General features: G+C 45.2%; 1 pseudogene across 1 annotated transcript; it reads left to right on the top strand.

Moving 5' to 3' along the window:
- The first annotated feature begins 21003 nt into the window (after positions 1–21003).
- On the top strand, positions 21004–53984 carry LOC308577923 (protein CIMAP1C-like; annotated as a pseudogene). The gene is made up of 5 exons: positions 21004–21115; positions 23693–23862; positions 30914–31024; positions 31645–31758; positions 53500–53984. The product of its transcript is annotated as a protein CIMAP1C-like (transcript).
- The last annotated feature ends 18105 nt before the right edge of the window (positions 53985–72089 follow it).

Here is a 72089-nt window from a genome sequence, read left to right on the forward strand (position 1 = left end):
ATGGCTGGACTTTGAACATTTAAAGCCGTTTTGCCGGGAACAGGCAAAAGGCTCCCAGGCACAAGTCACTATGCTGGGGAAATCGAAAGTAACTTTTAAGTGCGCTTTTGGAATGAAGCAGCTGCAGCAGTGACGCAGCAAGATTTAAAGCAGCATATATGACGCTGAAGGCTAATGCCAGAGTCATGATGGCCCTTCAGGATGCTTGTGGGATTCCTACGCTCAACAAGAAAAACCATGCTGACTGGGTTCTGTATGCAGAGGCAATTCTGCGGAAAGAGGGTTTGTTTGAGGTGATTACAGACCCCCCCCCCCAGTTCCAGTTACAGATGCATGGGAAGCTAAGGATTCCAAAGCACGGGGAACGCTTACATTGATAGTATCCCCAGAAGAGCTCTGTCTATTGCGTGATAAGACCTCAGCCAGAGAAATTTGGGACGCTTTGAGAGAGGCTCACTTAAGGACAGAAGCTGGATCTACTATGTTTTACTTTAACAAGCTGCATAATATGGCTCTTGCTGAAGGTGGAGATGTGCGTTTACATCTGATGGAGATGCAAAATCTGAGACATGAGCTGCAACAGAGAGGACTGAACTTTCCAGAGGCTGTGTATTCTTTCATGATACTACAATCTTTGGGTTCAGGTTGGGAGTCTGTTGCAACCCAGATTGCTGTGCAGCCAACCGCTCAGCTGACAGTGGACTATGTAACTGCCGTGATATTGAATGAAGCGGATCGCCGGGGTGCTAGCTGCATGGGCAAGGGGGAGTCTTCACAGACGTCGTCCCTTAGTGCAGTGGAACCACCAGATGGCGCCAAAGCTTTGAAGGCAGTGAAATGCTACTCGTGTGGACGTCTAGGCCATATGAAGAGGGAATGCAGATATCCCAGGGCCAAGACAGAGCAGCGCAGCGAAAGCTCATCGCGTGGAAAAGGCCGAGGCAAAGGCAAAGGTCCGGTGTCTAGGACAACGCAGCACAAGGCTATGGTTTCACGCTTCACTCCAAAGGCTGCAGAGGTCCAGAAGACGTCTAGATCTTTCTTCGTTGTTGATTCAGCGGCAACCCACCACATGTGCAACGATAAGAGACTGTTTGTGTCTTTTACACCGCAGGAAGGTGCGATTCACCAGGCGGATGACCACACTATTCCAAGTAAAGGCTACGGAACTGTTGTTCTTCACAGTTTGGACTTATCGATACAGAATGTACTTTATGTGCCAGACGCCAATCATAATCTGCTCAGCGTTGGACAGCTGAATGAACGGAACATTGACGTGTCCTTCAAGAACAAGAAGTGCATCATCACAAAGAAAAATGATTATGTATTGCATGCTGAATATGTTGATCGTTTGTTTGTTTTGTATTATGATGATGTTGAAAAGGATGACACTTGTTGCATTGCAGGTTCTAACAAAAGTTTGCATGCAGAATGTATTCATGATTTTCATAGAAAATTTGGTCATTTGCATTTTGAGGCAGTATCTAAAATGCCTACCTTGGTTGAAGATATGACTATTAAACCCTGCAGGTACCACATGAAGTGCAAAGCATGCGCAGCAAACAAGGTGAAAATGGCTGCGAAAGGTAAGGTGTCTAGTAGGCAAGCTACAGAACCATACCAGATTGTTCATGCTGATTTGGTTGGACCACTAGCGCCCTCTTTGGGTGGAAATAGGTACTTCATGGTTCTCATTGATGCATTTTCTAGATATATTTTTGTGTACAATCTCAAACAGAAATCAGAGGCTTTTCCTAGGTTCAAGGAATTCTGTGCTTGGTTGGAAAATGTGCATGGTAAGAAGATAAAGACTCTTTTCAGTGATCGCGGGGGAGAATTCACTTCTCAGCAGTTTGAAGCTTTTCTGACTGAGAAAGGAATTCAACACGATTTGTCTAGTCCTCGCTCGCCATGGCAGAATGGACTTGCGGAACGGGCAAATCAGACATTGCTTCAAGGGTTAAAAACCTTGCTGCATGATGCCAATCTTCCAGAGAATTATTGGGCCGAAGCTCTCTCGTGTTTTGTTTACAGTTACAATCGCAGGTTATCTTCAGCGATTGGTTGTACCCCCTATGAGAAGATGTTTGGCAAGAAGCCATACATCAAACACATGAAGATTTTTGGTTCGGACATGTGGGTTCGCTCACCACAAAACTCCAAGTTAGACAAGCGTGGATTGCATGGTATCTTTCTAGGTTATCAGAAAGGGTCTTACAGAATAATGATGACTGACTCTAAGACAATAAAGCTCACGAGAAGTGTTGAGTACAATGCAAAGTGGGGGGAGAATGTGGGAATTTTCCAATGTTATCCTGATGACGGTGATAAGACTGAGGATAGTCAAAAGCAACCACAACAACCCACTGATGAAGATTCTGAGTCTGAATCTGAAACTGAATCGGGTGATTCAGAGGATTTCAAGAGTGCGAAAGCCTCTATGCGACCCTCTGAAAGCTCTGATCAAGAATTGGAGGAACCATTGTTCACAATAGGTCGTTTTTCTCCTAAGAAGGAAGAGGAGAATGTTGAAGACTTAAGGCTAATTCGTAGGTCACAGAGAGCCACAAAAGGCAAACCTCCAAAGAGATTTGCTGATGAGTTTGCTACAATAGCAGTAACAGCTGTTAAAAGCTCCAAGAAGGTATTTGAACCTTCAAGTTTCCAAGAAATCCAGGGTTTGGATTCAAAGGAAGCTGAGCCATGGTTAAATGCCATGAAGGCTGAGCTTGATTCCTTAGAAAGGAAGAAAACATGGGAACTAGTTCCAGTAGTTCCAGGAATGAAACTGCTTGGAAGCAAATGGGTCTTCAAAGCGAAGACAGATCAAAATGGCAAGATAGTCAGACACAAAGCCAGATTGGTAGCCAGAGGTTTTGCACAGGTACCAGGTGAAGACTATCACGAGACCTACTCACCCACAGTGAGATATGAAAGCATTAGGCTTATGCTCAAGCTAGCTGCAGAGGAAAATTTACACATTAGTCACCATGATATTAATACAGCTTTTCTGTACGGATCTCTGAATGAATCACTTTATATGCTTCCACCTGATGGCGTACAGGTAAAACAGGGATTTGTTTGTGCTCTGAAGAAATCCCTTTATGGTCTCAAACAAAGTGCACGGTGTTGGCACACAAAACTCACTGAAGTATTGTTTTCTCTAGGTTTTCAGCAAGGGAAAGCTGATCCATGTGTATTTGTCAAAGAGGAGGGGCAAAAGAAACTGTACTGTTTGTTTTATGTTGATGATTTATTATTCTTTTGGAAAGATGTCGCAATGTACAATAACGCCCTAGCTCAACTAAAAGAGCACTTTGACATGAAAGATCTTGGTGACGTAAACAACTACCTATCTCTGGAAATAGAGAGAGATCAAGATGGTAACATTCTAGTACACCAGTCACGAAAAATTGCTGATGTGTTAAGCAAACTAAACCTGATGGATGCTAACCCTGTAGACACACCGATGACAACAGGTTATCAGGTAGATGACACTGAAGAAGCGTTTTCTGACACTACACTGTACAGAAGTGTTCTAGGCAAGCTAAACTTCATTGCCAGATGTTCAAGACCTGACATTGCTGTTAGCTGTAATTTGCTAAGCAGACAAGTCAACAATCCTAGTGTCAAGGATTGGAAAGCTCTGAAACGCATAGCGCGGTATTTGAAAGGCACTATGCATTACAGACTGAGACTTAACAATCAGAAGTCTGGTGGTCTTGAGATATTTGCAGATGCAAGTTTTGGAAGTGACACTGCAGACAGGAAAAGTACGTCTGGAGTTTGCTACATGTACAATCAGGGTCTGTTTGATTGGTCTTGCAAGAAGCAAACAACAGTTAGCTTAAGTACTTGTGAAGCTGAACTGAATGCACTGTCTTATTCACTTAAGGATTGTGAATGGTTGTTACAATTGTGCAAAGACATGAAAATTCCTGTCAAATGTCCAATCCAGGTTTACCAGGACAACAAAGCATGTTTGGCTTTGCTGAATTCGGAAGGTTGTAAGCAAAGCACGAAGCACTTGCAATTGAAGGTGCAACATGCTAGGGAATGTATTCAGAAGGGACTCGTAACGGTGTCCTATATGCCAGGTAATGAAATTCCTGCTGATGTATTGTCCAAGATTATATCAAAGGATCAACACTGTACCTATGTGCAGAAATTGGGTTTGTACTGATATTGTACGAACACGCTGCCCAGTGATGTTCACAGAAAGGGGGAGGATGTTGGTTTCTGCTTTGCTTCACTGTGCAGCGAAAGGGCTTGTCACGAGACAGGTGTTTACATTCCACAGTCTGTACTGTTGGAGTTTCTCACGGGAAAGGGAAGCTGGATGTGACGTACACTGGTTTCCTGTTTTTCACTGTGTGATTCTCTCCGAGCTGTCGAGAGGATGCTTTTCTGCTCCGGCAGAGGCAAGATGTCTTTCTGTAATATACCAGCTTTGAACTGTAAATAAAGCAATATAGAGTATGCAGCACGTACTCCTCATCCTTCCGCTGGGCACGAGACTCTGCTTAAAATCAACAGCGGGGCCCGCGGCCCCCCCCGGCGATCACGGGGGCGGCGGGAAGGCCCCCGCCGCCCGGGGGAGGCTCCAGGGCTGGGGGACACGGAGGAGCCCCCCCGAGGCCTAGTAAGGCCTCACGAAACGCCGCGGGCCTCCCTGCGGCCTAGAAAAGGCCATCTGGGGGCCACCAAGGCCCTGGGAGGTGACCGGGGACCCCCCTCCACCACCCGCCGCACCCCAGGGCCGCCAGGCCTGGCGGGGGAAGGGAAGGGGCTGCGCGTGGCGTTGCCTCCCCCCCCGCGGCCCACACGCCCCCGCAGGCATGGGGGGGCAGCTAGTGGGGCCCCCGTGCCACCACCCAACACCCCAGGGCATCAGGGCCCACCTAAGGAAAAGGATCCCCTTTTGAAGGGGTATCCTGAAGTCCATTACCCCCGTTATCCCTTGGGATCCCTCCTTTTGGAGCGAGGAAGTCCAGCGACGTCCTTCCTGGAGAAGCTCTGGAGCCAAGTGTGGATTCCTAGGTAAGATCCTCCCTCTATTGTGTGGGCAGGTAATCCCTCCCCTACCTGGCCTGGTCTCCTTGGCAACGCTTCCCCCAGGTGGGATTGGACAACTGACTGAGGTAGGTGGAGACCTCCAGGTATCCCACCTGAGGGAAGGCAAAGCCAAGCCTATGCTGTTGGAGCCGCTCCAGATCTAGGGGCTGCACGCGTCCACGCAAAGGGCGCCCCCCATTTTAAGCGGGGAGCGGTCATTATTAATCTAGCGAATTGTTCGGAATAGATAGATTTAATTCCATTCAGATATTCTGAGCGAGTATCGAGGCAGCTTCTTATGTATTTTGTAACTTGATGCAAGAACCTTCCCTCTCAGTCTCAGTCACCTCACTGCTATGTTAGGAAAGTGATACTGGCCTACCTTGGAAGACTGTTGTAAGAAAAAAGTAGGTTTTTTAATTGTACCCATGGTTTTTCAGAACCTATGGCTTGTCTAACTGATGCACTTACCTGAACTCACCTTTTACATGCCTTCTGAGGACATCAATTTTTCTTTTTCTTCCATGCTGCCCCCAGCAAAGGAAATTTTTGTGTTTCATTTGTGTTCCTTTGCATACTTCTGTATCTGTATTTTATTTTGTTGTACTTAGCTTTGGGGGAAAACCCTTAATAGACAAATATACAATGTTTAAATTGTTATATTGAACCAAAAACAGAGGTGCCACACTACTGGCAATTGCAAGTTTGAGAACACTGCTGGAAATTAGCATGTTGAATCCTAAGATCATCTGTCCAGTGGTTGTTGCTTCTGCTCGGATGAATTGGATAAAATGATTCTAGGGTAATTAAATGTTGACCTACATATCCATTTTTCATTTTCATATACAGTGGTACCTCGGGTTAAGAACTTAATTCATTCCGGAGGTCCATTCTTAACCGGAAACTGTTCTTAACCTGAGGCACCACTTTAGCTAAAGGGGCCTCCCACTGCCGCCGTGCAATTTCTGTTCTCATCCTGAAGCAAAGTTCTTAACCCGAGGTACTACTTCCGGGTTAACAGAGTCTGTAACCTGAAGCGTATGTAACCCGAGGTACCACTGTATAGTTATTGTGTTCTATATAATTTTAAGTATAATTCCCCATACAAGTGAATAGTAAAAGAACTCATACAAGTAATGCTGACACAACCCCTCACACACACTACCATATTTTTTGCTCTATAAGACGCACCAGACCATAAAACGCACCTAGTTTTTGGAGGAGGAAACAAGAAAAAAAATATTCTGAATCCCAGAAGCCAGGACAGCAAGCGAGATCGCAGTGATCCCGCTTGCTGTCCTGGCTTCTGGGATAGCCACACGCAGCCCCCGGCAGCAGGATGAAGGCTTCTGTTGCCCGGGAGAACTTGCGCATGGCTAAGGCTCCCCCAAGACCTGTGCTCCCTTTAAAGAGCCTGTGAAGCGCTCTTTCTCTGGGGAAAAGCCAAGAGCCGCACACAAGCTCCACACGGCTAATAAAAGGGAGCACTGAGCAGAGCCTCCCGCCTGCATTCGCTCCATAAGACGCACACACATTTCCCCTTACTTTTTAGGAAGGGAAAAGTGTGTCTTATAGAGCGAAAAATGTGGTAAGTAGAATAAGAGAAGCATAACCACCCGACCCCACCCCTCTCCCTCTTTTGTCTTTTTCTTCTTCTTCTTCTTCCTAATTGTTTAAACCAGTTCATAAACCAAGAACTTATACACTGATCACTAATAATGAAACATATGTTGCAGATATTTTTCCACAATTATTATGCTATTTTTGTGACATACTAATGACATGAGAAAACTTGTATAATGTTATTCTTGTTTATATAAGCCAATAAACACACACACACACACACACACACACACACAATTTTAGTTCTCATTTCCCCTAATTTCTTTCCAAGCAATTTTCCCCAAAATAACACATTTCTGCTTGTTATTGCCACAAATATATGTATTTTTGATGCACACTTTTCCCTAACGTATGTGTCACGGGAAATGGGGTTGCTTGTGTGTAAATCTCCAGCCGTTCCAAACTGCTTAGGTGTGGTTGTGTCTTTTTCTGACTGAGCAGCCCTTTGCGCTGCTGCTCAGTCGCTAGCAGAATCCGTGAGTGAGTGTCTCCTAAATTTCCTCCAGCATAAGAATTCCTTAACGGACAACCTTCGCCTCGCCTCTCTGCGCGGAAGCCTTCTGCGCAGAGTGGGCGTGCCGAGTGGTGGTCCTCCACCCTCCTCACTGACTTCACTGGAAGAGTCTCGGAGCCTCGCCTCCGAGCTGCTCTCTGCCTCTCCCTTCTTCCTGGTGTCACCTGAACTTCCTTCCCCAGATGACGTTCTCTCTCTTCCCTTACTCTTCCCCTCTCCTGCAGAGTCCGGGAGCCTCGCCTCTCCCCTCTGCTCCGATGTCAGTTCCCTGACATCCACCTCCCTCCCAGGGCCCTCCAACCCCCCCCCCGTCCTTTCCTCGGACGGTGATGCAGGAAACCCCCGGAAGGAACTCTCCCCTCCATCTGATGATTCAAACACCCCTCTCCATTTGCTGCTGTCTCTTCTCTCTCCCCTATCTCCCCAGTCGGATTCTTCTTCGGACAATTCCCCTTCCTCCTCTTCGGAGGCGGGAAAACCCTCAAACTCTTCCTCTTCATCGGTGGTGCCAAATTGCTCCCCCCAGAACCTCTCTGGTGGTTTGGGCTTTCCCGGATACCTGCTATGAAACTCCTCCTGCAGATACTCATCCCTAATCTCTTCTGCTGGGACCCATGCATTTTCCGCTTCTGGCTCCCCCTCCCACGCCACCAAATATTCCACTCGTCCCCCTCTCCACCTGGAATCAAGAATTTCAGCTGCATGGCCACTGAATTCCCTTTCCTCCATCTGTGGATGCAAGGGTGTTTCACTTTGCTGACCCAGAAATTCCCTCCCCTCCCTGAACGGTGAGAGTAAGGACCTGTGGAACATGGGGTGCAGTTTCATGTGAGATGGCAATTTGAGCCTAAAGGCCACTGGATTAACTTGCTGGGCTACTTCGAACGGTCCCAGTTTCTTTGGCCTTAGCTTCTTGCACCCTCCTTTGAACGGCAACCCTTTGGTAGACAACCACACCTGGTCCCCCACTCTTATGGTTTCTCCCTCTCTGCGGTGCTTGTCTGCCTGCCTCTTGTACTCTTCCTTGGCCCTTTCCAGGTTTAACTTAAGCTGTTGGTGTAAAGCCTCCATTTCTTCCAAAATTTTTCAGCTGCGGGAACACTCCAACTTCCCTCCCCTTCCCCGGGGAAAGCCCTGGGGTGACACCCGTAATTCGCCATAAACGGACTCATCCCTGTGGACACATGTTCTGCATTATTGTATGCAAACTCAGCCAGCGCTAATTTGTCCACCCAATCCTTCTCCCTCTCGCAGACGTAGCAGCGTAGATATTGTTGAAGTATGCTGTTAGCTCTCTCTGCTTGTCCATTGGTTTCTGGATGTCTGGCCGTTGAGAACCCAACCTCGACGTCCAGCAGACTCATGAGCTTCCTCCAGAATCTGGACGTGAATTGCCGGCCTCTGTCGGATAAAATCCTCAAGGGGGCGCCATGCAACCTGAAAACATGCTCTACAAACAGCTTTGCTGTTTCTTCTGCAGTCACCGCATGCGAGCACGCAATAAAATGGCACATTTTGGTCATCAAGTCAACTACCACCATTACTGCCGTTTTCCCCCTGGCTTTGGGTAAGTCCGTCATAAAGTCAATTGATACCACCTCCCATGGCCTCTCTGGTGTGGGTAAGGGCTCCAGTAACCCTGCAGGTGCTGTCCTCTCCCCCTTCGCTCTCTGGCAGCACTGGCACCCACGTACATACTCCTTCACATCTTCCCTCACCCGTGGCCACCAAAACTGCCTGGTGACCAGTAGCATTGTCTTATGTTGTCCAAAATGTCCTGCCGTGGGGTTGTCATGCAGTTGTTTGAGTATTCTGCTCCTCAAATCCCCCTCAGGTATGTACAATGCACCCTTATAGTACAGTGCCCCGTCCTTTACTTCGAACCCCCCCCCTGAGTTTCCCCAGTGATACCAATTTCTCGGATTTTGGTTTGTGCATATTGATCATCCCTCGTCAACCCGGCCAGCTCTTGCCTCCCGACGAACACTCCCCCACACACCCATCTGCCCTCGGGAATGACATGACGTGCTTCTGGCCCTCCCTCCCCTTCTGCGTATTCGGGCTTGCGGGAGAGGGCGTCTGCTCTGACATTTTCCTTCCCAGGCACGTACCTAATCTCAAAATCAAACTTGGAAAACTCCTGTGCCCACCGCACCTGTCGTTGGTTCAGCACTCTCGCCGTTCTCCAATATTCCACGTTCTTGTGGTCAGTACACACCTGGACTTTGTGCTGTGCGCCTATGAGAAAATGTCTCCATCGTCGAAAGGCCTCGTGAATTGCCAGCAGTTCCCGATCGTACACTGTATAGTTTTGCTCTGACTTGTTCAGCTTCCTGGAAAAGAAGGCACACGGCTTCCACTGTTCCCCATTTTCCTGCTGGAGCAATATGCCCCCCACAGCTCTGTCTGGCGCGTCCGTCTCTAGCCTCATCGGCTTCCGCAGATCCACATGTAGGAGCTGCTCTTCCGACGCGAAAGCCCTCTTAAGCTTTTCAAAGGAACGCTGGGCCTCTTCTGTCCATTCGAACTTCTTCTTACTGCTGAGACAATCCGTTATGGGTGCCGTTAGATGGGCGAAGTTCTTGATGAACTTCCTGTAGAAATTTGCAAACCCCAAGAACCTCTGCACGTCCTTCCTGTTCTTGGGAGGCTTCCATTCTAGCACAGCCTGCACCTTCCCCGGGTCCATGGCCAAGCCCTTGTCTGACAACCGATAGCCAAGGAACTCCACCTCTCGAGCGTGGAATTGGCACTTCTCCAATTTGACCCACAGCTGGTGCTCCTGCAGTCTCTTCAGCACTTCCCTGACGTCTTTTACATGCTGCTCCTCGTTCTCTGAGTAGATTAGGACGTCGTCCAGGAAGGCTACACAATTCTTGTACAGCAGGGACCCCAGCACGTGGTGCATGAAAGCTTGAAAGGTGCTCGATCCCGATTGTAATCCGAAGGGCATAACTAAGTACTCAAAGGCTCCCAGAGGGGTGAACATGGTGGTTTTCCATTCATCCCCCTCCCTCATCCTTATCAAGTTGTACGCCCCCCGAAGGTCCAGCTTGGTAAAAATCTTCCCCTTCCTTACCCTGGCCAAAATGTCATCAATTCTGGGCATTGGGAAGGTCACTGGTTCCGACACCCTGTTCAATCCACGGTAGTCCACTACGAGCCTGGGCTCATGGGAGTCTCGCTTGTCCACAAAGAACACTGGACTACCCCCCACCGCCCTCGATTCCCTTATGAACCCTCGCTTCAGGTTCTTGTCAATAAACTTCCGCAATTCCTGCATCTCCCTATCTGACATGGCGTACAGCTTGCCCACTGGCAGCTGAGCGTCTGGGAGCAAGTTGATCTGGCAGTCAAAGGGCCTGTGGGGGGGTAGCCGATCCGCCTCCTTCTCGCTGAAGACTTCTTCCAAGTCCGCATACTGAGGTGGTATCTTCCCTTTTTCCCCTACTGCCATCCCTGCCACCCTGGCTACTGCCATCCTCAGGCCTTCCCCTCCGTGGCAATGCTCTACGCAGTGAGCTGACCCAAAGGTGACTGTCCGCTGGTGCCACCCTACTACTGGGTCGTGCAGTGCCAGCCAACTCATTCCCAGTATGATAGGTGGTCCTGCTAAGGTGGCTACGTGAAAGACAATTGTCTCAGTGTGTCTGGAAACTGTCATTTTCATGGGCGGGGTCTGGTGGGTCACTTCCCCTCCCAAAAGTTCTCTCCCATCTATCGTGGTTACTTGCAGGGGATGTTCTAGAGGCACCACCTGTAGCTGGTGTTCTAGCGCAAAATCCTTGCTAAAGAAGTTGCAAGAGCTGCCTGAATACAGCAGCACCTTCACTTTGATGGGGTGTCCGTTTGGGAGTTCTAGCACCACCTCTATTGCGATGGCTGCTCGGGGGGGGGGGTCTGGTTTGGGCACTACTACTGGTTGCTCGCCTGGCTGCTGTGCCCTCCTTCCTGCAGCCAAGCACGGCCGTTTCCCGGAGCCTCTTTCTTTTCCTCCTCACTCCCCACTGCCCCCACCATTCCTTGCCACGCCTTCTTCTGAGGGCATACTCTGGCAAAATGTCCCGGCTGCTGGCATAGGAAACACCTCTTACTGGTTTTCCCCTCCTTCTTACGCACCTCGCTGGAGTTTGAAAACCCGCACGCGCGCGCTCCTCCAATCTCCATTGGCTCCTCGGGTGGCACAGTAGACACTGGCACGTCTGGAGTGCGGTTGTCATGCCAACGCTCTGCTCTCCCTTCCCGCCTTTCCAGCGCGCGCGTCTCTTGCCTGACTCCTACAGCGAGCGCCAACTTGGTCAGCTGGTCCATCGATTCCGGGCGGGGTGAGCGGGAAAGTTCGTCTCTCACCCAAGGGGATAAGCCCTCCTCAAATAACATTTGTACTGGTTGAGAACTCAGATCCCACCCAAGTTTATGGATCAGCATAGCAAATCTCGACCAGTACTCTCTCACTGACTGGTTTCCTTGTTTGCACTCCATCAGTTCTTTACGAGTCACACTCTCTTCAACATCACTCGCGAACATGTGATCCATCGCGCTAAAAAACTTTCTCAGGTCCTTCAAAGCCGCGTTCTCCGCCGCCATTAAGGGTCGGACCCAATCTCTGGCCCTCCCCTGCAGGTGCCCCACCACGAAAGCGACTCTTCCCCCATCGTCGGCAAAGTCATCGTGCTGCAGATCCAGCGCATACTGCACTTCAGTCTTAAAAGCGTTATAATCTCTGGGGTTGCCCCCAAAAGTCCGCACAAGTCCCCGTACCTTTCTTGCGATGGGGGTAATCTTCCCCTGGGCGTCATGTGTCCTCCTTTCATCCAGCCGCGCCGCTAGTAGAGCCAGTTGCTGCTCCAAGTCTTGGTTTCTCTCCTCCAGACTCTGTCCGCCTTTGGCCCCCTCTCCTGCGCCGGCTCCTCCGGTTTGACTCATGACTGTACCCCGGTCCTCTTGCACACAAGCAACGTAAAGGACTCACGGATTGCTGTCACGGGAAATGGGGTTGCTTGTGTGTAAATCTCCAGCCGTTCCAAACCGCTTAGGTGTGGTTGTGTCTTTCCCTGACTGAGCAGCCCTTTGCGCTGCTGCTTAGTCGCTAGCAGAATCCGTGAGTGGGTGTCTCCTAAATTTCCTCCAGCATAAGAATTACTTTGATCTGAAGCCTTTGAAGAGGAATTTAAAAGTTTCAATTTCGTGCATGACCTGAACTGTCGCTATAGGTACTAAGGGATTTAAACTTTTTTTTTCTGCTTTGCTTTGAACTTAGTTTTTCCTCTCCCTGTGGATTTACAAAATTATTTAAAGAAACCCAGGTACTTGACTGCCAAACTATTAGAGCTGTCAGTTTGCGGACTTGATTTTTGCTACTCTGAACTGTTACTTTTGAGTGTTACTGGACTAGCTACTTTGAAACACTATTATCTGGCACTTTTCCTGAAACTTTGTTTAAATAAGGACTCACTCTGCTGGCTATAAAGAAGAGCGGAAGGTCTTTCTTGAAATTTATGAGTGGTTGGATACTGTTGGATTTTGGCAAAACTTTTTTAAGCTTTTACGCTTTGGAACAACTATTGGAAAAAATTCCTTTGTTCTCCTCAAGATTTGTTTGAACTCCCCCTGGTGGATTTTGGATTTACAACTGGTTGGGACTTGTTTTTTCTCTTTTTTCTTCCTTTAACTTGTTGTTTACTCTCTGAGCTTGTGGATTCCCATGGGAGCATACTAAATTTGACCTTGGCACGTAGACAGGAGTGGAATGAGTGGCACTGGGAAAACAAGATCGGCCAAAGCTAAAGCTAAACAATTAACTCAATCAACATTAACTTCCCAGTTGCGCAGATCATCTGTTCCTACTGTTTTGGGAACACAAGAATTAGAAACTGAGCTGACTTTATCAGAAGGCATGGCAGCTGGAGGAAACGAATCAGTACTAGACAAAATCTTGGAGAAGTTGGAAACATTGGACAAAAAAGTGGATGTACAATCGGCAAAGATTGACCAAAATACTGCCAGCCTAAATAAATTAACTGAACAAGTGACCTTACATGCACAATCAATTGGGAAGCTTTTTGAAGCTACTACAGAGAATCGTAAAGCTACCACAGAGAATCGTAAATTGGCTGAGGAAGTTAACCAGAAAGTGGAAGCAGTGAAGGAGGAGGTTAAACCACTGACTAAACAGATTGGTGAACATCAGGCCTACCTGTCTATGATTGAATTACGCAGTCGGGAAAATAATCTGAGGCTGAGATCAATTTTAGAACTGGAACAAGGGAATTTAACGGAATATTTGACAAAAGAACTTTCCAAGTTTTGGAACTTGGAGGAAGACAAGGACTTTAAAATCGTTAGTGCCTTCAGACTTGGAAGAGTAGCAAGGAAGGACAGACCCAGAGACTGTTTGATTACTTTGAGATCTAAGGAAGAGAAGGATAAAATACTAAGCTTACATTATGAAAAATCACTTGTAATCCAGGGAAGGAGAGCGGAAATTTACAAAGATATCCCTAAACAACTTTTGGATCTAAGAACCACCTATACAGAACTAACCAAACTGTTGAGAAGTAACTCAATCCTTTTCAGGTGGGAATTTCCTCAAGGATTATCTTTCACATTCAGAGGGAAGAAGGTGAAAATTAAAACACCCGAGGATAAAGATAAGTTCCTGCATGATTACGGAGAAGACCTTCAGAAAGTGATTACAGGGCCTGAGGCTTGGTCACCGCCACCGCCTGCACCTACACCTTTGGGATCTGAGGAACAGAAGAAAGAAACACCACCCTCTACAGAATAACAGACTCGCCCAGGATGTCTCTGCAACTTCTTAGCTGGAACATTAATGGTGGAAATTCCCCGGAAAAAAGGAGAAGGATATTCCATATATTAAAGAAAGAACAATTGGACATTATTTGCCTACAGGAAACACATGTGACTAGGCTCCACAGAAAAGTGTTAATTAACAAAAGATTAGGCCAAGAATTTATTTCATCAGACCGAGTCAAAAAGAGAGGAGTGGTGATTTATGCAAAGGAGAGCCTATCACCAAAATTCCTTTTTAAAGATGAACAAGGAAGAATTTTGGCAATCGAAATTCAAACCCAGGGTGAAAAGTTCTTGATACTGGGAATCTATGCACCGAACGAAGGGAAATCAGAATTTTATAAGAAGCTGCATGAGACAATGCTGGACTATCTGGACTATAATAACATCATTATGATGGGAGATATGAATGGGGTGGTGTCTACAAATATGGATAAGTCACATGGCCAAAGCTTGACAAAAGATGGCAGACTACCTAAAACTTTTTTTGAACTGACTGACAATATGGACTTGATTGATATCTGGAGGACAAAAAAACCCCTAGGAAGAGAACGAACATTCTTTTCTGAAGCCCAACTGACATGGACAAGAATCGACCAAATCTGGATAACTAGAGGTCTGGCACCCAAGATCAGAAAAGTGGAAATCTGCCCAAAGACTTGCTCCGACCATAACGCAGTAAAGATGGATATGAGACTAACTACAACCGGCTCCTTTAGATGGAAGATGAATGACACCCTGCTCAGAGACCAGGAGATTATCAAAAAGGCCCAAAAAGCTTTGAAGGACTATTTTGAAATAAATTTGAACACCATGGTGGAAAAAAGAGTAATCTGGGACCCAAGTAAAGCTGTAATGAGGGGGTTTCTGATACAACAGAACACCATAAAGAAAAGAGCACAGAACGAGAAAAAGGAAAAGATTTTGGAGAAAATTAGGGAATGCGAGAAAAAGTTAAGATCGAAACCGAAGTCAAAGGAGATTCTGAGAGAAACTAAACTCTACCAAGTACAATACTCTAAATTGATAAATCAGGAAGTGGAGTGGAAAATCAAGTTAATGAAACAAAGATCATTTGAATCGGCAAATAAATGTGGAAAGCTGTTAGCATGGCAGCTGAAAAAGAGACAAAAACTAAATACGGTTACCAACTTAGAGATTGAAGGGAAAAACATTCAGAATCCTGTGGAGATTAGAAAGTGCTTCCAGAGATACTTTAAGCAACTTTACACTCAAGCTTTTTGTTCAGAATATATCGCACCCATACCATTCTCAAATCCTTGGCCTACCCCCATCCCATGAAGATTCTTTTTCATAAAACTCCAAGAGATATTGTCAAAGGCTTTCTCCGCGTCCACAAAAATCAGAACTGCTTTAGTGTTTATATTCACCTCTAGTAGTTCCAAAATGTCTATTATGTTCCTCACATTGTCTGATAAATGCCTTTTAGGGAGAAAGCCTGCTTGGTCCTTATGAATCTTCTCCATCAACACTCTTTTCAATCTTTTTGCCAAAATGTCTGCAAAAATTTTGTAATCCACATTAAGTAATGATATTGGGCGGTAGTTCTTAAGTTGAGTCTTTTCAGTCTCTGTCTTTGGTATGAGTGTAATATACGCTTCTTTCCACGATTCTGGCGCCCTTTTCCCCTCTAAAATCTCATTACAGACTTCCTTTAGCGGTTGCACCAACCACTCCTTCAAAGCTTTGTAGTATCTGGAAGTCAGTCCATCTGGTCCTGGAGATTTGCCCAATTGCATGTTCTGAATGGCACCCTCTATCTCTTGTTCTGTTATTCTCTGATTTAGATCCACCTTACTTTGATGAGAGATTTTTTGTAATCCATATTTTTTAAGGAATTCATCTATGTCCTCTTCATTCTGTGATCCTTGTGAATATAACTTTTTAAAATAACTCAGGAAACAATTTCTAATCTCGTTGGGTTTGGATATATTCTTTCCATCCACTTCTAGATTTGTAACTGTATTTAGTTTCTGTCTTTTCTTCAATTGCCAGGCGAGAAGTTTACCACATTTATCTGCCGATTCAAATGTCTTTTGTCTCATTTGCTTTATCTTCCACTCAATCTCTTGATTCATCAATTCCATATATTGTGTTTGATATAGCTTGATCTCTCTCAAAATCTCCTGGGACTTTGGTTTTGATCTTAATCTTTTCTCTCCTTCTTTTATCTTTTCCAAAATCTTTTCCTTCTTCTCATTTTGCTTTCTCTTTTTTATTGAATTTTGTTGAATCAAAAATCCTCGCATCACAGCTTTGCTTGCGTCCCAGATCACTCTTTTTTCTACATCGGCCTTTAAATTTATTTCAAAATAGTCCTTTAAGGTTTTTTGGGCCTTTCTGTGGATCTCCTCGTCTCGAAACAGGGTGTCATTCATCCTCCATCTGAATTGACCAGTTGTTGTAAGTTTCATCTCCATCTTCACGGCGTTATGGTCGGAGCAAGTCTTTGGGCAGATTTCTATTTTTTTAATCTTTGGAGCCATCCCACTAGTAATCCAAATTTGGTCGATTCTGGTCCAGGTCATCATTGCTTGAGAGAAAAAAGTTCCCTCTCTCTCGAGAGGGTTCCTTGTTCTCCAAATATCTATTAAGTCCATATTTTCAGTCATTTCAAAGAAGGTCTTCGGAAGTCTCCCTTCCTTGGAGATTGTCAGTCTTTGTGCCTTGTCCATATTTGTAGAAACCACACCATTCATATCTCCCATAATTACTACGTTATAGTCCAAATAATCCATCAGAGTTTCATGCAACTTCTTGAAGAATTCCGCCTTCCCTTCATTTGGTGCATAGATTCCAACTATTAACAATTTTTCTCCTTGTACTTGTATTTCCACTGCCAGGTATCTTCCTTGTTCATCTTTAAACATCATTTTTGGGGCCAATTTCTCTTTTGCATAAATCACTACTCCTCTTTTCTTAACTTTGTCCGATGAGATGAATTCTTGTCCTAATCTTTTATTTATAAGTAGTTTTCTGTGTACCCTGGTCACATGGGTTTCTTGTAAACAGATCAAATCCAATTGTTCTCTTTTCAAAATATGAAAAACTTGGCGTCTTTTCGTGGGCATGTTCAGCCCATTACAATTCCAACTAAGGAATTGCAGGGCCATCTTGTTATTTGTCACTTACTCCTCCTACCGCTCCAAGTTGTTGCTCTTCCTCTGATGGTGGTGGTTTAAGCCCAAATGATAGATTCAGAATGTCCACTACTCTTTTTTGCTCTGAGATTGGGTCTACCGTTCCCTTCTGCAGATCCTCGTGGTTTCTCTCCAAGAATTTCTCTTTGTCTTGAATTGTTTTTATTTTCACCTTCTTTCCCTTGTAGTTAAAGGGCAGTCCTTGTGGAAACTCCCACCTGAAGAGTATGTTGTTCTTTTTCAGCAGGTAGACCAGATCTTTATAGAAGGTTCTCACCTCCAAAATATATTCAGGGATGTCCTTAAAAATCTGTATATGAGAATTTCCAATTTCCAAGGCCTTTTGGTAATTTAGTTTCAGTATTTTGTCTCTTTCTTCCTTGGATCTGAAAGTAATCAGGCAATCCCTCGGAGTCTTTCTGTTTTGTCTCCTGCCCAGTCTAAATGCTGTTATTATCTTAAATTCTTCTTCCTCCAATTCTTCCTGCCAAAAGTCAGAAAACTCTTGTGTAAGGAACTCCACAAGGCTGTCTCCTTCACTTTCAGGAATTAGTCTTAATTTCAAATTTCTCTCCTTTCTCTGTAATTCCATCAAAGACAAGGCCGCATCATGTTCATACACTTTTTTAGAAAACGGTTCTAATTTTTCCTGTGTCTCCTCAGCAATCTTTCTGGCATCCTCTGCGATTTTACGTGTTGCCGAGTTTTCTTCAATCAGTTTATTTATAGATTCTGTGTTGGATATCACACTTTTCGTATTCAAATCCAGCCTTGCTGTTAATTCTGTTAGTTTTTGTGAATTTTCTGTACTCTGCTGTGTCAAAGCTTCCAGGGATTGATTTATCTTGAGTAACGCCTGTGTCATTGACTCCATGGAGACAGCCGTCACTTTTTCCTGCCCAGCTGCACCTGTCGGTGTTAAACTTGATATTGAGCCTCTTTTCTTCTGTTGCTGTTGCTGCTGTTTTGCTTTAGCTCTCGTAGTTATCTCCTCTGCTGGGCCACTCATGTCCCAAGGACGTTCTCACAGGAACAATTTCCAAATGGAAAATCCCACTGTCTTAATCTGTTATTCTGCAACTGTTACTTCTCAGCCCTCTAGAGGGGGCAAAACATAATGTCCAAGTGAAGGAAACAAAGAATATAGAACAAAGAAACCAGGAAACTTCAATATAAATGCTGCAACACTTTTTCTATGTAGTTTCTCTGTCAACACAGTCCAGTCTGGTATATTGTAGCAGCAAAACCCCAAAACTTTGTATCAGTTAAGTCCTCAACTATGTAGCCTTGTAACAAGTTTCTAAAATCTTTTCACTGTCCTGGTATCTTATTTTGACAGTCCGTCTCAGGGGATTGAGGCAGCGGAAAGTTTTTCTCTTTCAAAAATCATGCAGGTTAATGAGGTTACTTTCCCTCCCCTCTGCCCCTGCCTGCTAGAGAGGAGATTTATATCCAAATGCCAGGCTTAAATAGTCCTATTGTTATTTCCCTTCAGATGCAGCTCTTTGTTTTTCGTTGCTTCATCTGTCATGCAGTCGGGGGAAGGCAGACTTCCTTGATTTTAACCTCCCCCGTTTCCGGCCAAATTTCCAATTTAAATTTAAAAGTTCCCGATAGTCATTCAATCCTACTCACGGGGTTTTCAATCCGAATTCAATTTGCAGGAAGGAATCGGCGCTCTCCGTCAATGGCGACGCGGCTTCACTCTGCGGGCTGGGTAGCGACTCTCAGCACCGCGCTCTCCCGATGCCGTTCCGGAGCCTTTAAAAAGGCAGTAAAGGGGGGCGCTTCTGGTGCCCACCGAGTCTCCTTGTTCACAGGCATCCGCGCCTGTGATTTTAGGGGTCCCCCACTTGCCGTAGCGGGTCAGACCCGAACTCGTGGAGCAGTCCTCCTCCGGAGCTCGGAAAGAGGACCGCCATAAACGCTGGCGCCGACCGGAAGTAAAGGCTTTCTGGGAAATGATCTATAATGAGTTAAAAAGGTATTTAAGTATACCTTCCTTAAGAAACCAGAGGCCTTCCTTTTGGGCATTGTCGGCCAAGGGGTGTTAAAGAAAGATAGAACCTTTTTTCTGTATGCAACAACAGCAGCAAGAATACTCATTGCAGAGCACTGGAAGACCCAAGATTTACCCACACTGGAAGAATGGCAGACGCAACTGATAGACTACATGGAACTGGCTGAAATGACTGGCAGAATCCGGGACCTGGGAGAAGAGACGGTGGAAGAGGATTGGAAAAAATTTAAAGACTATTTACAAAAACACTACAAACTGTATGAATGTTAGGAGAATGCACAATTGAAAGTAACACGGCAGCAGAAACTTTGTTGTAAAATATATGAGAATAAGTGAGGTTTAAGGAAATGATGAAATTTGAAGCAATATTATGTTTAAATCAAGCAGTTTAATTTACGATAAAGTTATTTAAAAGTTGGGACATAATATCCGAGATTTACAAAATAAGAATTGAAATAAGGTAATAAATTGCTGTCTATAACTATGTGACTGAGAACGCAGGGAAGGGAGATGCGGGGAAGTCCAAAGATTATGAAAATATGACTTATGAACAACTGTGTTTTATATGTATTCTTCTTTTATTCTTTGTTTATTTCTTAACTTTGCTTTGACTTTTTCTGTCTGTATGGTGATGGTATTTTATATGTTTGGTGGTTTGTTCGTTGTTTAAAAAATTGCAATAAATATTTTATTTTTTTTTAAAAAAGAATTCCTTAACAGACAACCTTCGCCTCGCCTCTCTGCGCGGAAGCCTTCTGCGCAGAGTGGGCGTGCCGAGTGGTGGTCCTCCACCCTCCTCACTGACTTCACTGGAAGAGTCTCGGAGCCTCACGTCCGAGCTGCTCTCTGCCTCTCCCTTCTTCCTGGTGTCACCTGGACTTCCTTCCCCAGATGACGTTCTCTCTCTTCCCTTACTTGTCCCCTCTCCTGCAGAGTCCGGGAGCCTCGCCTCTCCCCTCTGCTCCGATGTCAGTTCCCTGACAGTATGTCCACATTGTTTTTTGTTGGAGAACCATGTGGCAAAATTCCAAGAAGTGCAAATTTCAAAAGAAAGCTGCGTTTCAGTGTGCCTCTTGTTTAAGGAAGGGTGAATTGGGTCAGTTTCATGTTAAGGGAACTGAATTTCCTCTCCATCCCTCTGTTCATATTGAGAAACATTCTCTTTTGCTTTGAGGTTCATTTTTTTATGCTTTCTGGACTTTTTGTTTCATTTTAACTGGGATGTGGTCATTGTTGCCCAGGCAGCCTGTGCAAACACCCCTCTCTGAGCTCCTGGGAATGGGGGAAGGTTAGAATACAAATGCTGCAAATAAAACGAAAAAATGGAACAAAAAAAATCAATGAATACTATATCATATGAAGGCAAAGGAATGGGGAACATGGTCTTAGCATGGGCATAGCGAGGACTTTTGTTAGCGGGGCAGAAATGACATGATTGGTCAGTTAAGTATTTCTATTGTTTTATTTGATAGGGAGCAGCTGCCCTCTGTCCCCACCCCCTTAGCTATGCCCATGGGTCTTATGAAACAAAATGTGGTATTTTGGGCTTGTGGCTCTCCCCCCCCCCCCCCGGCTGGTAACTTGCAAGGAAGGAGGACTTGTATTAGCAGCACACAAAGAGGGAGAGAGAGAGAGAGAGAGAGAGGGGGGGGGAGAGAGGAGGGAGGGAGGGAGGGAGGGAGGGAGGGAGGGAGGGAGGGGGAGGGAGAGTATTCTGCCAGAACCATGGTAATATGGAAATAAACAAGTCTGGTTCCACACTTGCATCAGCATCGCCTGGGCAACCTGGGAGCGAATTGCGACATGAGGCATTGTTTATGTTCCAAAAAGGAGGGGGTAGAGGAGGAATTGGAAAGCTGAGTAACATCCCCACTCCTTATTGAAATCTACATCCAGATTTCCATTCCATCCAGAGAAGCAGCATCAGCGGTATGGGTGACTGACACAACCAATTGCTACTTTGATTGGTAACTGAAATCCTAAGACCTTTGTTTGCTGTGTATTAGCATGATTAGGGTTAGGGAGCATAGCAATGCAAAGGCCAGTTGCCACCTCTCTTAGAAACTCCAGAGAATTAGAAAGACACAGAAGAAATTGTTTGTATTCTCCAAATGCTGCCCCACAGACCATGCCACTACAAGGAGATGACAAAAGGCATTGTTTTTGTGCCCTGTATTTAAGTTTTATTCCCCACCCCCTCCAAAGTGCTCAGGGTGAGGGATCAGGCCTGGTCTCATGCTCTGGAGGGGGTGCTCCCTTCATTCTGCTCCTCTGTCCTGAAGGGCTCTGGGATTAGGGTGGACACAGTTGTGGTTCTCCGGGGGGAAGGGTCAGACTTATGCTTGGAATGTCTGGAATCAGTATTTTGGTACCTGGAAAAGGGCAGGCGACAGCTTACTCATGCCAAAAATAAGCAGGATATAAATGTAAGAAAACAACTAGCTAAATAAATACTCCCCCTTCAATGCCATCTAGGTCTTCAGCTGGTGGGTCAGGACTTCCACCAATACTTCCACCATGCAAATATATGGTCAATGATGAAGAAATGGGTCCCCAAATGCATGTTACTGAAAAGGATGGAGATCCCTATCTAGCCTTTCGTCCATCATTGAATCACAGAACTGTAGAGTTGGGAAGGCCCATGAGTGTCATCTAGTCCAACCCCCTGCCATGCAAGAATCTTTTACCCAACATGGTGCTCGAACCCATGACCCTGAGATTAAGAGTCCCATGCTGCACCAACTGAGTTATCCTAGGTTCAACAAGTCTTGTGGCAGCAAATTCCACACATCAATGGTGAGTGTGCTTTGCTGCGAACAAATAAGAACGTAAGAACATAAGAATCTGTTGGATCTGGCCAAAGGGCATCTAGTTCAGCATTCTGTTCTCACAGTGACCAACCAGATGCCTGTGGGAAACCTGCAAGCAGGATCCAAGCACTCTCCTCCCATGTTTCCAGCAGCTGGTATTCAGAAGCAGGACATAGTCATAGAATCATAGAATCATAGAATCATAGAGTTGGAAGAGACCACAAGGGCCATCGAGTCCAACCCCCTGCCAAGCAGGAAACACCATCAGAGCACTCCTGACATATGGTTGTCAAGCCTCTGCTTAAAGACCTCCAAAGAAGGAGACTCCACCACACTCCTTGGCAGCAAATTCCACTGTTGTCCTGACTAGTTGTCATTGATAGCTTTATCCTCCTCTGTGAATTTATCCAGTCCTCTTTAAAAGCCATCCATGTTGGTGGTCAGCACTGCCTCCTGTGGGAGGGAGTTCCATAGTTAAACTAAGCGCTGTTTATTGGGGCTTTGCTTAATGCTATCAACACACATGAAACTATTTCCCCAACTCCTGCCTGCTGGTTCCCCTTGCATGTTTCTTTTGGTGTGTTTTCTACATGGCTATTTTGCTATTAATCATTTCTATTGTTTTCCTTCTGCTGTTTGGGATCGTGGTACTGTTGCTTGAGCTGCTTGCAATTATATTTTATGGTTGCAATTTCATTCCATGTTGTTCATTTTAAATTGTTCTGAGCTGCCTTGGGGACCTTGTTGTTGAAAGGCAGGCTGGGGGGGGGCAGTAAAATCAGGGGTCGATAAGCTTTTTTTTTTAGTGCAAGGGCCATATTTGATAACCATCTGAGGGCCATGTACCAGTGTTGAATGGGGTTAGATACAAAAACTGGGTGGAGCAACAGGAGGGACTCTTTGTGCATTAGGCTATAATCCAGCTCCACATACCCTCCAAGTTTCTATACCTACCCCTGCCCCCATCTTCATTCAGGAAAGCAAGAGGCTTTGCTCTCACATTCCAGCCAGGCAAAAGCACTTGAAGAGGGCACAAAGCAGGGGCAGGGAGGCTTGTGACCTGGAGAGAGTGCTAATGGTCAGAGAGAGAGAGGTCTGGTTGGTGGCATGTGGCTCCTGGGCTGAGCCTCCCATTCCTGGTTTAAATAAACAAAGGCACACAGACCTCTAGATTCACCCTCATTCCCTTAGCCCTTACAGTGCAGGGGCTGCAAAGGGGCTCTTCTCTGTCTGTTGTTGGACTAAAACTCCCATCATCCCATGGTGACTGGGGCTGATGGGAGTTGGAGTCCAACAAGCTCTTGGGATGTTGGCTACCCTGGCCTAGGTACATGCCGTTAAATCACATAAACAAGCAGCAATCTCCATTCTTTTAGCACTTATGGTCCTTATGTGGCCAAAACAGCACCATCTGTGCAAGACGGAGGGCTCAGCAAGCCTGGAGAAAACGGCAAGGTTTGAAGATAGGATAGGATAGGATAGGATAGGATAGGATAGGATAGGATAGGATCCCTCAGAGGAGAACACTCCCCCCTCCCCAAATAGCCCAATGTGAACTTAGCATACTTAGTGGAAATTGAATACTGTTTGGGGTGGGGTAGAACGGAGTAGCTGGAACCCTGAGCTGCAACACTCCATGGTGCAACATTTTATTGCAGGTTGGACTTGCATTCATTCATTTACTTTCATTCCCCAGAGCACTGGTGACACATACGACTCCCCACTGCAGTGGGCACACTCCAATGCCGACTTCCAGAGCCAAAGGTGCAGCTCAGCCTGTTAGTTGTCTTTCTGGTATCTCTAAGCATCCAGCCAGAGTGCCGGCCATCAAGAAGCAGTATGCGTCCATCAGTGCCAAGTATAAAGGTGAGCTGTGGGAATAGATGGGGCAAGAGAGAGAAGGAGATCAGGAATACAGAGGTACCTATATCTTTGCCAGTCTGGATGTGTTCAACAGCATTGTTGAAAGACCCTCTGGCATCTGGTTAGCCCCTGTGAGAACAGGATGCTGGACTCGGTGGCTGGCTGGCTTGATCCATCAGGGTTCAAAGAAATTTCAAAGAAATTTTATTGCGGCCGTAGGCCCATACAGATAAAAACAAGACATAAATAACAGTTTTTGCACGTGGGAAAAAACAGCCGCTAAAACACCACTATAACAATAAAATACTGTAGTATGGAATGGAAGGAAGGAATGACATGCTGCACCTTAATTAACTTGTAGTGCTCCTTGGCAGCGCTTTTGGGTAAGGACAGCGACCAGGAACCTAGCCACTTTCAGTGTCGTATGGATGTCCTTATCCTGCAAGATTTGGGCAAGGTGGAATTTTGGTGGGGTACCCTCTAGCTTCTGTATGATTAATCCCAACAAATTTGCCCGTGGCACATTGAACAAGGGGCAAGTGAACATAATGTGCTGAAGCGACTCCGGCGTCTCCTTATCACATTCGCACATGGCGGAGGCTTGGCCCTTTGAGAATCTATGTCTCAGGACATTAGAGGGAAAAACGTTAAACCTCGCCTTGGTGAAGGCCAGCCTATGGGCAACAGACGAAAGGGAGGAGAGGTATGATGGAACGCAGTAAGTTAAAGTGATACCAATGTTCTGGGGCGAACAAACACCTCCCCCCAGCGTATAATTTCGCTGTAAATCGATGTCGTCCAGTCTTTGGCGGATCAGTCTTTGAGCAGTGATTTGATCTAGTTTTAGGGAATCTAGGGGAGAGATTCCATAACTCAGGAGTTTGGCATGAATTCTACTAGTCCAAAGGCTGGAGAATTCATCTCGCCATAGGCATTGGACAAGGTAATGGTCTGGTAATCTGTGCCACAATGATAACCAATAATTGAAGACTTGCTTCCACAGGCAAGTTTCTAAGGATGCGATCTTCAATTCTAATCGGATGGCTGCGTTGCTTACGCACAGGGGGAGCATTAGGAGCCGACGTAGGAATTGGTTTTGCAAAGTCTCAAGAGGAGCAAGATCTGTCATCACGGCCCAGAGCGGGGCAGCATAAGCAAGCACGGGAACCACTTTTGCCTTGAACACCTTTAGGGCCGAGGGAACATGCAAAGCTCCATCCGAAAAGAAAAATCGGAGGAGCGCATATGACAGAGTTTTGGCCTTGTTGAGTAGGTGTTGAATTTGTGCTTTCCACCCCAAATTGTGTTGAAAAATAACTCCTAGGTATTGAAATTTTAGGACTTGCTCTATTTTTGCTCCACCAAGCTTCCATTTGTATAATCTCCGACTTCTGGCGAAAATCAGAATCTTAGATTTAGCATGGTTGATGGTTAATTGGTTGAGTTGACAGTACGTGGCAAAGATCTTCAGAGCTCTGGTTAGTCCAACACGTGTATAAGATAGAATTACCGCGTCGTCCGCGTATAAAAGGAGTGGACAGTGGTAATCCGCTAGTCTAGGCGCGTGTGTACTTGGAGATGAGTTGACTAGGGGTGCTCGCATGTCGCTGATGAATAGGTTGAATAGGCAGGGAGCTAATATACATCCTTGGCGCACTCCCTTGTTTATTGGAATCGAATTTGTGAGGTCGCCCGCAGGAGTAAGTCTCACTCTGGCAAGGGTACCTTCGTGGAGCTGGCTTATAAGCCATAAGAGTCTTCTATCGATGCCCTGTTTTGCAAGTTTCTCCCAAAGAATATTTCTAGGAACGCTGTCAAAGGCTGCCTTTAGATCTAAGAAGGCAGCACAAAGGTAGCCCCGGGGGGGGGGGGGACGAGTACTTCCGTGCCAGATGGTAAAGAACTATCGCATGATCAGTTGTTGAACGTTTAATTCTGAACCCTGCTTGTTCGTGACCAATCTGATTAGTCTCGTCTGCCCATCGCAATAGTTTAGTCAGCAAAAAGCTGGCATAAATTTTCCCTATGATCGAAAGGAGGCTGATGTTACGGTAGTTTTCCGGCTCCATTGGAGAACCTTTTTTATGAATTGGTACTATAATGGCCTCCTTCCATATTTTGGGGATGAGACCAGAAGCGTTGATTGCGTCGAAGGTTTTGGCCAAGATGTCAGCCCACCATTTTGGGTGTAGTTTGATGGCTTCAGCAGGGATCAGGTCGGGCCCTGGGGCTTTGCCCGGTTTCAGCTGGGCTATTAGCTTGGCTATTTCGTCCGGATCGGTGGGAGGCCAAATAGGTAGGTGGGAAAACAGATGCATCAGATGGTCGGAGGGAGCATCTGCCTGTGAGAAACATTTCTTCAGGAACAATTCCCATGTCGGTGCTGGGATGACTGCCCTTGGGAATTTCCTCGCCCTTCTGTTAATCAAAGACCAGAATTCCCTGGATCTATGTGGTTTTGAAGCAGTAATCAAGGCCTGCCAGCGATTCTGTTGCCACTCGCGTTTGGCAGTTTTCTGCGTGCGTTTGTAAACTTGCTTGGCTTGTGCATAACTAGCTGGCAGAGTAGATGCATCGGAGGTCTTGTACACATTATATATAGCACGGAGGCGCTGTCTTGCTTGTTTACACTAAGAATTATACCAGGGGGCACCGTAAGTATACTCGTTTCGATTTAATATTTTGGGTGGTAGCCTGAAGAAGGACGTAAGATCAGTCGTATGGTGGTGGAAGCGTTTCAACACTATGCTATACTCGTCTGAGGCAGAGTCTATGTTGGAATGGGGCCCGAGGATTTCTTTTTGAAAGAATTCCTGATACCTTTGAGCCTGGGTCTCCGACCATTTGATTCCTCTTAGTTGGAGAGATTCGTTGGTTACCATCTGGGTCGCATGTCTATGGGCCTCTGACTGCCAGTTCAGGGAGAGCTTGGCTACAAGGGGAAGATGGTCACTAGATTGTACATTCTCGATCTTAAAGGTGGAGATACACTTAAGTATATCACTGGAAACCAGCAGGTAATCGAGAACGCTGTTTGATTTAACGCTCAGATGAGTGAAATCCCCTGGAATATCAGGGAGGCATGTTCCATTTAGGGGGACCAGATTTAAACGGATGGCCATTTGATAGAGGAGTACTCCAGCCTCGTTAACTCGTTGGTCTTTAGAAGTTCTCCTCATGATATGTTCCAGCTCATAATTATCAAGGTTTGGGGTAACCCACCATTTGGCTTTGGTTAGCGAGTCCCAATTTGCTGCTGTGCGGGCATTAAAATCGCCACCTATTATGGCCGGGGTGTTAGGAAACTTAACATAGCATGAGAGCAAATGCTCTTCTAGCGAGCCCCATTTAGAGCCCAGTTCGGAGGAAGAGCCCCCAGGTGGCAAGTAAGCATTTGTAACTAGAAGTGAGATCTTTTCCCCCGCAATCAGTCCAGTAAGGGCGTAAGGAGGCAAGGCCTGTACTAGAGTAAGTTTAGAATGTAGGTTGAGGGAGATGCCTATTATTAGGCCCCCTTTAGGGCGGCCTCCTTTCAGGGAGGGGCAGGCAGGGAGTTCTAGAAGCTCAAAGCCATTTAGGGAAATTTTCTCTACTTCCCACGATTCTTGGAGCAAGATGATATGAAACAGGTTAATATACTCCAGGAATTCTGGGTCAAGTTTTTTCCCCCTCCAGCCCGCAATGTTCCAGCTGAGGACTGATAGGGGGGAGTTCCTGTTGTGCCCAATTCGCTGTCATTTCAGGGAGAGATGTGAGTCCTTTGGAGGCAGGGCAGACCCCGCAAAAAAGTCAGTTATTTTACTTTGCACGGCAGGCACCTGCTGAAGGTACCTAGTCTTGAAGTTGGTAGTGAAGTATTCTGACTGAGGCGACAAAACGGGTCTCCCGCTGGGTAACCCAAGGGTGGACACTTCAGTGGGAAACTCCACAGGATTTGCTGAGACTGCCCCACCGCGAGGGCTGAAGGTCGCCAATGAAACCATTTGATTTATATGTCCGGCCGGGTCTTCAATCAAATCCGGGCCATTTTTTGATGTAGGTGGAGCACTCCCATGACCTGATGCTGGTGAAGGTACAGGGGATGCTTGGCGTACTGGTACCGTTTGTATGTCGGGTCTATGCCGCTCAGGGGAATAAGAGGACTCCAGTTCCGGCATTGATGGATTAGATGGTAAGGAATTGTTTTGGTGGAAGGAACTCTGAGATACACTCCTCAGCGGGGGACTCTTGGAGGGCGAGTCAAAATTTATCAAGAGTTGAGGTGAGAGGCCAACTTGTGGGGCAAGACCTGGGTCTGCCAGGCGTCGGTGGGTTTTGCCCACAAATGGGGGAGACATGGGTTTAGGAGCAGGACTAAGGTGAGGAAGACTTCCTGCTTCCTTAAAACACGACTCCGAAAAGCTGGCAGGGTAGTCCTGAAAAGTGGGCAGAACTTTTCCGTTCTTCTGGACATGTATGAGCTGATGATTAAGTACTTCTAGTCTATCAATTATTTCTTGTTATTCTCTCGTTGGAAGGTCACCAAAGGTGGCTAAAAGCTCTCTTTCCTCCGGCGGGGTCAGAGAATTACTTGCGCCAGTGGGTTTCTTTAGAGCTCGTGGGGGCGTAGGGTAAATCCAGTTTTGGTGCGGGTGGATATCCTCCGGGAGAGGAGGCTCAATGTCCTGAGGTACTCCCGACCTCTCCGACAGAGTCCGCTCCGTGCCGTGACCGGCAAGTAGAAGGGGGTGGATCATGCTATCCATAAAAACTCTTGTTGGGATGATATCATACCTAGCCAAGAGTGATTTCTGCCTGATGATAGCTGAAGGGATCCTTGGAGAGTAAAACGCAAGCATCACTTTCTGTTGCCTGAGGTGCTGGTTCAAGGGTAATACTGCAATGAGATCACATTGTGAGATTTCTATGTTTAGGAGATTGCTTAGATGCTTTTTAACCCCACTCAGAGTAAGCCACCTTGGTGACCCTGCCCCGATGTTTAGGCAGATTTTCTTAGGTTGTAGGGACAACGCTTGGTGTTTCAGTGCAGGATTTGGTTTATATTTAGGGATCACACTTCTTTTTTTGGTTGAAGGTATGGACCTCTGGCACTTCAATTCCCCTGTGTCTACAGTTGGTTTAAACTTTGACCAGGAGTTATCAATTTTCTGTTCGAGGTTACATAGCTGGGAGGATAGCACATCAATCTTCTTGAATATGCAATTAAGGGTTCTGACCACAAGATGGAGATGTTCATGTTGTTCTTGTCTTGCGCAGTCCTCAGCTCCGGCGTCCTGCACCACCCTCAGTGGGACATACCCTCTTCCTCCAAGCTTGCCGTCCGCAGATTTAATCTGAGGTAAAAATAATTCCTCTGGTGTTGACATTTTTTCTGGAGACGTTAGAGGGTAGAAACGGTTCTGAGTTTTCACCCTATAGCAGAATTCAATGGGGTCACTCCGTTTGCCAGGCACGGGGGGGTCGGTTTTTAATTGTTTGGCTCTTGGGGAGGGCAGAGCCTCGTCACAATCCCTTAGGCGTTTGCCTTGGCCCATCGTTATAAGTCTTTTAAAATAGCGGTGCTTAAAAGGTAGTAAAAAGTGGTAGAAAGGTAGTAAAAAGTGGTAGACATAAAAACAACAACTGAATGTGAGCTGGCGGAGAGCCAGTAAGTCGAAGGCTGCTTCCAAGGCTGCCGGAGAATACAATTATCTGCTCATTAAAGCTGATTTACGATGCAGGCTTTACAGTTATCAACAATGTGAACTCCTGGCATGGGCTCCAACACCCTGATACAATCTTCAGCAAAAACTTGCAAGGCTGGGAGCCACAACACAGATTTTAAAGAGGATTCGAGATGAACTCCGGCAAATGCGTCTTACCTCATCGCCATCTTGACGCCGCCTCCCATCAGGGTTCCTTTTTTGTTCTTGTGGAAACCCAAGAAGGAAACTGATCTACATTTCTCAGTCACCATCAGAACTTTCTTCCAAGAGTACTGCTAGCATGCGAGACAGTGCATATTTCCTTGTTAATAAATAATAATAAATAATAAACTTTATTTATATCCCGCCCTCCCCAGCCGAAGCTGGGCTCAGGGCAGCTAACAACAATAAAATAATACAACATTCTAAAATCATTTCATTATAAAATTTATTCAAATCAAATTGATGGCAACCATTGGGCTAGAGTTCTGTGAAGATTGCCAAAGGAGGGAGTCAGGCTAATAATATTTTTTTTCTTTTGTTTTCCTTTTCCTGTGGCTGGTATGTCACCACTGCTGTTGTCCTACCAGGGTAACGCTTGTTTAAAGGGGATGAAGGAAGGGGGTTGGGAAAGTACAGGCAGAGCATAGGTGGTTGAGTAAAATGGGAAATCTTCTCTGGCTTGAATTATAGTCCGAGCCACAGAAGAATTCAGGTGCCTTGTAATGCTCACTTCCTATTGCAATGCAAATATCCTGGCCCAAGGCTAGCGAGATTTTACCAGAGGGAGAAGAAAAGTATGTTGTGGGACTTCCATCAGCCCCAGCCAGTCTGGTTCAGTGGTCAGAGATGATGGGAGTTGCAGTGCAGCAACACCTGGAGATCAAACACATCCATTCTTAAGGAAATTAGCCCTGAGTGCTCACTGGAAGGACAGATTGTGAAGCTGAGGCTCCAATACTTTGGCCACCTCATGAGAAGACTCCCTGGAAAAGACCCTGATGTTGGGAAAGATGGAGGGCACAAGGAGAAGGGGACGACGGAGGATGAGATGGTTGGACAGTGTTCTCGAAGCTACAAACATGAGTCTGATCAAACTGCGGGAGGCAGTGGAAGACAGGAGTGCCCAGCATGCTCTGGTCCATGGGGTCACGAAGAGTCGGACACGACTAAACTACTAAACAACAACAACAACACCTAGAGAGCTGTAGCTCCAAAACCCAATATATTATTCAATATATTATTCAACACAATATATTATTCCATTTTGCCCTTTTACCCAGTGTGGCAGCTCATAATCTGCAAATGCTAATGGTTCCGGGTTGTCTTCCCATTATTTTATTCCTCCCCCCCTTGTGGTTCTCTTGCAGGGCCAGGACCTGGGAAGTATGGTAGGTAGCCTCTCAGTGGCATTAAGGACCATGACTTCACCAAGTATGCTGAGCCAGCCTACACAATGCGTGTGAAATCCAGTGAAAGATGTAAGATGCTGACAAGTTAGGTTCTGTGTTATTTGGGTTTTCCCAACAGCATTAACTGACCCACAGGGTGAAGCTGGCTAAACAACTGTTAAATTTGCTGGCAAAACATTTGAACAGAGATTGACAACCTGTGTTTTTGGGACTCTCTAATTATCGGGGCCACAGTTGATGGGACCTGGGTGATCCATGATCAAGAGCTGGGTGGCTTTCCAAAGTTTCCATTCCAACTGGATCAATGGCACTGCATGTAGGGGGCTAATGTAGTTGTTTCTTGACTACAACTCCCATCAGCCCCAGTCAGCATGGTCAAGAATGATAGGAGTTGTAGTCCAGCAAGGGCTGGAGGGTCTTATACTGCTGATTATTATGGTTGCACAAAAATCAGGGTTCTCAGTTGTACAGCTGTGGACCTTAGTGGGAAGAGGATGATCTACACTTAAGCCATGTTGAAGGATAACAGGAATGGAGGTGCAGGGGGGCGGAGCTTAACATATTCACTGCTATCTAGCTAGTGGGTGCCTTTAATTGATATCGGATAGGAAGTCAGTCATTGCAACCAAGCTAAATAGCTCAGAATCCACACCATGCCTCATGCAGACAATTCTTCTTTCCTTTGCAAGTGATCTCGATCACGGAGAGTCCTGGGCCCTGCTACTATGTGGACCCAAGCATTTCCCGTCTAGGGATATGGAGACCAGTTTCATTCCGCATGGTGCAAGAGAGAAAGCGGGCATGTAAGTTGAAAGATGAGAGATACTATGATGGTCAAGATGGGGCTGGAGTGGCATCTGTGCAATTTTGTGATGAAAATGTTTCTTTCTCACCTTGTGCAAAGAAGGCTTGTTGGTCAATCCCTGAACATGAAAGAGAGGGAATGAAAAAGAATGAGTGTGAGTGAATGAGCAGGTGTGTTATGCATGAAAATGGATGTGTGGGAGCATTATGTGTGGAGCTGTGGTCTTAAACCACTGAGTCTCTTGGGCTTGCTGAGCAGAAGGTTGGTGGTTCGAATCCCTGAGACAGGGTGAGCTCCTGTTGCTCTGTTCCAGCTTCTGCCAATCTCGCAGCTTGAAAGCATACCTGTGCAAGTGGATAAATAGGTACTGCTCCAGGGGGGAGGTAAACGGCGTTTCCATGCACTCTGGCTTCTATCACAGTGTCCCGGTGCACCAGAATGCTGGCCACATGACCTGAAGTGAGATGAGCGCCACACCGCATAGACGCCTTTGACTATGTATGTAAGGTCCTTTACCTTACATTTACCTTTTACCTGCATGCATGTGGATTTGTGTATGAATGACAGAGAGCAGGGGTAGACTTTGGTAATACGGTTTTCTAAGTGAGGACAAAATTTGGCACTTCCCCCAATATATTTTATTTCCACAGTAATTCCTTTTGGTACAGTTGCTTTTTAATGGGGTTTCTCAGTAGGTACCCACATGAATATAAGTATTAATTATTACTATTATTATTACTATTATTATTGCTACTACCAATATTATTATTACTATTATTATTATTTTATGCCCCCTTGGCTCAGCACCCTGAGCAGGGGAACAGCCTGCACTGCCCTAGATCTGGCACTACAGAGAGAAGCATATGAAAAAGAGACAGGTGGCCTCACCCTCTTTTTTTATCAGCCACACTCACTGTTTGTCCCAGCCCCACTGGTTTGCAGGCCCTGGAAGGTTGACTGCATGGGAGTGTTGTCCATAGGCTGTAAAAGTTTATTCACTCTTTGATAAAAAAAATATTTCTGAGTAGGGGGTTTTCAAGAACCAGACAGGAAAACCAGCTATGTACAGAGACCTTACCTAAGTGGGCTGTTTGATGTGGGAGATTGTCTGGGGTGATATCAAAGTGTAGTTTAAAAGTGTCTGTGACGCCCATCCATCCCTCCATTCATTCCATGTGTGTGTGTGATCCCTATTGCTTTCCAGCTATTGGCCTTGACCGAGTGGGGCTGCTCTGGATAAAGGGGCATTCAAGGAACTGGGGGAAATATAGTTTTCCTGATTGGTGTTCCACCAAGTCAACTGGGTTGAAAAACACTTTTTACCATTAGGGTGTCTAAGTGTCCTACTTTACAGAGGGCAGTCCTCTAGCCAAAGGGTTCTTCCATGTGCTATATATATCAATAGTAACACCTTGAACCTGGCCTGGTAGCAAATCAGCAGCCAGTGCAGATCTTTGAGCACAGGTGTTATATGCTGACAAGGTCTCACTCCTGCCAGCAATCATGTTGCAGCATTCTGGTCAATCACGCTGGAAGTCTCATCTTCCTGATGCCAAGGGACCATAAGATGTTGAGCATGTGGCTGATGAACGGACAGAAAGGAGAGCCACCAAAAACAGCATAAGGGAAAACAAGAGGGTCATGTTGCTTTAGAGTCATAATCTAGGAAGTAGTCTGGAGGGTACCTATGGAATTAACAGTAAATGACAGTGAATTGCAAGGGAAGATGTCATGGAAGAGATTAATAGCAGTGCACTCTTAACTCCACAGGTGATGAACTTAGTTGGAAAGGCTGCTAGAAGAGGAGATTGGAGGACAATGCCATGATTTTTAAAAGTGGGGGGGATTTTCAGTCAAGGCAAGGAGGATAGTGCCTCTTCCTCCAACATCCTCAAAAGCACAACAGTTTACAAATGATTCAGCTTAAGAACAAATAGAATTCTCAAATTTAGAGAGAGAAAGAGAGAGAGAATATGCAAGGCTTGTCATCTACAAGGAGGAGCAGAGTATTGTAGCAAATACATGGGGAATGCTTTTCCCTTTCGTTTGAGAAACATCAATGGAAGCTTGGGATCTACTAATAGATCAATAAGTGGGGTTTTTTTACTCCTAACATTAGCAAGTAAAACAGCAACTTAAAAAACAAACAAACCCTGCATGGCAGATTGCTCCTTCTCTTTAAGCCTCAATGTTTCTCACCTGTCAGATTTTACATCCATCATTCCTGCCTCCTCCTGTGCTCCTGTAGGATATGATGTATCTGTTACAATATAGAAGCAATGCGGCCACGAGCTGGTAGCTTGAAAGCAAAACATAATGGGAATGTTGGGACTGTTCCGTGGGAAACAGAGGGACAGTCAATTAACAGTGCAGAGAGCACCGGAATTAGCTGAGAGCGTAATATGAGCTGTACAGGAAGTACAGGTGGAGTTTGTCTCTCGGCTGTTGGAGTTTGAAGAGAGCAGTCGTGTTTTTCTGTAACGCTGCAAAGACAGAAATAAAGGCATGTAAATATGTTTCTGTCTATCTCTTTCCCCTGCCGGGGGGGGGGGCAGGAAAGAGGGGGGGTGTTCTTCTCACGCTGAGAAGGATCGCCTATCACGACCTAGCCTGTATCCTGCTGGGGAATGCAGACAGGGAGGTCATCAGGAGATCAAGCCGGGTGCCTAGAGAGTTGCCAGGTTCTCCTAATAAAGGCTTGATTCCCAACATCTGGTAGCAGAGGATGGTTTTGATCCATGAAAGCAACAAGAGAGGTTGATGGAGCGTACTTCATCCTCTGCAAGGAGATAAGGAAGATATGGTAGCGTGCGGATGGAAGCACCGGAGGAGGTGTTTTTGCTGAGCAACGGAACCCCTAAGGTATGCTAATTTTATGGCTGTGAGAGTGAACGCGAATTGAGACATTCTTCGGTTCACTGAGTGTCTGCTTTTGGATGAAACCAGCACTGAAAGAGAGCCACATATTTCGCATACCTGAGTCTTGATAAGCCTGGAATGTCCAGTTGCTAAGCAACGAAACGTCAGTAAAGTGGAAAGTTACCGGCCAACAACGGAAGAGGGGCTGGGACTGTGAGAGGCTGGTAAACAGCGTTTGTTTTGTCTAATATCTCACTGCTCTTGAAAGGACTTTCAAAACAGCCTGTGTTTAACTGCCAAGTGAGGCAGTAAACAGCCAATAGACTCTTGGAATTTTACAGGCTCGAGAGTGAGAGCTGAGGCTTGGATTCAAAATGGATGCCAAGAAGGGAGGAGGCTTACCTTACCCACCTCCACTGACTAATGACAATTATTCCTCATGGTCTGTAAAGATGAAAGCCCTGCTTCAGAATCAGAGGATTTTTGGGGTGATTGAAAACCCCATCCCTGCTGCACCAACGCCAGGTTGGAATTCACAGAATGTGAGAGCCAGGACGGCCATAATTCTCTGTATCTCAGATGATCAACTCGTGCATATTCAGAATTTGCAATGCGCGCGTGAGATTTGGCAAACGCTGCTGTCAGGGGTTCAGGAGCAGAGGCACAGGAAAGGGAGGAAACAGAGAGCGAGGGGGAGGAATCCGGAGGTAATATGAGTGATGACAGCGGCCCGAGATCTCTGAGTCTTTCCAGTGAATCGGAAGATTCACAGAAAGGGGCGCCAGTGGTCAGAGCAAGGGGGGCGCCTAGGGGGACACCCCAGGTAGAAGGGACCAGAGGGGACTCAGAGAGCAGCAGTTGGAAATCGGGACCAGCTTCCCCACCAGAGCGCAGTAGGGGGGAGGGGTCCCAGGTATCGGGATCTGGCGGCTCGCCGCAAGCGGGAGGGCAGGAGTTAGGATTGGCCACACCTCCATCGGGGAGCGAGGAAACGGTCAAGAGGAAGGTTGAAGGCTGCGCGCGCGCGCCAAGTTCAAATGCACAGGAAGCCCGCCGCAAGGAGGGAGAAGAGTCGGGGGGGTCAGCGTCAGAAGAGTCCAGGAAGGAAGAGACCACGGGGGGTAGAGGGACCCAGAGGAGAAAGGAAAGACGGAAGAGGTGGAGTAAGGCTAGAGTATTAAGTTGGTGTACAGGAGGCGGAGACTCAGACGGAGCTTCGCCGGTCTAGCTTCTAAGACGTAGAGCTGCGCGCTGCGGCTTGAAAATGGAAACTGTAGCTCAATAAAGAAGTTTGTACAATACTGCCGGCTAGCGTGGTCCTCTGTGAGCTGGGACCTGGAAGCGGCTCTGACAGCTGCGTAGAATACATCAAAGAGATGCTGGTTCTTCAGCGTTGCTGCATTTTGAAAAGCTGACCAATCTAAGGCTAGTGCCAGATGGAGATGTACAAGCGCATCTGACAGAGATGAAATTCTTACGCCAGCAGATGGCGGAATGCAATTTCCCTCTACAGGAAGACATATTCTGCTTCATGATTATTAACAGCCTTAATCGGACTTATGCTGCTGCATCGTGAGTGTCGGAGAAGGCCTCTCCCTCCTCAGGCTCACTCCATCCGGCCTAGGGGGCGGGGCCCAGGCTCACCTTCGCCACAGCTTTAAGAGGCCTCATTGGGGTCTGGGACATCGCTGCTGCTGCATCGGAGTGTCGGAGAAGGCCTCTCCCTCCTCAGGCTCACTCCATCTGGCCTAGGGGGCGGGGCCCAGGCTCACCCCCGTAATAGCTTTAAGGACACTGGTGCTGCTGCAGCAAATGTTGAAGATGTTTATATATATTTTAAGGTGTTTTAAAGGTGTTTTTATTGTTTACTTTGTTGTACCACCGTGAATGGTGGTTTTTATCTATGTATTTTTGTTTGTTCCGTCTTGTTTTGTTTTTGGGGTTGGACATCGAGTGGGGTGGGGATTGGTTTTGTTTGGGCACAATTGTTTTGGTTGTTTTGTTTTCTAATTTGTAAATGGAGGTTAGTATGAGGCTTGGGATTGCTACCGTGGAGGGGCGAGGGAGGTATGGAGGTGGGGGCAGATGTTATAGGCGAAGGGGATTGAGATACGGATATGCTCGTACCCCTTCCAATCTGCGCCCCATCCCGAGGGACGAGGGTAGGGTGAGCAAGGATTACTCACTTCCTTCACTGGTGTTGTGCAATGCCAGGTCTATAGGCAACAAAACCGCTACCCTGCGAGATTTCTTTACCTCGCAGGGGGTTGACCTGGCTTGTGTGATGGAGACCTGGGTGCGCGAAGGGGTAACTGTTACCTTACGAGAGATGGCGCCCCCGGGTTTCTCCGTCCTCCACCAGTCACGGACTGTGGGCCGGGGGGGAGGGGTGGCAGTATTAATCCGGGAAGATTGTTCTTTCAGGGCTCTACCATCGCCATTGATCCCTGGCATTGAATGTGTTGGCCTAGTGTGGGGCTCCGAGGAGAGCTTGGCTGTCTGGCTGGTGTACCGGCCACCTAGCGTACCAGCAGCCACCCTGTCAGGCCTGTTGGAGGCGGTGGCCGGCTGGGCCTTGGAGTTCCCTAACCTATTGGTATTGGGAGACTTCAACTTCCACGCTGATGCCACTCCCTCCTCACAGGCTCTGGACCTGGTGTCTTCCATGGCGACACTAGGGCTCTCCCAGTTTGTTTCGGGCCCCACACATCAAGCAGGCCACACGCTGGATTTGATCTTTGGCGCCGGTATAGATGTGATCATGTCTCCTTCGATGAAGGTGCCATGGTCTGATCACTATGCTCTGAAAGCCAGGATTGATGTTCCACCCCCACCCTGCTTAGGTGGCGAGCCGATTTGGGCTCGCCCGCAGAGGCTGATGGACCCTGATAGATTCCGTCAAGCCTTGCGGGACCTTTCTCCCCCTGGCGACTCATTGACTGAGCTTGTTGAGGGCTGGAATACCCAGCTCCTGGCAGCCATCGATGAGATTGCACCTAAGCGCCCTCTACGACCCCGCAGAAACCGGGCTCCCTGGTTTACCGAGGAGCTTCGGAAAATGAAGCGGGACCTCAGACGGCTAGAGCGAGTATGGCGGGGTGCCCGTGACGGAGCCTCAAGAACATCTTATAGGGTTTTTATGAAAACCTATGAGATGGCAGTGAAGGCCGCTAAGACGTCTTACTTCTCGGCTTGCATTGCATCCGCTAGCTCTCGCCCGGCGCAATTATTTAGTATAATTCGGTCTTTAACATCCCTTGAAGGACAGCCAAATTTAAATAACAATCTGACACACAGCTGTGAGGCATTTGCGAGCTTTTTTGCGGAGAAGGTCCTGTTGCTCCGCCATGACCTCCCTGCCAATTTGGATACAATAAAGGAACTGGAGGCCCCTCGACTGTCCTCGGGTCCAGTATTGGACCACTTTGACCGGATATCTCCAGCCGATGTGGACAGATTCCTCCAAGCTGGAAAGCCCACCACCTGTCCTCTTGACCCGTGCCCGTCATGGCTGATTAGAGCGTGTCCAGACGAGGTGCGGGCCCCCCTGGGGGATATCATCAATTTGTCCCTTGGCACCGGGATATTCCCAGGGGAACTGAAGGAGGCGGTGGTGCGTCCGCTCTTAAAGAAAACATCATTAGATCCCTCAAATCTATCCAATTACCGCCCGGTCTCGAATCTTCCATTCCTGGGTAAGGTGATTGAGAGAGCGGTTGCTGAACAGCTTGGTAGGTTTCTGGATGAAACATCTGCTTTGGATCCATTCCAGTCCGGCTTCCGCGCTGGTCATGGGACCAAGACGGCTCTGGTCGCCCTAACAGATGATCTCTGCAGGCAGCTGGATCGAGGCGGGTCGGGGCTGCTGATTCTTCTAGATCTGTCAGCAGCCTTTGACATGGTCGATCACGAACTCCTGGACCACCGCCTTGCCGACGTGGGGATCCAGGGCACAGTCCTTCAATGGCTGCACTCGTTTCTCTCTGGTCGGGGACAGAGGGTGGCGCTTGGGGGGGAATTGTCATCGCGCCACTCCTTGGTGTGTGGAGTGCCTCAGGGTGCAATTCTCTCCCCTGAAGCGTCAGGCAAAAGTCGTACCAAGTCCCAGGTGAAACCTGCAAAAGACTTCCGGTCAGCACCAGCGACCAATGGCGGATTCCCTCTGAGCTCCGGAGGGAATCGGCTCCACGGGGACAGGGTCTGACCGCTGCGGCGAAGCGGGACCCGAAGAAATCTCAGGCGGGGAAGCCTGAGAACTTGGAGACTCGACGGGCTCCGTTTGCGCCCCCCTTTTTAAAGGCTCCGGAACGGAAAGGGGGTGTGTGGCGCGGAGAGCGCTGATTTCTTTCTGGACAATTGGAAGCTAAAGCAACTACCCGTGAGTAGGAGTAAGCAAGTAATTGGAAGAAAAATTTAGTTAATTTGGCACCGAAACGGGAAAGGCACAAACAGGAAGTCTGCCTCTTCCAACTTGTAAATAGATTAAAGTAAAGAGACTGTAAAGCTGTAACCCTGAAAGACGACTTTTAAAGGTCAAATCCAGCACCAAAAAAGACGACTCCCCTCCGGTTTGCAGGAGTGGAGGGGGGAGAACCGAGCATTATTTTACCTGCAAGAAAAGAGGGTGTAAATATATTTCTGCTGTCTCGGAAAACTGGGAACGGACTGCCTATGACAGGGAAGGTCGACCAGTGGGAAGAATTGTCTGCATGTTAAGGGTAAAGAATATTGACACTTTGAGAAAGATACAGTGTTTATAGATCTGCCTTTGACTATAAAGTAACTTTTTAGAGACACTGAAACTTTTCTAAAAGCATTGAAACTCTGGCTTTTGAGGGATATTGGAACTTTTAAGAACTATACTTGTTTTTAACAGTTGCATAGTGAAGTTGGAAGGGTGTCCCCCTAGAGGAGACTACGTTGTAACAACTATTTTGTCATCAAGTTACCAAGCTCTGGAAAATTACTTTGCAAAACAAACTCACCAAGCGTGTGACTGACCTTGGGCTTGTTATGGCAGATGGGAAAGGGAAGATAGAGCTGGTGAGTGGCATACAGGATAAAACTACCAGATCCGGCAGACAATACAAGACTGATATTACTTTTCAGAGAAGGGCCTCAACATCCGGAGCGGCAGGCACAGTAGGAGCTGCTGCTTCGCAAGTAAAATCAAAAGCTATGTCATCTGAAGAGCTATTGGCTCAGGCACTTGGCAAAATTGATGCATCTTTGGAAAAATTAGCCAAACAGGTTGCAGAGACAAATAAACAAGTAGCTGGGGCCTCAGCAAAAATAGATTTGAACACTCCAAGTATTAATGAACTGGGGAACAAGGTGAACTCCAATACACAGTCCATTGAAAAACTATTAGAGGAATCAGCCTCGACTCGACAGATTGCAGAGGAAGCTAAGGATATTGCAACTGCTGTTCAAGAGAAGATACCACCGGTATATAAGAAATTAGAGGATCACGACCTGACACTCTCTATGATTGAATTACAAAGAAAGGAGAGAAACCTAAGAATTAGAGCAGTACCTGAAAGTGAGAAAGACAACTTGATAGACTTCCTTACAAAGGAATTCACAGACTTTTGGCAACAAGACCTGGGGAAAGATGAATTCAAATGGTGAGTGCATTTAGACTCAGCAAAAGACAAGGAAAGAACAGAGCAAGAGATTGTTTGATCACCTTAAGAACAAAAGAAGAAAGAGATAAAATCTTGAATCTGCACTACCAAAGAACCTTGGAAATTGAAGACTCATTTGTTGAGTCCTTCAAGGATATACCTAAACACATTTTGGATATAAGGGCTTATTATAAAGATCTTGTCGGCCTACTTAGAAGAAATAAAATACTCTTCAGGTGGGAATTTCCCCAAGGTTTATCTTTTAAATACAAAGGAAGGAAAATAAGAATAAGGACAGTGAATGATACAGACAAGTTTCTGAAAGATCACGAGGAGGACTTACAGAAGGAAGTGGAATCAGGAGAGGAGCTGACTGCATCAGGAAAAGGAATTCTAGACATAGCAAACTTGTCATTTGGATTCCCGGGCCCAGGGAAAGACACACCACCGACAGAAGAACAACAACAACTCGGTGCAGTTGGAGGGAAAGCTAAGTAACTTACCATGGCTCTGCAACTTTTAACCTGGAATTGTAATGGACTGAATTCCCCTCGGAAGAGGAAATCTGTTTTTCATGTATTAAGGAAAGAACAATTGGACTTGATTTGTTTAAAAGAAACACATGTAATGAGGCTACACAGGAAAATGCTTATTAATAAGAGATTGGGACAAGAATTTATTTCGTATGACAAAGTTAAAAAGAGAGGCTTGGTGATATATGCAAAGGAGAAATTGCTACCAAAATTTCATAGAATCATAGAGTTGGAAGAGACCACAAGGGCCATTGAGTCCAACCCCCTGCCAAGCAGGAAACACCATCAGAGCACTCCTGACATATGGTTGTCAAGCCTCTGCTTAAAGACCTCCAAAGTAGGAGACTCCACCACACTCCTTGGCAGCAAATTCCACTGTCGAACAGCTCTTACTGTCAGGAAGTTCTTCCTAATGTTTAGGTGGAATCTTCTTTCTTGTAGTTTGGATCCATTGCTACGTGTCCGCTTCTCTGGAGCAGCAGAAAACAACCTTTCTCCCTCCTCTATGTGACATCCTTTTATATATTTGAACATGGCTATCATATCACCCCTTAACCTCCTCTTCTCCAGGCTAAACATGCCCAGCTCCCTTAGCCGTTCCTCATAAGGCATCATTTCCAGGCCTTTGACCATTTTGGTTGCCCTCCTCTGGACACGTTCCAGTTTGTCAGTGTCCTTCTTGAACTGTGGTGCCCAGAACTGGACACAGTACTCCAGGTGAGGTCTGACCAGAGCAGAATACAGTGGCACTATTACTTCCCTTGATCTAGATGCTATACTCCTATTGATGCAGCCCAGAATTGCATTGGCTTTTTTAGCTGCCGCGTCACACTGTTGGCTCATGTCAAGTTTGTGGTCAACCAAGACTCCTAGATCCTTTTCACATGTACTGCTCTCAAGCCAGGTGTCCCCCATCTTGTATTTGTGCCTCTCATTTTTTTTTGCCCAAGTGCAATACTTTACATTTCTCCCTGTTAAAGTTCATCTTGTTTGTTTTGGCCCAGTTCTCTAATCTGTCAAGGTCGTTTTGAAGTGTGATCCTGTCCTCTGGGGTGTTAGCCACCCCTCCCAGTTTGGTGTCATCTGCAAATTTGATCAGGATGCCCTTGAGTCCATCAGCCAAGTCGTTGATAAAGATGTTGAATAAGACCGGGCCCAAGACAGAACCCTGTGGCACCCCACTAGTCACTCTTCTCCAGGATGAAGAGGAACCACTTATACCGAAAACAGAGACTGAAAAGACTCAACTTAAGAACTACCGTCCCATATCCTTATTAAATGTGGATTACAAAATTTTTGCTGATATTTTGGCTAAGAGGCTGAAAAAAGTACTGATTGAAGAGATTCATAAGGACCAAGCGGGTTTTCTGCCGGGAAGACATTTATCTGATAATCTGAGGAACGTAATTGACATTTTGGAAAAGTTAGAAGTGAATATAAACACTAAAGCAGTTTTGATATTCGTGGGTGCAGAGAAAGCCTTTGATAATATATCTTGGAGTTTTATGAAAAAGAACTTGCAGGGTATGGGGGTAGGCCAAGGTTTTGAAAATGGTATAGGTGCAATATATTCTGAACAAAAGGCTAAATTAATTGTAAATAATGTGGTTACGGAACAATTTAAGATAGAAAAAGGAACACGACAGGGGTGCCCAATTTCCCCATTGCTTTTTATATCGGTCCTGGAGGTTCTGCTCAATATGATCAGAAGAGACCGGCAGGTTAAAGGTATACAGGTCGGAGCTAAACAATATAAATTGAGAGCATTTGCAGGTAACCTAGTTTTGACGTTACAGGAGCCAGAGTCTAGTACCAAAAGAGTATTAGAATTAATTCAAGAGTTTGGTCAGGTGGCAGGATTTAAATTGAACAAATTAAAAACTAAGGTTTTGGAGAAAAACTTAACATCATTGGAAAGAGAGAAGTTCCAGAATGAAACAGGTTTGACTGTGGTTAAGAAAGTGAAATACTTGGGGATTAATATGACAGCTAAAAATGGAAATTTGTTTAAAGATAACTATGAAAAATGCTGGACGGAAGTTAAAAAAGATTTAGAAATTTGGTCAAACTTGAAGCTTTCCTTGTTAGGTCGAATTGCTGTTATAAAGATGAATGTATTGCCAAGAATGTTATTTTTGTTTCAATCATTGCAAATTTTGGACAAAATGGACTGTTTCAAGAAGTGGCAGAGAGACATTTCTAGATTTGTCTGGCAGGGCAAGAAGCCCAGAATAAAATTTAAAATATTAACTGATGCAAAGGATAGAGGTGGATTTGCCCTGCCAGACTTTAAACTCTACTATGAATCAGCGGCATTTTGCTGGCTGAAAGAATGGCTGCTTCTTGAGAACACAGACATTTTGGATTTAGAAGGTTTTAATAACGTTTTTGGGTGGCATGCATACTTGTGGTATGACAAGGTTAAAGCACATAAAGCATTTAAAAATCATATTGTCAGAAGAGCATTGTTTAATGTCTGGATAAGATATAAAGATTTACTTGAAAATAAAACCCCAAGGTGGTTGTCACCGATGGAAGCAAAGGCCCAGAAAAAGCTCAATATGGAGGCCAAATGGCCGAAATATTGGGAAATTTCGGAACAAGAAGGAGATAAACTGAAATTACAGAGTTTCGAGAAATTAAAAAGTAAAGTGAGAGATTGGCTCCATTATTATCAGATAATGGAGGCCTACAATTTGGATAAAAAAGTTGGCTTCCAGGTGGGAAATACTAAACTGGAAACAGAACTGTTAGAACCCAAAACCAAGATTTTTGTCAAAAATGTATAACTTGCTGTTGAAATGGAATACTCAGGATGAAACGGTTAAATCTGTCATGATTAAATGGGCACAAGATGTTGGACATAATATTAATTTTGCTGACTGGGAACAGTTGTGGACCACCGGAATGAAATTTACGGCATGTAATGTCTTAAGAGAAAATATTATGAAAATGATTTACAGGTGGTACATGACCCCAGTCAAGCTCGCAAAAATCTATCTATCATTTGCCCGATAACAAATGTGGGAAATGTAAAGAAATGGAAGGTACATTCTTTCACCTTTGGTGGACGTGCCCAAAGATTAAGGCTTTCTGGGAGATGATATATAATGAACTGAAAAAGGTATTTAAGTATACCTTCCTGAAAAAAACAGAGGCCTTTCTCCTGGCCAATTGGTGCCAAAGAAGGACAGAACTTTTTTTATGTATGCAACGACAGCAGCAAGAATACTTATTGCAAAGTATTAGAAGACGCAAGATTTGCCCACTTTGGGAGAATGGCAGATGAAGCTGATTGACTGTATGGGACTGGCAGAAATGGCTGGCAGAATCCGTGACCAGGGAGAAGAGTCGGCAGAGGATGATTGGGAAAAATTTAAGGACTATTTACAAAAATATTGCAAAATTAAGGAATGTTTTAGTATTGCTGTCCATGAGATCTCACCCAGCACTTCCCTAAGTTTTATGAAGTCGGCTTTCTTAAAGTCAAGAAATTGAGTCCTAGTATGCTTGGCTGCTCCTTTCCGCTGTATAGTAAACTTCAGAAGAGCATGATCACTCGCGCCTAATGATCCATCCACATCTACCCCACTAACCAGGTCATCAACATTGGTTAGGACCAGATCTAAAATGGCTGTTCCTCTTGTTGCTTCTCCCACTTTCTGGACAATGAAGTTGTCTGCAAGGCCAGTGAGGAATCTGTTTGACCTTATGCTCTTGGCTGAGTTTGACGTCCAACAAATATCCGGGTAATTGAAGTCCCCCATTACTACTATCTCCCTTCCTTTTGCATGCTTGGCCATCTGTTCCAGGAAGGCATCATCTATGTCCTCCGTTTGGCTTGGGGATCTATAGTAAACTCCCACAATGAGGTCTCTGTTATTCTTCTCTCCCTTAATTTTGACCCAAATGCTCTCACTTTGGCTTTGAGGATCTAAATCTTGGATCTCTTCACAGGTATACACATCCCTGACATATAACGCCACTCCTCCTCCTTTCTTGTCTGGTCTGTTTCTCTGAAATAGATTGTATCCCCCCATTATTACATTCCAATCGTGGGACTTATCCCACCAGGTTTCAGTGATGCCTATTATGTCATATTTAGTTTGCTGTACCAAGAGCTCAAGCTCATCTTGTTTATTTCCCATGCTTTGCGCATTAGTGTACAGACATTGAAGTCCATTAATCATTCCCCCGTGTCTCTTATTTAAGGATTTTTTCCTCCCACCACTAGGTCCACGTGCTGTTTGCTCCATTTGGTCTATGACATTTGGATGATCATCTTCATTCATTGATAGTCTCCTACCTTCAGGAGCACTGTCTCCCTCCCCCACATTAGTCAGTTTAAAGCCCTCCTGATGAGGTTTCTGAGATTTTTGGCAAAAACATTTCTCCCAACCGTTGTGAGGTGCAGCCCATCACTTGCCAGAAGTCCATCTTCAAGAAACTGCAGTCCGTGATCTAAGAATCCAAACCGTTCCTGTTTACACCATTTGCGAAGCCAGCTGTTCACTTCCACTATTTTCCCCTCTCTCCCTGGGCCACGTCGTTCAACTGGGAGGACAGATGAGATGACAATTTGTGCATTTAGTTGCTTCAATTTCCTGCCGAGAGCCTCGTAGTCTCTTTTGATCTTCTGGAGGCTATTGCTTGCAGTGTCATTGGTTCCCACATGAACCAAGAGGAAGGGGTATTTGTCAGTGGGTTTTATGATTCCTTGCAGTCGTTCAGTTACATCTTGGATCTTAGCCCCGGGGAGACAGCACACTTCCCGAGACATCTTGTCAGGCCCACAGATCACTGCTTCTGTTCCCCTCAGTAGGGAATCCCCTATCACCACTACACGCCTCCTCTTGGGTTTGGTCGGGGTTCTTCCGTGAGCTGTCCGTTCCAAGGTCGCCTGTGTTGGGAAACTGCCAGGGAGATAACGTCCATCACGGCCCCCAAGCCGGAGTTCGGAGATTCCATCGGCCTCCCGTAGTCACGCAGATCCAACAGTTAGGGGCACAAAGCCTTTGGAATTCCTAGCCACATTCCAGGGCTTGGTGCACCCTCTTTCAGCAGAAAGCACAGTCAAAAGCTTGCACCGCAGAAGAGCAGAAGAGCATTTTTACAGACTTTATTTAGAACATGAACAGAACAAAAGAAAACACGTCCATTCTCAGTCAGCGTCTCTGACCATCTGACAAAAACGAAAGGAATATCTGAACAAAAACATCCTGTGATCAGGACATGCGCAGACTCTGTGACTCCCCAAAGCCTGCTCCCTTTAAGGTGGAACGGAAATATCCTAACATCCTCCCCCTTTCCGTGTAACCTGTTGTACCTGTGGTTCACCCAATTGCAACCTTTGTACATAAACCTTAAGTTGTTCTTTGTTAACAACCTTAGACAACAGATCAGCAGGAATTTCATTTCCTGCCATGTAGGACACCCGAATCAGTCCTTTCTGAATACACTCTCTTGCACGATGTAGCTTAATCTGCAAGTACTTGGTTCTCTGCTTGCAACTCTCCGAGTTCAGCAAAGCCAAACAAGATCTATTGTCTTGATACACTTGTACAGGACATTTCACAGACACTCTGATGTCCTTAAACAGTTGCATCAACCATTCACAATCCATGAGTGAAAATGACAGAGCATTGAGTTCTGCTTCACAGGAACTTAGGCTCACTGTTGTCTGCTTCCTGCACAACCAGTCAAACAGGCAGTGGTTGTACATGTAGCATACTCCAGAAGTGCTTGTACCATCCGTGGTGTCACTTCCAAAACTTGCATCTGCAAAGATTTCAAGACCTCCAGTCTTCTGACTGGTGAACCTCAGCCTGTAGTGCATAGTCCCTTTCAAATAGCGGGCTATGCGCTTCAGAGCTTTCCAATCCTGAACCGTAGGATTGTTGGCATGTCTGCTAAGCAGATTACAGCTTACAGCTATGTCAGGTCTTGAACATCTGGCAATGAAATTTAGCTTGCCTAGAATGCATCTGTATAGCGTTGTGTCAGAAAACGCTTCAGCAGTACTGTCTACCTGGTAACCTGTCACCATCGGTGTGTCTGCTGGGTTTGCATCAACCAAATTCAACCTGGTTAATACATCAGCAATTTTCTGTGTTTGGTGTACCAGAAAATTACCTGCTTGGTCCTTCTCCACCTGCAGAGAAAGATAGTTGGGTACCTCACCAAGATCCTTCATGTCAAAGTGCTCCTTCAGTTGAGCTAGGGTGCTTTGGTAAAATGCCTGATTCTTCCAAAACATCAGAAGATCATCAACAAAACATAAACAATACAGTTTGTTTTGCCCCTCCTCCTTGACAAACACACATGGATCAGCTTTGCCCTGGTGAAAACCTAGAGAAAGCAATGTCTCAGTGAGTTTTGTGTTGCAACACCTGGCACTCTGCTTGAGACCATATAAGGATTTCCGCAGTTTACAGACCATTCCCTTCTGTATCTCCATCCCATCAGGTGGAAGCATGAGACCATATAAGGATTTCCGCAGTTTACAGACCATTCCCTTCTGTATTTCCATCCCATCAGGTGGAAGCATGTACAGCTCCTCCCCCAAAACCCCGTACAAAAAAGCTGTATTAATGTCATGATGGGTAACATGCAGTTTCTCCTCCGCAGCGATCTTGAGCATTAGCCGTATGCTCTCATATTTGACTGTGGGAGAGTAGGTCTCGTGGTAATCCTGTCCTGGTACCTGTGAAAAACCTCTGGCAACCAATCTGGCTTTGTGTCTGACTACCTTGCCATTCTGGTCTGTCTTGGCCTTGAAGACCCATTTGCTGCCAACCAGTCTCATTCCTGGGACTACCGGTACCAGTTCCCAAGTTTGGTTCCTGTTCAAGGAATCAACTTCAGCCTTCATGGCATTAAGCCAAGGCTCAGCATCTTTAGAGGTTAACTCCTGAACCTCTTTGAAGCTTGAAGGTTCCCATACCTTCTCTGAGCTACCAAGAACAGCAGTTGCTGTCTTAGCAAACTCATCAGCATACCTCTTTGGAGGTCTGCCCTTGGTCGCCCTTTCAGATCTACGTACTAGACGCAAGTCTTCTGGACTCATCTCCTCTTTCTTAGGAGAAAAGTGACCAATGGTGAACAGTGGTTCTTCCAGTTCATTGTCAGACGCATCAGATGGTCTGACTGAGGCCTTTGCGCTCTGGTAGTCTGCTGTGTCATCACTTTCACTGACATCAGCAGCAGCGCCGCCCACTGAACTGGAATCCGAACTCTGATCATCATCATCATCATCATCATCATCTTCATCCTCATCATCAGCAGCAGCAGCTTTCTCATCTTTAGCTGCTTGCTTGACATCACCTTCATCCTCCTCTGGGTAACTCTGGAAAATTCCCACATTTTCCCCCCACTTAGGATTGTACTCAACACTCCTTGTGAACTTAATGGACTTAGAGTCAGTCATCCATACCCTGTATGCACCTTTTTCGTACCCCATGAACAAACCATGTGCCCCACGCTTCCCAAGCTTGTTGGTTTGTTGTGTGCGTACCCACATGTCCGAACCAAAGATTTTCATGTGTTTGGTGTTGGGTTTCTTGCCAAACATCTTCTCATAGGGGGTACAACCAATGGGTGATGACAATCTGCGATTAAACGCGTAAACAAAATTCCCCAGAGCCTCCCCCCAAAACTTATCAGGGAGATTGGCATCATGCAACAAGGTTTTTATTCCTTGCAGCAATGTTTGATTTGCTCTCTCCGCAAGACCATTCATCCATGGCGATCTGGGCGTTGACATGTCATGCTGGATTCCCTTCTCAGTCAGGAAAGCTTCAAACTGCTGAGAAGTGAACTCCCCGCCCCGATCAGTAAACAAAGAAGAAATACGTTTACCGTGCACATTCTCCAACCAAGCACAGAATGCCTTAAACTTCGGAAACGCTTGCGATTTCTGTTCGAGCAAATACACATGAATGTACCTGGAAAAAGAATCAATCAGAATCATGAAGTACCTTGCTCCTCCTAAAGAGGGCGCAAGTGGACCAACCAGGTCCGCATGTACTAGCTGGTAGGGTTTGGAAGCCTGCCTGCTAGACTCCTTGCCTTTTGGAGCAACCTTCACTTTGTTCTCTGCACAAGATACACACTTCATGTGAAATTTACAGGGTTTGATGTTCAAACCCTCAACCACCTCTGGCATCTTGGCCAGTGCCTTCCAAGAGAGGTGACCAAATCTTCGATGCGCATCGTGAATGCAACCTGCATGAAGAACTTTGTTAGTTTGTGCAACACAACAAGAATCAGCCTTAGATACAACAGCAGTGTCATCATAAGATATATGGAACAAACCATCCATAAACTTTGCATGCAAATAGTCCTCTTTTCCTTTACTGATGACACAGATGCTCCTCTTGAAGGAAATCTGAAAACCACGCCCAGTAAGCTGTGGGACGCTCAGCAAGTTGCTTGCAGCTCCTGGAACAAAAAGTACATTACTGATGGTAGTGTGCAGACTTGCAAGTTTCACAGTCCCTTCTCCTGCAATTTGCAACGTCCTTCCATCAGCCAGGTGGATCTCACCTTCCTGAGGCTTGAAGGAGATAAAGAGATGGCGATCCTTCGAAATGTGGCGCGTACAGCCTGAATCAACAACAAAGCTGCCTTTGGCTGTTGGAGCAGTCCTTACAGCAAGCAAACCCTTGTTTTCCACTGGTGTGGGCTTTTGCAGCTTGCCCCCCTGTTTCTGGTCAGCAGACGTGCCTTTAGCCTTTGGTGAAGCTGAGCCAGCAAACAACGCTTTGTTTTTCCCTTGCGCGGGCTCTTCACCCTCCCTCTGCTCCTGGCCATCTGCAGGCGGCTGCCTGTGTTTACCTTTGCCTTTCCGGCCTCTGCAAAGGCGATGGCCTTGGTTCTCACGAGAACCAGAGCTCTCAGCTGCCGACTCCTTGGCTCCCCCTGGAGGCTGGAATGCTGCCTGGGATGACGTGACGGTCAGCTCCCCCTGCAGCTTGCAACCGGTGCCCTCAGCATCCCTACATTCATTCGCATTCTGGGAAACAGCTAGGACCTCCGATGCAGTCAAACTCTGGGCTGGGATTATTGGCTTGTGAGCTTTCATCAAAGCAGTCCACATCCCACGTGCAGTGGTGTTGCCAGCCAGCGTCTTAATTTCCTCAAGAGATACGGATAGGACTATTACGTCTATCGCTTTCGAATCATGCGATTTCCATCTCTCTGTCAGAGGAACCGGAGGGGGCTCAGAAACGACATGCCACACCCCAAACTGACGCAGCAAACTCTCACACCATTTTGCCCAGGTTTCATAATTCTGCCCATCCAACTTAGGGCATTCAGCATTTGCCTTTGGGCACTGAGTGGCCTCTGAAGCTTCAAAAGCGTGGAAAAACTCCATTCCAGCTTTTACAATTAGCCGTGAGTCTATTTTAACTCGAGAGACTCCTTATCTTGGCAGCCATTAATCACGAAGCCTTTTTGGCTCAGCTCGCAGGCCAATTAGGCCTTGCCGGAGATCAAAGGCTCCTTGCGAGGTAAAACAGAAAAGCGTCCCTTTCCTTTCGCTTTTCCCCCAACATACCTCAAACGCAGTCTGTTGCAGCTTTACTCTCCTGTAGGTGCTATGAATCTGGGCCCGGAACCTTGTTGTTGGGAAACTGCCAGGGAGATAACGTCCATCACGGCCCCCAAGCCGGAGTTCGGAGATTCCATCGGCCTCCCGTAGTCACGCAGATCCAACAGTTAGGGGCACAAAGCCTTTGGAATTCCTAGCCACATTCCAGGGCTTGGTGCACCCTCTTTCAGCAGAAAGCACAGTCAAAAGCTTGCACCGCAGAAGAGCAGAAGAGCATTTTTACAGACTTTATGCTTTTCTGCTCTTCTGCGGTGCAAGCTTTTGACTGTGCTTTCTGCTGAAAGAGGGTGCACCAGCCTAGGAATGCAGCCTGAATTTCCAAAGGCTTTTGTGCCCCTAACTGTTGGATCTGCGTGACTACGGGAGGCCGATGGACGTCCAGAACTCCGGCTTGGGGGCTCATGATGGACACTAATGGATCCAACAGTTAGGGGCACAAAGCCTTTGGAATTCCTAGCCACATTCCAGGGCTTGGTGCACCCTCTTTCAGCAGAAAGCACAGTCAAAAGCTTGCACCGCAGAAGAGCAGAAGAGCATTTTTACAGACTTTATTTAGAACATGAACAGAACAAAAGAAAACACGTCCATTCTCAGTCAGCGTCTCTGACCATCTGACAAAAACGAAAGGAATATCTGAACAAAAACATCCTGTGATCAGGACATGCGCAGACTCTGTGACTCCCCAAAGCCTGCTCCCTTTAAGGTGGAACGGAAATATCCTAACATCCTGCACATTCTCTGAGGACTGACTTTGCTCCTCGTCTTCATATACCTGATCGACTGTAATGAGGGAGAGATCCTCAAATGGAGTCTGCTCTTCGTCTTCCATGCTAGGGGAGAGGACCTCAAAGTGATTGTGTATTTCTAAACAATCAGAGTGAACCCTGGGCCTCCTACTTCTTTGAGTCACGTTTCTCCATATATCTGGCTCCTGTGTTGGTGAACTAGCCTCCTTCTCAGGGGGAGTCCCCTGTCTCCTCCTTGGTGGAGACGGTGTGCTCTGTTGCTTCCAAGAAGAGCTCCAGCTCTCTAATTCTTTGGAGCGTAGCTACATGTTCCTCCAGTTGCTGGACTTTGTCTTTTAAAAGGGCAATCAACATGCAATTACTGCAGGTAAAGCTGCCTGCAACCTTTGGCAAGATGGCAAACATTGCGCAGGAATTGCAGGCGACTGCAGCTGTTCCCTCCCCTTCCATCTTGAGATCGTGTCGTTGGGGGTGGCTACAGAGGTCCTCCATCATAAAAAGCTTGAAGACAGGACAAATAACTCCCCCCCCCAAAAAAAAGTCCAGAAGACGACGCAAGTAATCAAAGCTTTTCAGCGAGTGTATGCTGATGTGATTGGTCCTCTAGCACCATCTAGAGGCAATGCAAGATATTATCTTGTGTGTGTGGATTATTTCTCTCATTATGTGTGGGTATATATATTGCAGAAACCACAAGAAGCCTTAGAAAGGTTTAAAGAATTTTGTGACAAGGTTAAGAATGTTCATAATGCTAACATTGATTGTCTTTTCACAGATGAAAAGCCAGTTTTTCTTTTACAGGATTTTCAGGATTTCCTGGATAAGAAAGGGATAAGGCACAAGACACAAGACTGCTGTTTCTGCAGAAGCATGGAACAGAAGTGTCTGTGTGCAAGTGAACAAAGAATTGTAAAATGGCATGAAGGCACAATTGCTGAGTTCACATTTGCCACATGAGTATTGGGCGGAGTCGATATTGTGTTATTGTTAGTCTTGATTGAGAAAGGTTTCAAAAGATTTGGGAAGTTCTCCTTTTGAGAAGCTGTTCCGTAGAAAACCTTGTGTTGCCCATTTTAAGGTTTTTGGGTCTCATGTGAAGACAGAAGCTCCAGGTGGAGTAAAGAATGCTAGAGGCATTTTTGTGGGTTATGAAAAGGGTCTCTACAGAGTAATTTTGTCTGAATCTGGTCAGGTGATTCTCAAAAAATTTCTAGAGAGTGCTCCTGAACAGGAGAGAGTAATTGTTCACACATTTCCCACTGAGGACAATTCAGATGTTGATGATGATTTTACTGATTACAGTGGTACTCAGAGTGACAGTGATAGCTCAAAGAGCTCAGTTGACACAGTCATTGAGAGGAAATCTCACACAATGGCTAGACCTTCACAAATGAAGGATGAACCACTGTTTACTATTGGAACTGGTTCTCCAAAGAGTCCTGAGACTGAACCAGTGAGCAAAGAGGATCAGCACCTCATACGTAGGTCTGAGAGAGTTACAAAGGGTGTACCACCCAAGAGGTATTCAAAAGAGTTTGCTAACTTAGCTGTTGCGTGTGTTACTATTGTTGACAAGTCAAGACAGGTTGAAGCTGTGTCTAAGTCAGAGACAAAGACACAACAGGGAGTTGCTAAGTGTAACACTACATTCCCTAGCCAAGGTCATGCAGATGCACTCATTCCTTGGAAGTCAGACTACCAGAGAGGTACACTGGGGAAACCAGTGGCGGGTAGTTCCAAGGGTGGAACTGAAACAACAGGGGAGTGTTATATGTATAACAACTGTTTGTTTTCTTCTCTGGATCACGCTTTGCTCGCAGCGCACATTGATTCATATGGGGGAGTATGTTACGATATAGAAGCAATGCGGCCGCGAGCTGGTAGCTTGAAAGCAAAACATAATGGGAATGTTGGGACTGTTCCATGGGAAACAGAGGGACAGTCAATTCACAGTGCAGAGGGCGCCGGAATTAGCTGAGAGTGTAATATGAGCTGTACAGGAAGTACAGGTGGAGTTTGTCTCTCGGCTGTTGGAGTTTGAAGAGAGCAGTCGTGTTTTTCTGTAACGCTGCAAAGACAGAAATAAAGGCATGTAAATACGTTTCTGTCTATCTCTTTCCCCTGCCGGGGGGGGGGGCAGGAAAGAGGGGTGTGTTCTTCTCACGCTGAGAAGGATCGCCTATCGCGACCTAGCAATGCAGACAGGGAGGTCATCAGGAGATCAAGCCAGGTGCCTGGAGAGTTGCCAGTTTCTCCTGATAAAGGCTTGATTCCCAACAGTATCCACAGGTTTATCCACATGCTCGACAGTGGGGAGCACCAAGTGGGGGGTGTCACCTCCTATCTGCTCTTGGCTTGCAGTTATATCTTGTACGCCTGCCCCAAATGAGTACTACGTGGAGAAGATACACCCACTTGAAGAGTCGAATGCACCAGCGTACACTATGGGCCTTCGAACGCACTACTGGGTGAGCAGCCCAAACCCAGCACCCAACCAATACACCCTTCCACAGACACTGGGTCCAAAGCTGCCTGTCAAACCTGCAGCTCCCTGCCTCTCAATGGCATCCAGTGCCTCTGTGTGGGGCTATGCTAAAGACCTGGTGAGAGGGCCTGGCCCGGCAATGAATACCATACCTGAACCAGATGTTTACCTGTGCCACCAGCCATCCTACAGCATCTCCCAAAGATTTGCTTCCTCCAGCAAGAACTATACACCAGGACCCCCTGACTACAATGCGGAGCTGGTCACCACCGACAAACCCAGAGCCCCACAGTTCAGTCTTGGGATTCGTCACTCTGAGTATTCTCATGGCACACCTCCAGTTTGTTTACTCAAAGAGTGAGGGTGGACTCACAGGCCACAGAGGTGACTTGCCCCTTTGGGTAGACCCACCTCCAAATAATTCCATTGTGACACAGTGTCAGGAAGCAGGTGTAAATAGCTTGTTTCAGAGGGAGAGATTCTGATGAACTTTGAACACGTTTGGGCTATGCCAGGGTCAGGTAATTGGGGAGGGGGACTAGATAGCCCTCCTTGGTGAGACAGGGGGTCTGCCTTGGTTCTTGGCAAAATCCTTTCTCTATCCTTCCTCCTTCCAGTGTGCATTACTAGTGAAGTGTTTCTCACCCCACCACTTAATTCGCTTTCTGTTACAGAAGATTATTGGGAAGAAGGCTAAGATGCTCTTTTTGCTCATATAAGAAATAGTTTTATAATTTTATAAGTATTACCTTTTTTTTTTACAAAGCTCCATAAATATTTATTTTCCTTGCTACTATTCTATTTACACTGAGAATGAAATGCAAAATGAGAGAGCTGTTTTTAATATTGTGTTTTACCAGTGTATATTGAAGAGCCTTCCAAAGAGTGAATTTATAGGGCAGTCTATGTAACTTGTTTACATGTTACTTGCTTTGCGTAAGTAAGTAAATAAATAAATCCAATTTAGATCGCAGTTTTGGATTTTGTCAGCTTGGGATGACTAATGTACCTTCTAACATGCCTATCATCAAACCACATTCATTATGCTCTCAATTGATAAATGTAGGCTACATTGATTATGTTTATGAGCTCTGTGCATCCCTTCCCCCTCCATACCCAGGTGATTCAATGTATGAAAGGGAGAGTGAGACTGGGCTGCTTGGGTATCGTTTTCTATCCTAACCTCTTATTTGTTGCATGCAGCACCATTTCTGTTCTGCTACAGTTTGTCTCCTGCCAGCAAATATGTTATTTGTCTTGTCTGCTGGTGGTGAAATTATGGCACTTCACATCAGTCTCAAGGTTGAGGGTGCCTCTTGCCCACAACACATACACAGAATTTCCTCTAAGAGAAATGCTGGTTCTTAGCTCTCTCCTCCTAATCTAGATGAGCACCACAAGCCAAAAACCACTTTCTTGGGAAGAAGACTCACTGAACTCACTCACTTCACAATAAGAATGCGTAAGAACCAGGCTCTAAACTGCCTTTTTTCAATGTATTATTTATCCTGTAACAGGAATGTTTTCCCACTATTCTATTCTTCTATAAACCAGATGGGAACTAAGCTGCTCTTGCTCCATGTATCATTTTTACAGCACTTCCAGCCAACTGTATCCAACCTCTTTGCAAGTGCATGAGTGAAATATTATTATTAATATTAATAATTCAATTTTTTTATAATCTTTTAGCAAAAGATTTCAGGGTGGTGTACAACATTAGGAACACATTACAAAACATCAATGAGCAGGGCAGCAGTTGAAGAAGGAGCAAAAAGGGTTTTCTTTTGTGTGTGTGTGTGTTTCTTTGTGGCTGATTAGCTGTTCTCCCTTTGCAAAGGTCAGAGGGGGCAGGGTTTCTGTTGAGGCAGGGGATTAGCTGTGGGAGGAGCTTATCAGACCTAGCAGGGCAGCAGTTGAAGAAGGAGCAAAAAAGGTTTTCTTGTGTGTGTGTGTTTCTTTGTGGCTGATTAGCTGTTCTCCCTGTGCAAAGGTCAGAGGGGGCAGGGTTTCTGTTGAGGCAGGTGATTAGCTGTGGGAAGAGCTTATCAGAGCTTGCAGGGCAGCAGCGCGCGCAGTTTGATCCATCGTGTAGATTTAGGGGAGCTAGTCTCAAACGTTCGTTGGGGGAGACCTAGGGTTTTTTTGTGGGAGGAGTTATTTGTCCTGTCTTCACGCTTTTTATGATGGAGGACCGCTGTAGCCACCCCCAATGACACATTCTCAAGATGGAGTGGGAGGGAACAGCTGCAGTCGCCTGCGGTTCCTGCGCAATGTTTGCCATCTTGCCAAAGGTTGCAGGCAGCTTTACCTGTAGCAATTGCATGTTGATTGCCCTCTTAAAAGACAAAGTCCAGCAACTGGAAGAACGTGTAGCTACGCTCCAAAGAATTAGAGAGCTGGAGCTCTTCTTGGAAGCAACAGAGCACACCGTCTCCACCAAGGAGGAGACAGGGGACTCCCCTGAGAAGGAGGCTAGTTCACCAACACAGGAGCCAGATATATGGAGAAACGTGACTCAAAGAAGTAGGAGGCCCAGGGTTCGCTCTGATTGTTTAGAAATACACAATCGCTTTGAGGTCCTCTCCCCTAGCATGGAAGACGAAGAGCAGACTCCATTTGAGGATCTCTCCCTCATTACAGTCGATCAGGTATATGAAGACGAGCAGCAAAGTCAGTCCTCAGGGAATGTGCAGGCGACCTTGGAATGGACAGCTCACGGAAGAACCCCGACCAAACCTAAGAGGAGGCGTGTAGTGGTGATAGGGGATTCCCTACTGAGGGGAACAGAAGCAGTGATCTGTGGGCCTGACAAGATGTCTCGGGAAGTGTGCTGACTCCCCGGGGCTAAGATCCAAGATGTAACTGAACGACTGCAAGGAATCATAAAACCCACTGACAAATACCCCTTCCTCTTGGTTCATGTGGGAACCAATGACACTGCAAGCAATAGCCTCCAGAAGATCAAAAGAGACTACGAGGCCCTCGGCAGGAAATTGAAGCAACTAAATGCACAAATTGTCATCTCATCTGTCCTCCCAGTTGAACGACGTGGCCCAGGGAGAGAGGGAAAAATAGTGGAAGTGAACAGCTGGCTTCGCAAATGGTGTAAACAGGAACGGTTTGGATTCTTAGATCACGGACTGCAGTTTCTTGAAGATGGACTTCTGGCAAGTGATGGGCTGCACCTCACAACGGTTGGGAGAAATGTTTTTGCCAAGAATCTCAGAAACCTCATCAGGAGGGCTTTAAACTGACTAATGTGGGGGAGGGAGACAGTGCTCCTGAAGGTAGGAGTCCATCAATTGATGAAGACGATCATCCAAATGTCATAGACCAAATGGAGCAAACAGCACACAGACCTAGTGGTGGGAGGAAAAAATCCTTAAATAAGAGACACGGGGAAATGATTAATGGACTTCAATGTCTGTACACTAATGTGCAAAGCATGGGAAATAAACAAGATGAGCTTGAGCTCTTGGTACAACAAACTAAATATGACATAATAGGCATCACTGAAACCTGGTGGGATAAGTCCCATGATTGGAATGTAATAATGGGGGGATACAATCTATTTCAGAGAAACAGACCAGACAAGAAAGGAGGAGGAGTGGCGTTATATGTCAGGGATGTGTATACCTGTGAAGAGATCCAAGATTTAGAACCTCAATGCCAAAGTGAGAGCATTTGGGTCAAAATTAAGGGACAGAAGAATAACAGTGACCTCATTGTGGGAGTTACAGATGGGTAGCCGTGTTGGTCTGCCATAGTCAAAATAAAAAAATTCCTTCCTGTAGCACCTTAAAGACCAACTAAGTTAGTTCTTGGTATAAGCTTTCGTGTGCATGCACACTTCTTCAGATACACTGAAACAGAAGTTGCCAGATCCTTCTATATATAGAGAAGGTGGGGAGGGGTATTACTCAGAAGGGTGGTGGGAATCGGAGATTGGCAGATAGCTGAGATGAGCCTGATGAGCCTGTTGACGACTCTTAACGACTGTAGTAGGTCTTACAGGAAAAGGCAAGGGGTGAGAAGGTGAGAAGTGGCTTAGTCATGTATAATGAGATAAGAATCCAATGTCTCTGTTCAGACCAGGTGTCTCCGTTGTTTTAAGTTTGGTAATGAGTTGCAATTCAGCAGCTTCTCTTTCCAGTCTATTTCTGAAATTCCTTTGTAGTAAAACAGCTACTTTGAGATCTTGTATAGAATGTCCTGGGAGATTGAAGTGTTCTCCTACTGGTTTCTCTGTTTTGTGATTCTTGATATTGGAGGGTCTTGCACTTTCTCTGGCTCTCCTCCCACTCCAGGGATCTCCAAGAGCAGGCCTTGTGCAAGACCAGCATTATATGAAAACAGCAGCCTCTCAAGCAGAGAGGCTGAACTGAGATCCATTGACTTTCTGTAATGCTCCTAGAAGGATAGGCTAAAAGGGGGCAGGGAATTCAGACAAATGAGCCCAAGCAGATGGCTTGATTTTCTGAAATGCTGCACCATGCAGCCTGCAAAGCAGGGACATCTCCATCATCTCCTTTCTCAGGCTGCAGCAGATGGATCCAGCACAGCAGTCTCCTTGTAGAACCACCCAGCCCAAAATGCCACCTTTGCCAGCCGTTAGTCTTACCTTTGCAAGCCCCTGCAGCACCCAGGTGGCAGATGGCGGCCAAAACTCGCCAGATGGCCTTCTGCTCCTCCACCACAATTCCCAGGATCTCCATGGCAGTGTGGAGCTGAGCAAATGCAGCTGAGGCCTTCTGCTTCTCTTCAGCCTGCAAGGAGAGAAAGGAACAGCCAGGTCTATGGCATGAGGGCATGGGCTGGGACCAGAGATACCAAGGTGCCTTCAGAAAGAATGGCAGCATACAAAGCACCCTTATAAAGAACCCGATAGGGCCAGAACCTCTCCAAAATACATCACCTACATTGATTATTCTTAAACCAGCATGTGAACATAGGAAACTAAGAAAAACCTGCTGGGTCAGGCCAATGACCCATCTAATTCAGGATCCTGCTCCCACAGTGAATGCCCCAAAGGGAAACCCATGAGCAGGACCCCAGCTCAAGAGCCCTCTCCTCCCCTCCTGCAGCTTCCAGCCCCAGGTTGGCGAAGGTTCCAGTAGAAGGAACCCCCAAGCTACAGAACTGAATGAGAGATAGTGCCTAGGTTACTTCCCTTGTAAGGACGGTAGAATCTTTCAGTTTCAGTTTCTTAAGTCACAGGCAAAAATACACCATAAATAAGACATTGTGGGGGCCAGGCTTCTGCTGAGGGGGAGCAGAACCTCAGATAATTGAGTACTTTCAATGCTTTTCAATAATATTTTTGGATCTGCCCCTCCTTGGCTATACCCATGTCTTAAGTTTAGCTCTCCTCATTTCCATGTCACCTTAAAAATATTTTGCCACATTCCCACATCAGTTTGCAATTAAAAGAAAAAATCACCAGCATTTTTAGTGCAAATTTCTCATAACATGCACATAGTTTGTATGTATAACTTGCCTAATGTATTTTTGTAAAACAATTTAAATTAATGTAATACATTTCTGTATGTTATTTCCCTAATACATGCATTTCTGGACACATGGCTTGACTGGAGGACAACCTTGCAAAATTCAGCAAGTGTGGATTTCAAACAATGGCTGCACTTCAGTACTCATTTTGTTTTGGGAAGTGCAAATTAAGTAGGTTTGCCTTTAAATGCAAATTGAATCACATTTCTCCTCCATCCCTAGTCCCTTGTTGTGTTTGAGTGTGATCAACAGACAGAATTCAGTATGGCTGGGCTAAGCAATTGGGAGGAGGTGCAGAATTGTGCGGGGGACGGCCCTTGCCTGCTGTGCCCTATACCACCCCCGAATTTATGGGGGTGGGGGCACTAGGCACAAAGCCCTCCTGTGGGATTTCCGGCTCTCCTGGACGCCGTTCCTGATTCGCGCCGCTAGTTGCAAATGATCTTTAAAAGAAACAATTTGGACAAGATTAATTGCACATGCTTCAAGGAAAAAGGGGAGTAAAGACTGCTGACAGAAGAGATCTCTGATAACAAGACAAGAATAAAATATGAGAAGATACGTCAAGATATGGTATGACAAATGGGGGAGGGGGGAGAAAACCTGCCTTCCTTTTTTTATGTGATTTAACAAGAATCCCCTCCCCTAATGAGTCAGAAACTAAGGACTTAAGCTGTGGATTTAAGGCTGTGTGGAGATAAACTTTCGATCCAAAGCAATGTTTCAAGATGAAGCTGGAAAGCTAAGAGTTCTGGAATGACGCAGTTAAAAATGCCGTCGCCATTTTGGGAGGCATTGTTGGAGCTCTTGGGTCTGGGAGGAGAAAGAGAGAAATAGAGTTGTTTACATATCGTGGATCAACTCCTCGGTGGGACTTAAGAGCGACAAATGCCAAAATTTACGATGGAAAGAACGAGGTTATCTACTAAGGAGATATATGGAAACCATCTGGACTTAGTGGAGGAACGGGAAATCCACACAGGATTATTATACTTGCTATCGGCTTAAGGAGACCAACAGAAGAGATCGTAAAGGAAAAAGAGAAATTATATGAATAAGATATGATGTGGAAACACCAAGATAAGACTGGATAGAATTATGAACTTTGTTTGGACTGATTGGGACTGATTTGGACATTAACGCAGTAAAGAAGATGATCTGAATCCCCCTTTGGATCTTGAAGTATGGGTTCCCCCAACAAAATTTAAAAATTTGGCTTTGTAATTTGGAATTTATATGATGTGATTTAATTTGATGTGATTAGCCAGTTAATAAAAATTATTTTAAAAAAAATACAAAGGGGGAGCCATTAAGATTCCAAACAGAAAACTGGATAAAATAAAGGAACCAGTGAGCTAAAACCTGGCATCATTCATACAAGAGAAAAGGTTTGTGCATTTTCAGAAGATGTACATAAAAGTTGAAAACCTGGAGGCAGAGATGACCCTACTTCAGAGCAGTAGATGGAAGTAGGGCTTCCATTTGATGAGCACCTACAGCTCTTGACCACAGAGAAAGTTGCTGAAAGAGCACAGGGTGGTTAATCCTGCCATGTCTCTCCCACACTGGACATGACTGGGGTCATTCCCCAGCACTGGGCAGCTTTTTCTAATTTCAGAAAATGTTCTCCGTTGCATCTCTGCATGATTGATTGTTGTTGAATTCCATACTTCTAAGCAGTCTCTGCTAGGATGATTAATTCTAACTCTGGCAATTCTCTGCGTTGTGATTACTGACTCAGATACATGGCCAGAATCACCAGTCCTCCTCCAGTGAGGTTGCCTGACGCCTCTCTGTATGTCATAGCTCTGTGCTTCTTTCTACCCATTCAGAATGGATGAGTGACTGACAGGTGAGTGACAGAGACCCAAGGAAGGGGCTTCTCCAAGGCTGAGTAATTCCTACTTAAATGTATTTGAAAAGTAAACCTTTTCAATAGTGTTTCCAATTCTAATTAAGCCATGCTCTTGGCTACCAAACATTTGAGACTTGAGATCTTGAAACTTTCAAAGGGGAGTGTGTTTGGCTCAAAGCAACTTTCTGAAACACTACAGCTGGAATAGACAGAAGGGCTGAGCATCCGCTGAGGACGGCAGAAAATCCCATTAACCAGCAAGTCCCAGAACTCTTTCAGACATCTAAGGGCCCCTCCCCATTCAACTTCAACAGACAGCATGTGTCACCAGATCAGAGAACACACAGCAAAGCTCCAAACTGTCACACTCCTCCTCAGTGCTTCCTTGGAGTAGAGCCTCTGGCTGTGAGGCAGACCATTTCATTGGGAATCCTGTTTTGCTAAGGTTTTTTTTTGTGTATTTATTTTTTTGAGCCGTTCTTTGAAGTGTTGCTTTTAAAGCAGGGTGAAAACAATCACTTGAGAGGATTGTTCTGATCATGAAACAAACTTCAGAACATGGTTTGAAAAGAAGCATGATTCCTGGCTTGGCACTCACTCCAGCTACTTTCAGTGACACACCAACCTTTTGACTTTAAAATCTTGAAAGAGCTGCAATTGTCAGTAAGGACAAATGGACTTCAAGCCCCATTTACACAGGCTCTTTTGGAAGCCACATTAGCCCAGCTTTTGGTTCCAGATGACATCAAGCTTTTGGCACGTACAGTGTTACCCCAATCAGCAGGTGTTTTGTTTGCCCACGAATGGGAAACTGCCTGCCGTGCTTATGCTCCAGCTTTGTTTCAACAAATCAGGGGAAATAATCCAAATATTACCCTTGCAGACGTCATAGATGCCATGATGGGGCGTGGTCCTTTCACTCAAGCTTCAGTGCAAGCCACACTGCTGCAAATCTTATTGAGGGACACTGCTCTTGCTGCTAAACAAGCAATGAGAAAAATCCCAGAACCCACCAGTATTCAATCAAGGTGGGGTTCTGAGGCATCTGTTCATAGTCTGCATTTTAATCAAGGCTTATATTTTGATCAGATACCTGTATTCTTAAAATGAGCTTAAAATATATTTTAAAATATCTGTATCTCTCATGCCAGGCAGTGAGTGCATCGGCAGATGTGCTCATCTTAAAGAGGGCCCCTTTGGTTTATTGGTTTATTGCGGTCATAAAAAGGCTGAGAAGCAGGTCACTGACCTTGCATGCTGTAGAGTACAACTAAGTTGTAAAAGTGGTAGGTAAACAGTAAAATAAAACCATGTGCCTTAAACTTGAGCCACAGGACAAAAGGCCAAGGGCACATGGAAAACAAAGGCAACTGGCTTGGCTGGGGAAAAAGAAGCTTCTTCCTATTTTATTTTGAGGCTGGAAAGGAGGGTGAAAGGGGGAGGTGTAAACTAAAGAGGCTTCTTTAAAAACTGTTTTTTACTGAGTTCCTTCCTTTCTACTTTGAGAAGCTTTATTCTTTTAAAAGGTTACCTATGCTAATGTATTAAATATATTTGCTTAAATGTAATTATGCAAAGGATTTAGAAAGTAACAAATTTAGATGTTAGATTCTTATTTCATAGAATCATAGAGTCCTAGAGTTGGAATAGACCACAGGGGCCATTGAGCCCAGCCCCCTGCCAGAAATGAGACGCCATCCGAGCTATCCTGATATATTAGTTGTCAGACATTTGTTTGGAAACCTTCAAATGAAGGAGATCTTTCAATGTTGATGTGAAACTCAAGATCCTTGACATATGTTTAAGATAAAAATTTAAGATTAACCATTTGTTTTAGAAGGCAATAGGGCAAGGAAGGCAAGAGGTGAGCTGGTAATTAAGATTCCTTGTTGAGACACATGTAAGATATATTAATACTTATTTGTCATTTATAGATGTAACAATATATAGCTCTTTGTGTTCCATATAAGGATAGGAGGATGTGGGTGTATCTTTTAAGATTGGTTATAGCAAACAACCAATAGAAATTTCAACCAGGCTGATTGAACAGAGGCAGCCACAGGAGGAGCAAAGGGGGGCTGGATTAAGGGAATATAAGTGCTGGCCATAATGGCAGGAGGCAGGCCAGAGCTTGGTAACCATATACCACTGTGCCTCTCATTTATTTGTCTGACAAATAAATTATTATTTTACTTTCTCTGTTGCTGCGTTGAATATTTCATTCCAGCTAAGCGTTAACCACAAGCAGGATGCTACATTTTATGGTGCCTGCGACTCGGATCAGTGGTCTGCTGGAACGCAGCCCCTTCGCCTTACTGAGCAGGGTACAAGAGAGAAGACAACTGATTGCCTACCCAGCGCGCACTGGAAAAAATTTTTCCAGGGGAACGCAGCAGTCTCGTCTGTCTGATACCCTGCCCACTGACGGCGGCGGACCGGGGGGGGACCAGAGAAATAAACAGGGAACCAGCTAAGGGTAAGTGCACTAAGGGGTTTTGGCCCTCCAATTAATTGGGAGGAAGAGAAGTCTTGATCAAACTTCTGCGTCTCAGTAAAGGGGAACTGAGTACGCTAGGTGGCTGGGTACATCAGATGGTGATCTGGTGTAGGGAAAAGGGAAGATTGGGAGGTAGAGTATGGTTGAAGTATCTAGCGCATTGCATGTGTGAGAAAGTACAATGTGTAGCTGACCTAAGTGTGGAGTGAGTACTACTTCGTTTCCCAGTAAGGTGTGTGTGTGAGTGACTGAGTGGATACTTCACAGGGCCATACAATGGGAGTTGGGGGTTCAAAAGGGGAAAACACACCTCTTGAATGTATGTTAAATAATTTTAAGAAAGCCTTCTCAGGGGCGTATGGAGTCAAAATGACGCCAGAGCGCCTGAGAACGTTATGTGAATTAGAGTGGCCGAAGCAAAATACTGAATGGCCATCTCAAGGAACCTTTGATATAAATTTAATAAGCAAACTTTGGTCTAACATCGCCAAAGAAACTGGAGGGTGCCCAGAACAATTTTCATATATAGATTCTTGGCTGAGCACATTAAATAAAAATCCTCCATGGATAAGGGAATGCAAAGTCCAACTATGCAAATTATTGGCTGTAAAAGCCAAAGCTAGGAAAGGAATCTTGCCAAATAAACTCAAACCCATTTTTGAGGGACCAGAGGAAGAGGTGTTTCCACCTCCACCCTATGCTCCACATCGAAGGGAGCCTAATTCAAACCCTCCACCAGTTGTAACCCCAAGGCAAGAAAGTGGAATGAATAATGGGGGTGGAGTCACAGAACTTGATTCCTTGATAGATTATGATAAATATCTTCAGGAGGCATTGGAGTTCTATAATGAAGCCCAAGCAGAAGTGGTTATTCCACCTGTGAGTCCCAGTAGAACTCCATCTACAGTCTCCTTTAGTGGAACAACTAATTGCCCACCCCAAACCCCTGTACATCCAAGTCCTAGAGAATTATTACAGAAGCTACAGGGAGACCTTAATCGGTCAGCAAGCAATACAGCCAGGCGTATAAGGCTGCTAAAAGAACGCCTTGGGACAGATATCATCCCCTATGATTTGAGGCCCCTAGAGCAAAGCGAAGAGAAAGATCACGTAGTAGCCCCTCTCAGAAGAGTATTTGATGCACTTGAGGAGCCTGTGCTGGTTAATGGGCAACCTGGACCACGGCCACCTCGAACTTCGATCCTCCAGTACATTCCATTCACAACTACGGATCTGATGAATTGGAAAACACCCCATTTTTTGCAGAAAAATCTCAGGCTATGATGGACTTGGTGACTTCAATAGTAAATACTCATAGTCCTACTTGGACAGATTGTCGCCAGCTCCTGAATACTCTCTTCACCACTGAGGAAAGGAGAGACATAATTGAAAAGGCACAGATATATTTGCGTGAGCAGGCCAGAGTGGGAAATATTTATAATATTGACCGTCATCTCCAGGACAACTTTCCCTTGGAAGATCCTAATTGGGATCCAAATAATGCAATTCACCTGGCCAGGCTTACCACCTACCGCCAGACGCTTGTGCAAGGTATCTGCAGGGCATGCCAGAAGCCCACTAATATGTCTAAAGTCTCAGGAGGGTAGACGTGTTACCCATAACACTGTTTCGTGTTCGGTGCACACCCACAAAAAGACTTAAGTTGTCACCTTTTGAGCTCCTGTATGGGAGGCCGCCCTCCTTTGTTCAGGATATTCCAACTGACCTCAAACAAATAGGAGACCATGCGACACAGGGACAAGTGCAATCTCTCTCCCGTGTTTTTGTCTCTCTCCCGTGTTTGTTTGTTTTTTTTATCTTAACAGGTGGGCCCTCGAGCGCACGCCGTGCAGCATTGCCAAGCCGATTCATCAGCTCCAGGCTGGCATAGTATATGGGTGAAAGAGTGGAAACGTGATCCACTTGCACCTAAGTGGCGTGGACCTTACACCGTCTTGCTCTCTACTCCAACAGCGGTGAAGGTAGCTGAGGTGACCCCCTGGATTCATCACTCCCGTTTGAAGAAGTCCGAAGGCAGTTGGACGTGCAAAGGTGACCCCTCTAATCCTTTAAAACTGACTCTCTCCAAAAACCCCTGTATCTAGCCCTACGGGGAACGGGCTAGGTCACGGGCAACATTAGACGACCGGCCTGCTGCAGCCACAATCTGGAAGCTGGCTGACCTGCGCACGCCTGAAGCTTGAGGAGCGTCTGAACCAGAGACTGTGAGCGGGAAGATTCTCTTATACAATTGATTGACTGCCCCCTTGTGGAACAATTATCAGAGATATTACACATTGGGGATCCTTGGGATATATGTTTTGGTCTTGGTGGCTCCCCATTTCTGTCACTGGGGGAATTATATTGGGACTAATATTTATTTGCTATCACAATAAGGTAATCTTTTGTGGAAGGAATGCATATGCTAGACATCAACATGATTTTATTATTAATCCTGATCCCTTGGGAAGGGGAAGGGTCCTTGAATCTGACCAAATTTGCTAAATATGGATTCCGCTATGACCACAATATGTGGGTAGGTTTAGCTGAAATGGTAGCCAATGTTGCAAATAGGACCAATTGCCTTGTTTGCTCTCTTGGGCCAGATGATTCAGAGGGAGGTATGCCCTTATTACCGATACCATTAGATGCCATTGGTATGGTAAGCGAAATGCCACACCAAACAGAAATACAGAATTTCCCCGGGTGGAACTCAACTAAACCATTACGAGTCATACCTGTACAAGGGGAATTCTGTGTACATAAATCATCAGATGCAGCTGATTCTACCATGATAGGCTCTTCTCATTGCCACTATACTTGGGATAATATTAAGAATACCTGGGCACACGGTACTACCTATCGAACTCGGAATACCTTGCCCTGTGCACCTCCTTTTATTCATGCATGGAAAGTGGTATGGAACATAACTGTGACAGAAAAAGGCAATCTAACATACTGCACTGTGAACTCTCTGCCTCTTTTGATATTTCGCCTTCTGTACTCCACGTACCAAAAACCTCAGACCCGATGGTTGTGGTGGATATGTGGAGAATGGGCATACAAGAAACTCCCTTCCAAATGGAGTGGGACTTGTTTCCTGGGATGGGTATTACCACCAATGTGGATTATGCCCACTAGTTCAGCTAAGCGAACACGAAGAAACGCTGATATTTCTCATATAGCAGGAGGAAGTACCCAAAGTTGGAGCGGTACTGATGATTGGCCGCCAGAGCGCATAATAGCCTATTATGATCCTGCCTCCTGGAATCCTGGTGAGCTCATACAAGGGGCACGGGATCCTATTTATAATCTAAACAGAATAATTCGATTACAAGCAGTAGTGGAACTTGTAACCAATGTAACGGCCCAGAGTTTGAGACTTATTGCATAACAGCTGGATGAAAGTAGAGCCACCATTTTGCAGCTGAAAATGGGAATGGATTATGTACTTGCCAAGCAGGGAGGCCTATGTGGAGTCTTGAACTTGACAGGGAATGCCTGTTGTTTTAACATTTCAGATAATGGTGAGGCAATCCGTGTGTTGGCCACAAAGATGGAGAATATAGCACATGTCCCAGTACAAACATGGGAAGGATGGGATATGGGATGGTTACCTAATGTCACAGAACTCAAAGGGATATTATTGTCTTGCTTGTTTTTCTTGACAGTAGTGGTAATGGTTTTATGTATGATGCCATGTATCATTTCATGTTTTAGAAGTACAATTAGCAAGATGATTTCGAATGAAACTCTACCTCATATCATGGCCCTATACACAGCTTTAACTCAGGAATATGATGCAGATCAAGCAATCAAGGACACTTGGTACCAAGGTCCTTGAGCTTGAAAGGGGGGAATGAGGCATCTGTTCATAGTCTGCATTTTAATCAAGGCTTATATTTTGATCAGATACCTGTATTCTTAAAATGAGCTTAAAATATATTTTAAAATATCTGTATCTCTCATGCCAGGCAGTGAGTGCATCGGCAGATGTGCTCATCTTAAAGAGGGCCCCTTTGGTTTATTGGTTTATTGCGGTCATAAAAAGGCTGAGAAGCAGGTCACTGACCTTGCATGCTGTAGAGTACAACTAAGTTGTAAAAGTGGTAGGTAAACAGTAAAATAAAACCATGTGCCTTAAACTTGAGCCACAGGACAAAAGGCCAAGGGCACATGGAAAACAAAGGCAACTGGCTTGGCTGGGGAAAAAGAAGCTTCTTCCTATTTTATTTTGAGGCTGGAAAGGAGGGTGAAAGGGGGAGGTGTAAACTAAAGAGGCTTCTTTAAAAACTGTTTTTTACTGAGTTCCTTCCTTTCTACTTTGAGAAGCTTTATTCTTTTAAAAGGTTACCTATGCTAATGTATTAAATATATTTGCTTAAATGTAATTATGCAAAGGATTTAGAAAGTAACAAATTTAGATGTTAGATTCTTATTTCATAGAATCATAGAGTCCTAGAGTTGGAATAGACCACAGGGGCCATTGAGCCCAGCCCCCTGCCAGAAATGAGACGCCATCCGAGCTATCCTGATATATTAGTTGTCAGACATTTGTTTGGAAACCTTCAAATGAAGGAGATCTTTCAATGTTGATGTGAAACTCAAGATCCTTGACATATGTTTAAGATAAAAATTTAAGATTAACCATTTGTTTTAGAAGGCAATAGGGCAAGGAAGGCAAGAGGTGAGCTGGTAATTAAGATTCCTTGTTGAGACACATGTAAGATATATTAATACTTATTTGTCATTTATAGATGTAACAATATATAGCTCTTTGTGTTCCATATAAGGATAGGAGGATGTGGGTGTATCTTTTAAGATTGGTTATAGCAAACAACCAATAGAAATTTCAACCAGGCTGATTGAACAGAGGCAGCCACAGGAGGAGCAAAGGGGGGCTGGATAAAGGGAATATAAGTGCTGGCCATAATGGCAGGAGGCAGGCCAGAGCTTGGTAACCATATACCACTGTGCCTCTCATTTATTTGTCTGACAAATAAATTATTATTTTACTTTCTCTGTTGCTGCGTTGAATATTTCATTCCAGCTAAGCGTTAACCACAAGCAGGATGCTACAGTTCAATCAGGCAAGAGGCAAGAGAATCATATTCTTCCTTTATGGACAGGCTGCTTACAGCAGTGAGTCGTCAAATTGAAAATCCTGAAGCCAAACAAATAATTATCAAACAATTGGCCTTTGAAAATGCCAATGAGGATTGTAAGGTTGCGTTACAACCGACGATACACAATCCTGCCACAGACACAGCAGCCATGCTTCGCATTTGTCAGTCTGTTGGTACAGCCACCCACAAGGCTCATCTGCTGGCAGCAGCGCTAAATGAAAACCAGCCTGTAGCCACCGATACAACTTGTTTCCAGTGTGGCAAACCAGGATCACTGATACCCCAGTGGGGGTAGAACAGTGGCCTCTACCAAAAGAAAAATCAGCAGCAGCGGCACCAGCTGTTTCTGAACAGCTTATTTCTGAACAATTGACTTTCGGCCACATTGAACCATCTTCATCCCACTGGCTCCAGCAGACAGGGAACGGTTTGCTTTTACATTGCCAGTATATAACAATTCGCAGCCCACCCAGTGATATCAGTGGGTTGTCCTGCCTCAAGGCATGCGGAACTCCCCTACACTTTGTCAACATTTTGTGGGTGAAGCATTGAAACCTTTCCGCATGCACCACCTAGAGGTGCTGCACACAAGCTGCATCTGGCAGTGTTTGCTACACCATTGTTGCCAACAGGAATTTATATGCTCAGACAGAAAAGAAGAAGACAATCTGCATTATAGAATGGCTACATTTACCACACACCCCACCTAAAAACATTTATTCCGTTGTTGAATCCACATCAGACATTGTTATCAAAGGACGTTCACGTGCTATAGCTTTGAGCGGTTCTGATGTTGCATCAATATATCTGCCCTTCTCACAGACTGAACAGCAGCATTTATTCATAACAAATGCTGCCGTGCAAATTGCCTTGGCTGATTTTATAGGTGTCATCACTTTTTTTTAAAAAAAATCATATTTATTAAAGTTTCCAAAAAATATAGAAATACAAAGATAAAATACACTTAAAGCCTTACTTTCAATACCAACTTTCTGGGACTCCCCCTTCCCCCTCCCAGCTGTATTCCCCTTTCATGAATTTAGTTCTACAATCTCTCACTCCCCATTTAAAACTTAATTTGTTTAACCCACTATCCAATTTAAATTACACAATCTTACCTCCCTCCCATATCATTTACAAAAATAGAAAAAAAAGATTTTCCCCCCAGATCCACCCCAGTTTCCTTCCACGAATTCCCTTTTTTTAAAAAAAAACATGTCCAATCAAAATGAAATGATATACAAGAGTTATATAAAGATATAAAAGATAAAAGATATAAAAAGATTCAAAAAATAGTTGCACAGCCTTTGGATTCCAAATCTCCCCCCCCCTTCCCCGGTTTAGATTCCCTATGTCCATCAGTCTGTATGTTGTCAGCCTGGAGGTCTCGAAATCCATGGCCAGATTTCTCCCCAGTTCCACCTTGCCGGTTTTCTTTTAATTTATTTATTTTAATAATGTTTAACTTCAAACGTCCAATCTAAAAAAGGCCTTTAATTTCCTTGGTCTTTACCGCTCCTCCCTTTTTTCTTTCCATGTCGTAATCAGTCCTTTGTTCTTTTTATTCCTCACTTTCTCAGGTTTCTTGTCCTGTTCAGCTGCGAAAACGTTCTAATTCGGAAATCTGGTATCTCTACAGAGGTTTGTTGTTCAGGAACAAAAACTTACGTCCAGTCCCTTCCTTTTTTTTTAATTTAAATTCATCATTAATACACATATACAAGCATACAAACATACATTTCTTACAATCCTTAAAAATGTTCAAACATACTTACACTCAATCCCACAAATAGTTCCTTTCCCCATCACCATCCACCAACCCTTCACCCCACCTTTGTGTTTGACTTCCAATCTACTCAATTACAATTTCTTTCCACTTCTATTACTTTCTTTCACACACCTTTACCCTAATTTCATACTTCTTTTTCTATTACACATTGTTTTCCATCTTATTTGATATATCAGTATTTGAAACGGAACTTGTTTATTCTAATAGGAGTTCTGATTTTTCGATATGATTTTGCAAGTATCTTTTAAACACCTTCCAGTCCCTATCTATCTTTTCTTTTGAAATCCTTCCAATTTCTTCCATTGTTTTGGATATATTGTAATACTCCAATAATTTGGCAAGCCACTCTGTTTTTGTCGGTATTATACCACTTTTCCAGTTTTTCGCAATCAATAGCCTTGCTGCTACTGTTGCGTATAAATATAAGGTCTTACCTTCTTCCCTTAGGCTTCCTGGTACAATTCCCAATAGAAAACCTTCTGGCGTTTTCCTAAATGAGTATCTAAACATTTTTTTCATTTCATTATATATTATTTCCCAAAATTGTTTGATGTTTAAACAATTCCACCATATATGTATCATGGTACCTTTTCCCGTGTTACATCGCCAGCAGATATCGCTACAGTTTTTATTCATTTTTGCTATTCTTTCAGGTGTTAAATACCATCTATGTTGCATTTTAAGGTAATTTTCTTTCAGTATATAACACATGGTGAATTTCATATCTTCTTTCCACAATTTTTCCCATTGTTCAAACATAATATTTTTCCCAATATCTTGCGCCCATTTAATCATTGATGCTTTAACCAATTCATCCTTTGTTTCCCACTCTAAAATCAGATTATACAATTTAGATATATTTTTTGATTTTTCTTGTATTAAATATTTATCGAATTTTGATATTTCTTTTTCAAATCCTAACTTTTTGTCTTTTGCTAATCTATACTTAATTTGAATATATTGGAACCAATCACTAATATGAGCTTTAATCTCTGTGTAGTCCTTTAATTCCAATTCTCCGTTTTCTTCCTTTAATACAGTTTTATAGGTAGCCCAATTTTCTTTCATATTTAATTTTTTCACTGCGACAATTTCTGCTGGCGATGCCCACCAGGGAGTTTTCGGTTCTAAGAGTCTCTTATATTTCTCCCATATTTTATATATAGATTTTCTGATTATATGCCCTAGGAAGCCTTTATGTACTCTCACTTTTTCATCTATTAAATAGGCATGCCATCCAAATCTCGTCTCTACTCCCTCTAAATCCAATACATCCGAGTCATCTAATTTGATCCATTCCTTTAGCCAGGTCAGACCCACCGCATCGTGATATAACTCCATATCTGGGAGACCAAATCCTCCTCTCTCCTTCTTATCTATCATTATTTTGTGTTTTATTCTTGGCTTTTTCCCTGACCATATGAATTTAGCCAAATCTCTTTTCCAGTTATTAAAACATTTATCTCCTCCTAGTATTGGGATACTTTGAAATAAAAACATCATCCTTGGTAATATGTTCATCTTTATTACCGACATTTTCCCTAGTAAGGAAAGATTTAATTTTCCCCATACTTGCAAGTCATTTTTTATTTCATTCCATGTTTTCCCATAGTTCTCATTACTTAAGTCTATAGTATTTGTTGTTAAATTTATTCCAAGATACCTTATTTTCTTTTTAATTTCCAATCCTG

The sequence above is a fragment of the Podarcis bocagei genome, assembly GCF_964188305.1.
Source record: "Podarcis bocagei genome assembly, chromosome: W".
Taxonomy (NCBI): Eukaryota; Metazoa; Chordata; class Lepidosauria; order Squamata; family Lacertidae; genus Podarcis; species Podarcis bocagei.